At 35.7% G+C, this 72,089-nt stretch overlaps 4 protein-coding genes and 1 pseudogene across 10 annotated transcripts; 1 reads left to right on the top strand and 4 right to left on the bottom strand.

Moving 5' to 3' along the window:
• Positions 1-17,371: 17,371 nt before the first annotated feature.
• On the bottom strand, positions 17,372-20,596 carry LOC141665091 (uncharacterized). The gene is made up of 4 exons (XM_074471072.1): positions 20,188-20,596; positions 18,821-19,704; positions 18,095-18,665; positions 17,372-18,030 (listed from the first exon to the last, which is right to left on the bottom strand). Exons 1-4 carry the CDS (start codon positions 20,594-20,596, stop codon positions 17,372-17,374), a joined length of 2,523 nt encoding a protein of 840 aa, XP_074327173.1.
• Positions 20,597-22,190: 1,594 nt separating this feature from the next.
• On the top strand, positions 22,191-26,779 carry LOC141668402 (ras-related protein RABF2b). Of its 2 annotated transcripts, none has more exons than XM_074475280.1 (7): positions 22,191-22,315; positions 23,231-23,308; positions 23,462-23,629; positions 24,054-24,102; positions 24,363-24,436; positions 25,923-26,037; positions 26,554-26,779. In XM_074475280.1, the coding sequence occupies exons 1-7, from the start codon at positions 22,277-22,279 to the stop codon at positions 26,652-26,654; spliced, it is 624 nt and encodes a 207-aa protein (XP_074331381.1). In that variant the 5' UTR covers positions 22,191-22,276; the 3' UTR covers positions 26,655-26,779. The 2 variants fall into 2 exon arrangements, with proteins under 2 accessions (XP_074331381.1, XP_074331382.1); XM_074475281.1 differs by having other exon boundaries at positions 22,196-22,315; positions 25,944-26,037.
• A 4,421-nt stretch (positions 26,780-31,200) lies between these two features.
• LOC141665090 (SNW/SKI-interacting protein A-like) lies at positions 31,201-32,616 on the bottom strand (annotated as a pseudogene).
• A 767-nt stretch (positions 32,617-33,383) lies between these two features.
• Positions 33,384-34,466, bottom strand: LOC141665088 (uncharacterized). The gene has a single exon (XM_074471071.1). It carries the CDS (start codon positions 34,413-34,415, stop codon positions 33,384-33,386), a length of 1,032 nt encoding a protein of 343 aa, XP_074327172.1. The 5' UTR covers positions 34,416-34,466.
• Positions 34,467-35,247: 781 nt separating this feature from the next.
• LOC141664271 (BTB/POZ domain and ankyrin repeat-containing protein NPR1-like) lies at positions 35,248-41,103 on the bottom strand. 6 transcript variants are annotated; one of them, XM_074470186.1, is made up of 6 exons: positions 40,776-41,103; positions 40,471-40,672; positions 39,617-40,188; positions 36,928-37,699; positions 36,134-36,331; positions 35,248-35,629 (listed from the first exon to the last, which is right to left on the bottom strand). In XM_074470186.1, the coding sequence occupies exons 3-6, from the start codon at positions 40,163-40,165 to the stop codon at positions 35,379-35,381; spliced, it is 1,770 nt and encodes a 589-aa protein (XP_074326287.1). In that variant the 5' UTR covers positions 40,166-40,188; positions 40,471-40,672; positions 40,776-41,103; the 3' UTR covers positions 35,248-35,378. The 6 variants fall into 6 exon arrangements, with proteins under 6 accessions (XP_074326287.1, XP_074326291.1, XP_074326292.1 ...); XM_074470190.1 differs by having other exon boundaries at positions 40,581-40,672; XM_074470191.1 differs by having other exon boundaries at positions 40,605-40,672.
• Positions 41,104-72,089: the final 30,986 nt, after the last annotated feature.

The raw sequence follows: 72,089 nt of genomic DNA, 5'->3' as shown, positions 1-72,089 counted from the left end.
AATTTATAGCGATGCTTCTCATAAAGGATTAGGATGTGTTCTTATGCAGCACGACAAGGTGATTGTTTATGCGTCAAGGCAATTGAAACCACACGAACAGAAATATCCTACTCATGACTTGGAGCTAGCAGCTATAGCTTTTGCTTTGAAGATTTGGAGACATTATTTGTATGGAGAAAAGTGTGAGATTTTCACGGATCACAAAAGTTTGAAATATATATTTACCCAGAAGGAACTTAATATGAGGCAAAGGAGATGGTTAGAATTGATCAAGGATTATGATTGCTCGATTAATTATCATCCCGGTAAGGCGAATGTTGTAGCAGATGCGTTAAGTTGGAAGGAAAGGTTAAATGTGTTATCTGTACCTGAAGAAATATATAAAGAATTTCAGAAATTAGAATTGGAGGTTAGAAGTTGCAAGCCTGAGGAAGCAAAAGTATACAGTATGATTTTCCAACCGGAGTTATTGGAGAAAATAAAGAAATGCCAGAAAGAGGTAATGGATCAAGATATAAATAGTTTGGTAGGTGAAGAATTATGCACGCAACAAGATGATTTATAAGAATCATATGAAATTTTTAAAATCTTTTTCCGGGTAATTAAAATTTATTTAATAAAAACGGGAACCAACCGACGTCAACCGTTGTTACGTTTTTGGAACCCGAAACTCTTCCGAGAACTCCTTCCTAACCTAATTGTAATATTCCGAGCATTTTCCATGTTTCGACTTTTTCGATCCGGCGTACGGTTTGTCCTGCGCGGGTCCCGGCACAACATTTTCGATACAATATTCGTTTCGGTAAATTAATAAAACCCGTATTTTCGATAAACGGGAGCTTTTTTATTAAACTATCCCAATTATCACTTCGTAGTACGTGTAACTGGGTGCTGAGACCAAGACCGCAGTACAAGCTGTACTGATTTGGATAATTATCCCGAAAACCGATACCGTTTGGATCAGTTTTTATAAATAAACGTACCATTTTATATCCGGAATGATCCAACGGGATACTAATTTTCCGTAATTATAAATAGCCTTTTACCGTATTTTATTTCGTATAAAAATCATTTGCAGACAGATAATTATATAATTTTACAGAGAAAAATCTTATATTCATAAACTGTTCTAAGAATCAAACAGCAAAACGAAGGCGTTACCGATCTCTGTTTTCAAAGCTTGAGTAACCAAAACGAAGGATTTGAGGTGTTCTATCAGATTCTGAGCTTTGTTTCACTGCAGAATCAAAGGTTTAATTTCTAAAAATTTATTTAATTTCGAATTTATTTTATTAAAAATATGAATTTTTGTTCGGATGATTGTTTGTATGATTTGATGATTGCATGTTGTAGAGCTTGTTTTCCTGATGATTTTCATATGTCATACGTCTGATTTGGAGTTCAATAACATGTTCAAATTTGAGTTTGATTTTCGAATTCTAAAATTAGGGTTTATAACCCGTATGAATGTTCTTAATTGAAATTTGGGGGTTTCTTATTCTGTGATAGATTGATGTTGTGTTATAGTGGGTTGTGTTCTTTGTGAAATTAGCAATCCAGTCGTATAAGTTTCATGAACCAACGAGGTCTGTAGAGAAGGGAGTTATGTTTTGAATATTTTCGATGTTCGCCGGAAACCGGCGATGTTCTTGGCCAATTTTCGGCCAAAACATGAATGATTATAATGATTTGATTGCATGAATATGTTCCTGGTGAGGTGTAGTTGTGATCTGGACAGTTTGGTGGCCTGAGGTGGCCGGAATCGTGTTCTCCGGCCACACTCCGGCGAAGTCGACGGCGGGGTTGGTAAAATTGCAAACAGGCCCCTGTAGTTTTAAAAACGATGCAGTTAGGTCCCTGAAGTTTCCAGACTTTGCAAAAATAGGATTCCTGTTTTAAAAATGTTTAAAAATCATATTTCCTATTTATTTTTATTATAAAAATTCATTTTTAATTTCTGAAAATTCTAAAAATTATTATTTTAATTCTGAAATTATTTTTAATTCACAAATAAATCTGAATTAATTAGTTAATTAATTTCAGTTAATTTTTAATTGATTAATTAGTCAATTAATTCGAAAATTAATTGATTAATTGATTTAATTAATTATTAATTGATTTTTTTATTAATTATTTAATTAGATTTAATTATTAAAAATGATTTAAAAATTCTGAAAAATAGTTTCGAGCTTTAAAATATTATTCTAAATTATTTTCAAGGCTCGATAATTATTCTAAAATTATTTCGGAGCCAGAATTGGCCAACCGAACCCTGTTTATTAACCCGAAATTGATCCAACGACCCGTTTTAATTCCGAAAAATGTTTTAAAAATTATTTTAAATACCCGAAAGCACATTTATGACCCGAGACTTCTTTATAAATGATATGTCATTGATTACGTGATGTATTATGTGTTATACGTGACCTGTTGTTTGACTATCGGTCTATATATTCGGTGTTTACTTCGTTATTGCATAGATTTCAATCCGTTAATCGGATTTGGGTAAAACGAAGGGTAGATAGAAGTGTGTGTTGAATAGAACTCTATGAGTTGATGATTGATAGATGCTTATGATATGTGAGCAGAAAAGGCAAGACGTAGGAAAGGAAAACAGATAGTTGAAGAGTAAGACGGTTGTGATTGGAAGTCAGTGCAGAGTAGTAAGCTAATACCAGGCAAGTGTTCTGAACTTTCTCGAGATATTGTAATTCTTGATAGTCTTGTTGACATTGCAAGTGCTTTGAAGCACGGAAACCTAAACCCTGATTTCAGTTATTGTTCTTGAGCTATGAACCATATTCTTTCTAAGCCATTGATTATTGTAAACCCAAACTCGAACCTCAAGTATACGATACTATTCCATAAATACCTGCAAACATAATCCCAAACACTGAACTGAATTACTTGTACATTCAACCATTGTATCCTATGCTTTGAGAGCCCAAATCTTTGAAATCCTGAAATATTGATTCTTTTGTTATCCAATTCTTTCATTACCCAGCGTTCAAGCTTTTAAACTACTTTATTGATCCTGACAAAGATTGAAAACCTTTCATTGTTAAACACTCATTGTTGTTAATGATTTTGGTTATTGTTTATTATTGCATATTCTGTTATTATGTTAGAATTGGAGTGTTTTTATAAAATTGTGGACCAGATTCGTGGTCAGATCATATAATGGTCAAGTTAGGCCAATGTGTGCCTTGGATCCAGTAGTTAGAGCAATATTGTGTGCCTTGCTCGGGGTTAGTGCGTGACTGATCAGCAGCCTAACCTTGGTTTTTGAATTAAAAGTATAATATCCAATTCTAAATCATAATCCAATGTTCACTTGATATCATAATCATAGTCACCTGATGATCATTATTCTCAGTTTTGTCATTGTGACTTGCTGAGCTAGTTAGCTCATTTGTGCGATGTTGTTTATATTCTTTCCAGTTAAAAAGGAACCAGTTGGTAGCGAGGATCCCCAGTCCAGCGCGAGAGCTAGGGGTTCAGGTTGAGGAAGCTGAGCTAGTAGGCTTCTTTTGGGATAATTTAAGTTTGTAAAAGTTTGTAATAATGTTTAATACTCAGTGTGAGTTTGAAATAGTTGGGATTTGAACGGTTTGTAATATATTGGTGTGTTTGGCTTATGTGCATACTTTAACCTGTTGCGGTCCGTGGTGGTTGATAAGTAGGGTCACTGTATATATTATTATTATCTTTATTATTGTCATAAGCAGGTTATAATTAAGGTGTGTGTGTGGACCCCAAACTTCTGACCCGGGTTTGGAGGGCGCCACATTATCCACGAACCCGGTCGGGTCGGGATGAACAGCCACCGCGGCTCCACCGCCGGTGGTCGTTCCAGTGACAACACGGCAATGAAACGCCTTTTTTCCGGCTCGATTCTTCTGGGCTTTCACTCCTCACGACCCCAGGCCTCCTCTTCCTCCTTCTTCCATCGACCACGACGCCAGGAAGCTGAGGAACGCCGCCGCGACGGTGGTTTTCCGGCGACGCCAAAACCAACACCATATTCGATGAAATCGGTGTCGTTCGACTCGCAACACGACGATCTACAAGCCTATACTAACAGAATCATCTACCAATTAACCAAAATCAAAACCTAAATTCCAAGTATAATCCGAAAATCACAAATTAAAATTCGAATAATCAATAACTGAAATTGATCATAGAATCATAAACTACGATTTACAGGCTTCAAAATGGTTACTTACATGTTCGATTTGATGAACAGAAACACCTTCAAAATTGAATTTGATTCCAAGAACTCCAAACCCTAATTTCAGAGAATTGGGGATTTTCTTGATTTTTCTGATTTTTTTATGATTAATTAACTAATTAATTACTAATAATTAGCTATTTATATTTATGCAAAATAATATCCCCAAATAAAATTAAGGGGCTAATTACACTCCTAATAAAAATATCTGGCCCCAATTTTTATAATTTTTGGGTATTAATTATGAATTTTTAAATATCCAATAAATACAAAATAAATGCTAAAAATTCCCAAAAATTATGAATATTACAAAAATGCAAAGAAAAATGATGTATGATAATTTCATGATCATATAAAAATAAAAATGTGATTTTTGTGGGGTTTTTGGTACCCGAAGGGGTCCGGAAAAGTCATTTTTCGCGAAAAAGGTAAATTTGTAAAACGTCTAGGGGTTCAGAATAGCGATATGGTATAGGTCATTTTTGGAAAACTAGGGCCAATGATTTTGTTTGAAATACGGGCTTTTAAAACATACTTTTGAGCTGTACGGGTTTTGATATAAAATATGTAACTTACAATAAAACACTCAATAAATATCCAAAACACGTTTGGATCAAAACAGGCAATACGTAGCACACAGCAGTTAGGGTTTAATGACTCAACACATTTAATCACATAATAATACACATAATTTATCTTTATTATATTATAATACAAGCGTAATTTATCGGTCGTTACATTCTCCCCTTAACAGGATTCTGTCCTCAGAATCACACTATGTAAATAACTGAGGATACTTTTCTAACATATCACTTTTGAGCTCCCAGGTTGATTCTTCAACCACTGGGTTTCTCCACAAGACTTTCACTAATGACACAGACTTATTTCTTAATACCCTCTCTTGTCGATCTAGAATTCTTATCGGTTGTTCTACATACGACAAATCTACCTGAAGTTCTACTGGTTCATATTCTATTACATGTCTTGTATCAGGGTTGTATCTCTTAAGCATAGATACATGAAATACGTTATGAATATGCTGCATATGGGGTGGTAAAGCTAACTCGTACGCAACCTTTCCGACTTTCTTCAAAATTTCAAATGGTCCGACGTAGCGAGGTTTCAATTTGCCTTTCTTGCCAAACCTGGTGAGTCCCTTCCATGGTGATACCTTTAGCAATACATGCTCTCCTTCCTGGTAGTCCATATCCTTTCTAGATAGATCTGCATATTTACGCTGTCGATTCTGCGCCGCTTCAAGTCGCTTGCGAATCAGTTCTACTTTTTCCTTGGTCTGTTGAATCAGTTCTGGACCTAGAATTTTACGTTCTCCTACTTCATCCCAACAGGTAGGTGATCTGCATCTTCTTTCATATAGAGCTTCATAAGGTGGCATCCCAATACTTGCTTGATGACTGTTATTGTAAGAAAATTCCACTAGCGGTAAGTGTTCGTCCCAATTGCCTTCAAAGTCTATTGGGCATACACGTAGCATATCTTCGATTGTTTGAATTGTCCTTTCACTTTGCCCGTCCGTTTATGGATGATAAGCAGTACTCATGTTTAACTTGGTTCCTAGACATTCTTGGAATTGTCTCCAAAATCTGGAATTAAAACGGGGATCTCGATCCGACACAATAGATACGGGTACTCCATGACGCATTACGATTTCCTTGAGATATAAATGCACTAACTTGTCCAGTGAAAATCTTTCGTTGATCGGAAGAAAATGTGCTGACTTTGTTAATCGATCAATAATAACCCAAATTGCATCATGATTTGCTTTCGTCCTTGGATGTCCCACTACGAAATCCATAGCTAAGTGCTCCCATTTCCATTCTGGAATATCTAGTGGTTGTAGTAATCCGCTCGGGAGTTGATGTTCAGCTTTAACTCATTGGCACGTATAACACTTGCTAACCCATTCTGCTATCTCTTTCTTCATATTCGGCCACCAAAAATTTTTCTTCAGGTCTCTGTACATCTTTGTGCTTCCAGGATGAATTGAATATCTTGAACTATGAGCATCTTGCAAAATTTCCGCTTTCAGTTCCGGTACGTTAGGTATCCAGATCCTTGAAGCAACACGAAAAATTCCCTTAACATCCTTCTGACTGGTAATCTCTTCTCCTATCAAATTGTCGATATCCTGGTCCATTACTTCTTCCTGACACCTTCTTATTTTCTCCAATAGTTCTGGCTGAAAAGTCATAGTGTAAATCATTTTGGTAGAACTTTCTGGTACACGAACTTTAATTTCCAATCTATCGAATTCCTTGATTAAGTCCTCTGAAGACGTTAACAAGTTCAATCGTTCCTTTCAACTTAACGCATCTGCTACTACATTGGCCTTGCATGGATGATAATTGATTGATACGTCATAATCCTTAATTAACTCTAGCCAACGTCACTGTTGCATGTTAAGTTCCTTCTGGGTAAAAATATACTTCAAGCTTTTATGGTCCGTGTAAATCTCACATCTTTCACCGTATAGATAATGTCTCCAAAGCTTCAGTGCGAACACAATTGCTGCTAGTTCAAGATCGTGCGTCGGATATTTCTGTTCATGCGGCTTTAGCTATCTAGAAGCATATACGATCACGTTGTCACGTTGCATTAAAACACATCCAAGTCCTCGATAAGAAGCGTCACTGTATATGACAAAGTCTCCTTGATCATCAGATAAAACAAGCACAGGTGCGGTTACGAGTCGATTCTTCAATTCTTGGAAACTTGCTTCACATTTCTCGTTCTATTCGAACTTTTCATTCTTTCGCGTCAACTTCGTCAATGGTGTGGCTATCTTTGCAAAATCTTTAACGAATCTTCTGTAATAACCGGCTAATCCCAAGAAACTTTTGACTTCAGTTGGCGTCTTTGGTCTTTCCCAATTTAAAATAGCTTCAATCTTTACGGGATCCACTTGAATTCCTTCAATACTAATGATGTGTCCTAAAAACTGCACTTCTTTCAACCAAAATTCACATTTTGAAAATTTCGCATAAAGCTGCTCCTTCCGTAATATCTCCAATGTCGTTCTTAAGTTTGCTGCATGATCTTCTTCCGTCTTTGAATAAATCAAGATGTCATCAATAAATACAATGATAAACTTATCCAGATACTTCTTGAATACTCGATTCATCAAATCCATAAACATTGCAGGTGCATTTGTCAATCCAAAAGCCATCACAAGAAATTCATAATGTCCGTATCTCGTTCTGAACGCCGTCTTTGGAATATCTTCTGCCTTGATCTTTAACTGATGATAACCTAATCGTAAGTCGATTTTCGAAAATCATGCTGCTCCTTTTAGTTGATCAAATAAGTCATCAATGCGAGGTAAAGGATATTTATTCTTGATAGCTAACTTATTCATCTCACGATAATCAATACACAGTCGCATGGTACCGTCCTTCTTTTTCACAAACAATACTGGTGCGCCCCATGGGGATACACTTGGCCTTATAATTCCTTTGTCGAAAAGTTCTTGCAACTGCTTTGCTAATTCCTTCATTTCAACAGGTGCCATTCGATATGGAGCTTTCAAAATTGGTTCAGTCCCTGGCGTCAAGTCAATAGTGAACTCGATTTCTCGATCCGGTGGAAGTCCTGGAAGTTTATCTGGAAAAACATCGGGAAACTCACAAACTACAGGAATATCTTCAATTTTCGGACTTTCTTTGTTGGTATCCAATACGTAAGCTAAGTAAGCTTGACATCCTTGGCGTAACAATCGTCTCGTCTGCATCATTGTTAGGAATTTCTGCTTTTGCTTTTCACCTTTAAATGTTACCGTTTTATTTTCTTCAGTTTGCAATTTCACTTTCTTATTTGCGCAATCAATCTGAGCATTATTACTAGCTAGCCAATCCATTCCTAAAATAACATCAAACTCTCATAACCTGAAAGGTATCAAATCAACTGAGAAATGACATCTCCCTATCTCAATATCACAACTTGGGCATACTTGATCTACCATAACCTGATCATCATTTGCTAATTTTATGACTATCACTTCATCTAACCACTGAGTCTCACAATCTATCTTAGAGATAAAATCTTCAGAAATAAAAGATCTGGTAGCTCCTGAATCAATCAATACTAGAGCATTTACGGAATTCACAGGGAGCGTACCTGCAATCACATTCAGACTCTGTACTGCTTCCTTCATTGACATATTGAAAGTCCTTGCCCTGGGCTAATTTTGTGGTGGTAGTGGAGGTGGAGGTAATGCTAAAACCCTTGGAATACTAGCGGCCATTGCAACTCCTCTGCAGTCTTTGGCAATATGTCATTTTCTTCCACACTGGAAAGAAGTGACCTCTGCTCTTCCCATTGGACATTCTCCTGAGTAGTGTCCCCTTTGCTTGCACTTGAAACACATGACATTTGGCTTATTGTAAATCCCCGTATGCTTTTTACCACATATTCTGCAATCAGGTATAGGCGGTCGAATAAGTCTTTGCTGAGTTAGGGTAGGAAGTCGATTACCCATCCTCTGGTTGTTTTGTTCTGGTCTCCTGGCATTTACTTTTCCCCGGGCTTGAAATCCCGGCCTTCTGTTGAAACGGTTCTGGAAATTTCCTGGTCCCTTCTCTTTTGGAGCTACTTCACTCTCACCTTTAATGATCATGGTCTTCTGAACAATAGTCGTATAAGTCGTTAGCTCAAATATAGCTACTCTGCTACAAATCCATGGCTTCAGTCCCTGCTGGAATCTCTTGGCCCGCTTTTCATCCGTATCCACTTGCTCAGGAACAAATCTGGCCAATCCAGTGACCTTGGTCTCATAATCCGCGACCGATAAGTTATCTTGTTTCAGCTCCAGGAACTTGATCTCCATCTGGTTTTTCATGAAGCGAGGAAAATATTTTTCCAGGAAAAGATCATTAAATCCATCCCAGGTCACCACACATTCCCCTTCCAAAGCTTTCTTCGATTCCCACCAGTAATTGGCTTCACCTTTCAGAAAGTAGCTGGAAAAATCCGTCTTCTGTTCTTCCTCAACTTTCACCAACGTGAAAGCCTTTTCCATCTCCTTCAGCCAAGCTCTTGCCTTTATAGGATCTGTGGAACCGACAAATTCCGGAGGCTTTACTGCTTGAAATTACTTGAAAGTGACTGTAGGTGCTGCTGGTGGTACTTGATGTCCTGGATGAGCGGTTTGCTGTAACATTTGTTGTTGAAACTGCTGCTGTTGCTGCTGCATTTGTTGTTGTATCATCAACATCTGTTGTTGCATAAGATTAAACATCTGATCCATCTGGTTATTATTGTTTTAGCCCTCGGTATTTCCATTAAACGAGCGGGGTCGTACTTTTCTTTTGGGTGTCATCTTTCTGATAATAAAACAATGGGTTCTCTTTAATTACAGTATATTAAACAGGTGTTATGGAATTGAAATAATCTTTATAATATTAAAACAGTGTTAAAACAGTTGATATGGGAAATTAAAAAATTTAGTAAATATTCAAATAAATAAAACAATATGATGTATAAATAAATCCCCTTTTTAAAATATTTTAAAATCTTTTTGAAAACATAAAGGGTATAACATGATCGTAAATAAAACAACATTTGTAAATATGCAACGGTAAAATAATGTAAATAAATGTAAATGCTTAAATGACTGGAAATAAAATAAAGAAAACGTGCAAAAGACCTTCTCATATATATATAGGTAGAACACCAGCTGCAGGTGTCAGTGCTTGATACAAAAGCCTATGATATATCAGTCGTACTGCTCCTACTATCAGTCAAAATTAGTAGCTACACTCATACAAACTAGTCATACAATACTATGTTGTCTCTATCTATAAAAATATACATGATACATCATTCATTCCTCTATCTGCTAGTCTCAGAATCCTGGTGGCACATGACTCAACTCCTCCTGCAACGCCTCTAGCACTGCCTCGGTAAGTCCCAATGCTCTACGATATGCTGTCTCTGCACTAATATCCTGCAGTCTCAGATCCATAAGTTGCCGAGAACTAAATCGGTGAATCTGACGTAAACTCTCCCTCAGTATGTAATCTGATCGTAATGCTCGGACGGGACCATCTGCCTGCGTCTCAAACAATCCAAGGATCTCTCTACACTGGTTCTTCCATCGAATCCTCTCCTCTCTCTCCGCCTGAAAACGCTGGTAAGTCACTGTATGATGCTCACGAAGATCCGTGCTAGACCCTCGAGAAGGTAACGGCCCATCTACCACTATCTCATCCATGAACTCTGGCTGTGGAAACTGATATACTCCAGGAATAGGGGCATAAATAGCTAATGGGGCAGGGAATAAGACAGGCTGCTCCATAGGTGCATACACTGGTGGCTCTGCCTCTGGCTCCATCTGTGGAATATCTGGAATCTCAGGCTGCGGTACTGGAATCTGCGGCTCTAGATCATCCCACTGTGGAAGATCAATCATATCAGGAACATCAAACATTGGAAACTCCAAAGGTGGAAAGTCAGGCATCTCCGGCTCAAAATAAGGAAAATAATCAACAAAGTCTGGTACCTCTGGTGGAGGTGGTATCTCTGGCACTGGTCCAGGTGGCAATGGTGGAGGTGGTGGCAATTGAGGAAACATCTGTATTAATACTGGGGCTAAAACTGGTGCTGCCACGGGGTCTGACTCAGTTTGCTCCGACGAAGAAGCCATCTAATATACATAACAATAATAATACAAAAACAAATCAAACCACATTCCTAAAACCCATAACTTCTAATCACATAAACAGACCATCCTAACACTCTTACTTCTATCCTATCTAATTTTCCTATCTTATCTTAATCCTAACGTTCTTGTTTTCAAGGGTCAATCCTAAGCTCTGATGCCAACTATAACACCCTCCAAATTCGGGGTATAGATTTGGGGCATTATTAACAACAACTACAAACTAAACCTGTACAAGGGAAATATAAATATAATAATTACCCCGAACTATTACTACTCGGGATCTTTTAAGGGTTGAGTTGAAAACAAGAACCACATACTACACTTTATTACAAACCCAAATAAATAAAACATGTCTCAAGAACTCTCTTTGTTACAAACTTTATTCTATCTACATTCTCACCACACAACTTTTATTCAAACCAACATAAAACTTTTATTCAACCCAACATTACTACTTATCCTGCTACACCTGATCTGGTAATTCAAAGCTCTCTTCGGGAATAAGAAGGAACACTCTTGGTATAAGAGGGTCCCGCTGCTTGACTCACTTCTTGACTACGCGGGTCCTGATGGGTTTCATTCTCTACCTTAACTGTAAAACAATAGGAACAACAATAAAAAGGGATGAGCCATAATTGCTCAACAAGCCTACAACAATATATATAGTATAAAGAGAGAGAAATAAGTGAACCAATAAGCTGCTGGTTTGAACAACCATCTGAATCTGTATAGGATAATAATTTGCCAACACTGGCGAGTACCAAATGAACAAGACTGGAACAAGAACCAACATATGCACGATAACCTGCTGATCAGTCAGGATACAGTGCAGATCTATACTCAACTGCATAGACCCAACCAACATAAGGAGTACTCAGGCAACTATGGCCTATTAATTAATGGTCTGGGTAAAACCCAGTCCGCATCGTAACCATCCAGTCCAAAGCTTAGCATCCGGAATAATCAGAATGCTTTTGATGTATCCTAATATCAGGATATATCATAATATATGTAACAAGGGTAAGAATATTGGAATATGAATAGAGGATTCAATAAATTGGGAGATATCAAAAATCGAAATGAAATAGAAACAAGATTCAATAATTTCGTAACAGTGTATATGAAAAAAATTTATCAAAGATAACTGATATGGGAAAATAAGATATAATTCACTATTCTGAATTTAGAATAGGGGAAAACTTGCCTTGCGCGTACTTAACCTGGTTCAACTCACCGCCTTCTGTCCCTAGCCTGATCGGCCTTGCTGACACTGAACCAATCATAGAAAGATAGTCGTTTAGATAACTTACTATATACGTGTATCTCGAATTGATACCACGTAACCTTATCAGTCTACCCATGCGTTTCTATCTGACTTGCATATAGACACATATAATTATATAGCACGTAAGGTTCACATAACCACGTAAAGCACATAGCACATAAAGCACATAATTAATTTTTGGACTTATAAATATTTTTGGAATCGATTATAGACTCATATCTGCATTAACTAGCCCTATCTGATTTTATTGCAATTTTTCGGGATTTATTTGACTCGATTCTACCCTTAATAGGGACTATGAACAATTAATTATCACAAGACCACTCTCTTCCGGAAGAAATTATAACTTACAATTATTTTTATTGGATTCGTTTCATTTTTCTGAGTCTAGGGGTCTTCGTTTCGCTCAAATCGGACTAACGTTTAATTATTATGAATTAAACAAGATTTAATAAATTAATAATTAATTTTAAATAATTAATCATAATTAAATAATCCTTAATTATATTTTTAAATAATTAACTAATAATTATTGTATTTTAAAATAATTAGTCCCTAATTATTAGGATTAATTACTATTTATTACAATTATTTATAAATTAATAATACTTACTCGATCAGATCGATTATTTATAAATAACAATCGATACAACTAACTGATACGCTATTTATCGAATAAATAATAATTACTCGAATTATAATCTAACTCAACGATTAACTACTCGTATAAATACGAGCTACTCACTATTCTCGAATACTATCGAACTATTATATTATTACTGTAACTTATACGATTCGTTAATCAATTAATTATCTGTATTTAATTATACAATACGAACAATTATTACGACATTCTTCGAATAAATTATTGCTCGAATAATAATACTCATTATCGAATCATTACTCGTATGAATACGAGTTGCTCGTAATATTAACTAATTAATGAAGTATTATTCATATTATTCGATTATTTTTAATTCCTATTTATTAATTAATTACCTAATTATTAATTAATTAAATAACTAATAAATAATTAGATAAATGATTAAATAAATAATTAAATAACTAATTTCGAATTTCTAAATTAATAAAATAATTTAGAAATTAATTATAATAATTTTCAGAATTCAAAACAAATTTTTATTTGATTTTTAGAATTAATAAAAACAAATTTTGATTTTATAAAAATATAAGTAAATAACAGAAAAATCAGAAACAGAAATCAGGAAATTGGTTTAGGGTTTAGGGGATTAAAATCGGGTCGAACTCCCGGGTTAACGGGTTATCCACGAACCCGGTCGGGATGAACAGCCACCGCGGCTCCACCGCCGGTGGTCGTTCCAGTGACAACACGACAATGAAACGCCTTGTTTCCGGCTCGATTCTTCTGGGCTTTCACTCCTCACGACCCAAGGCCTCCTCCTCCTCCTTCTTCCATCGACCACGACGCCAGGAAGCTGAGGAACGCCGCCGCGGCGGCGGTTTTCCGGCGACGCCAAAACCAACACCATATTCGACGAAATCAGTGTCGTTCGACTCGCAACACGACGATCTACAAGCCTATACTAACAGAATCATCTACCAATTAACCGAAATCAAAACCCAAATTCCAAGTATAATCCGAAAATCACAAATTAAAATTCGAATAATCAATAACTGAAATTGATCATAGAATCATAAACTACGATTTACAGGCTTCAAAATGGTTACTTACATGTTCGATTTGATGAATAGAAACATCTTCAAAATTGAATTTGATTCCAAGAACTCCAAACCCTAATTTCAGAGAATTGGGGATTTTCTTGATTTTTCTGATTTTTTTATGATTAATTAACTAATTAATTACTAATAATTAGCTATTTATATTTATGCAAAATAATACCCCCAAATAAAATTAAGGGGCTAATTACACTCCTAATAAAAATATTTGGCCCCAATTTTTATAATTTTTGGGTATTAATTATGAATTTTTAAATATCCAATAAATACAAAATAAATGCTAAAAATTCCCAAAAATTATTAATATTACAAAAATGCAAAGAAAATGATGTATGATAATTTCATGATCATATAAAAATAAAAATGTGATTTTTGTGGGGTTTTTGGTACCCGAAGGGGTCCGGAAAAGTCATTTTTCGCGAAAAAGGTAAATTTGTAAAACGTCTAGGGGTTCAGAATAGCGATATGGTATAGGTCATTTTTGGCAAAATAGGGCCAATGATTTTGTTTGAAATACGGGCTTTTAAAACATAGTTTTGAGTTGTACGGGTTTTGATATAAAATATGTAACTTACAATAAAACACTCAATAAATATCCAAAACACGTTTGGATCAAAACAGGCAATACGTAGCACATAGCAGTTAGGGTTTAATGACTCAACACATTTAATCACATAATAATACACATAATTTATCTTTATTATATTATAATACAAGCGTAATTTATCGGTCGTTACAATATCTTAGAATAGATTAAAATTTAAGTTTCATCATGGTAATTTGATCTTAATATCAACATAAAGTGTTCGCATATAAATAAAATATGTGCAAATATTGATTTTCCAAATAGTTTATTAGAAATTTAGGACTTTTATTTAGAATTATATTCAATTATAAAATAAATTTTAATAAGACGTAATTTTTTGAAATTTTTGTTCGATTTATTAAAAAATCGCAATAAAATCCGGGTTTTTATAGGGTTCGATCAAATCGGGCCTTATCCGAATCAGGCCGGATTTAAATCCGGATCGGGCTTAAATTTGAACTTTTATCAGATCAAATCGGGCCGGATTTTTATAAAAAAATGTTAACTGTTGAGGCCCATGGACCAAATTGACCTGGCCAGACTTTTTTCAAATCCGATTTTTTATGAATTTTGTTCGATCAGATGGATTTTTCGAATTCTGATTTTTTGTATATCTCTGATATTCGGAAAACTTTACTAAAAAAAGAATGGGAAAACTACGGTATCAAAACTATACATGTAACATGCTTGTAAATTGTAATCTATACTGCACAGAAGGGTTGGTAGAGTATACACATTTTGTAATGTTTTGTTGAATTTTTTTTAGGGTTTTGTTTGGTTTTTTATGAAGATAAGAACAAACAGTAAGAAAGGTAAAAGACAAGCAATTTCATTTCACAAAAAATGATAGAAAGCTGCTCACAGCTTTTAAATACAGACCCAATTCTCAACTGCTACGTGGCCATAACTCATTGGCTCCAAAATAACAGATACTATAACTACTTAAATAAGGACTCAGAATTAATAATTAAGATATCACACCAAAACGACAAAGTATCCCTCCCGCTTATTCAGAAATGTGACAATTCGCCTCTCCTTCAGAACATCCTTGACCTCAAGGATGGAAGTCAGGAAACCTTGTAGCAAGTTGCTCCCATAATTCCCACGTGGCCTCTTCAGGTGTACCGTTTTCCCATTGAATGAGAACCATAGTTGTGGGTCTGTGACCCCTTTTTACCAGCCTTCTATCAAGAATCAGGAGGGGTTTTGGATTGATGATCCCTGTATCATCCACACTAGGTAGATTAGTCTATACCATTTTCTTACTACCAAGCTTCTTCTTCAGTTGCGAAACGTGGAACACGTTGTGGATCTTTGATGTGTCTGGTAACGCCAATTGGTAAGCCACCTTTCCAATACGTTTAGTGATCGTATAGGGTCCGTAGTATTTGGCCGATAACTTGTGATTCCTACCTTCACACAGAGATTGTTGCCGATACGGTTGTAGTTTAAGAATGACTTTGTCACTAACATTAAACTCTCTATCAGACCGTTTTCTATCATAATACCACTTCATGCATTCCTGGGCTTTAAGCAAGTTGTTCTTGATCAGCTGCTGAGTTGCTAAACGTTCTTTCAGAAATTCATTAGCTGATGGGTCTTTAGTTCTGTGGTAATGGTAGTTAATAAAAGGTGGCTCCACAGAGTATAAAGCCTGGATGACATGCCCAGGGCAGTAGGGTGTGAAGTATTGTACCACCATTCTTCCATGCTTAACCAAGAAGCCCAAGTATGGGGTTTGTGCCCTGCAATACACCTCAAGAACATTTCGATGCACTGGTTTACACGTTCAGTCTGCCCATCTATTTGCGGGTGGTAGGCTGTGCTCATCTTAAGCTTAACTCCCACTGCAGTAAAAAGCTCCTTCCAAAAAGAACTCATAAAAACAGAGTCTCTATCGGAGATTATGGCAGCTGGTAAACCGTGTAATTTGACAACATTATCCATCACTGTGATTGCCACCGTATTAGCCGTGAAAGAATGGGTAAGTGGCACCAGGTGACAATATTTTGTCAACTTATCAACCACTACCAAAATTGTGTCAATGCCACATGATTTTGGAAGGCCTTCCACAAAGTCCATTGATATAACTTCCCATGCTTCTGAGGGGATAGCAATGGGTTGTAAGAGTCCCGGAGGAGGTATGTGCTCAGATTTATTACGTTGGCAAATGTCACATTCCATGACAAATGTCGAAATGTCAGTTTTAAGGCTTGGCCAATAGAACAGCCTTTCAGCTCTCTTAACAGATGCAGCCACCCCAGAATGTCCACCTTCACTACTACCATGCATAGTAGAACATATATTCTTTCTCAAATTTGTTGCACAGCCCACATAGAATCTTCCAAAACGCTTCAAGACACCATTCTCAATGGTGTATCCTTCAGAATTATTAGAATCAATAGATAGTTTATCCATGAGTTCCTGGGCTTCCTTGTCCTTCAACAAGCTATCTTCCAGTTCTTCTTTCCATTTTGGTTTGACAATATGCACCATAAGGTGGAATTTTGCATCTTCATGTAATCTCAAAAGGGCGTCAGCCACAAGATTTTCTTTCCCTTTCTTGTACTGTACACTATAGTCATAACCGAGCAACTTGGAGAGCCACTTTTGTTGCAGGCTAGGTGATATTTTCTGCTCCATCAGATGTTTAAGAGCTTCGTGATCAGTTCTTATAACAAAATGGCGGCCCAACAGGTAGGTTCTCCATTTCTGAGTAATAATTATTACAGCCAATAGCTCATTTTCATACGTACTCAAGCCCATGTGTTTCTGACTTATAGCTTTGCTTAAATATGCAATAGGTTTTCCATCTTGCATAAGTACAGCACCCAACCCACCTTTACAAGCATCCATCTCTACAACCAGAGGTTAAGTAAAATTTGGTAGAGCTAGTACGGGGGTCTTTGACATGGCTTCTTTTAAAATCTGAAAAGTTGTTGTAGAATCATCATTCCAGTTAAAGCTTCCTTTCTTCAGTAATTGGGTGAGAGGTCTACTAATGACGCCATAGTCCTTTACGAAGCGTCTATAGTAGCCCGTCAAACCTAAGAAGCCCCTGAGACCTTTGATGTTTTTAGGTTGTGGCCAAGTAATCATGGCTTTTATCTTTTTCTGGTCAGCTGCAACACCCTTGCTACTGATTACATGCCCTAAGTACTCGACTTCTTCCTTTGCAATTTCGCACTTGCTCCATTTTACAAATAAGCTGTTAGCTCTCAACTTGTCAAACACCAACTTCAAGTGGTGTTTATGTTCTTCAAGGTTACTGTTGTAAACTAATATATCATCGAAAAATACTAATACGAATTTTCGAAGATACTCTTCAAACACTTCATTCATTAAAGCTTGAAACGAGGCAGGGGCGTTAGTTAAGCCGTATGGCATGACAAGAAATTTGAAGTGACCTTGATGTGTCTTAAACGTTGTTCTGTAAGTGTCCTTTTCATTGACCTTAATTTGATGATAACCACTGCGAAGGTCAAGTTTAGAGTATACCTTGCCGCCTTTAAGTTCTGCTAATAACTCCTCTATAATGGGGATGGGAAATTTATTCTTAACTGTTATGGCATTGAGGGCTCTATAGTCCACTACCAATCGCCACGTGTTGTCTTTTTTTTCTGACCAGAAGCACGGGAGAGGAGAAGGGTGAAGTACTGGCCTTAATCACTCCAGCTTCAAGCATTTCCTTGGTGAGTTTTTCAATTTCTTCTCTGTGTGCAATTGGGCATCGATAAGGGTGTGAATTTACAGGTTCACTTCCTGGTTTGAGGGGTATGTAATGATCTTGATTTCGTGGTGGAGATAACTGAGATGGTGTGGCAAAAATATCAGCATACTCTTGTACCACTTCAGCAATATTATCATGAAGCTTTTCAGTAATTTTATGGTGACCCTCGATAGCTGATACTTGGATAAGGAAATAAGCTTCTTCTCTGTGAAATTTATTATTCACACGATTCAATTTTAATTGCACCTTTGTTGGGTTCTTAACTTGTTGCAAGTAAACCTTTCTTCCTTGGTGATTCACTGTGATTGTCCCAGCCGAGTAGTCAAAAGTGACTGGACTCACTGTGGTCATCCATTGCACACCCAATACGATATCATACCACCAAGCGGAATAAGATGCATATTTGTCGAGAATTTTTCGCCAGACATGCTCCAGCTGACAGGCTCAATTGTGGTGTTACAATGAACCTTGTTACCATCAGCAATTGTGATACTAAATGGTGCACAGGGGTTCGTTTTAAGCCGTAATAACTTTGCCAAGTTTTGGGACATGAAGTCATGTGTGGATCAGCTATCCACTAGGATATTAACTTGATGTCCTTGTATGTTCCCCTGCAACTTTATAGTACCATTTCCTTGGGAACCATTTATGGCATGAAGCGAGACCTTGGCTGCAACATCTTCTTCTCCCTGTGACTTTTCAGCAACATAATTTTCCCAAACAATAGCTAATTCTTCATCATTTTGAACAGCTTCCACCTCTTCATCTCCAATCATAACATACATTTTTTTTCTACAGTCATGCTCGGGCTCGTATTTTTTATCACAATGATAGTATAACCCTTTTTGCCTTTTCTCTGTGAGCTCAGTAATTGATAATTTTTTAAACCCCTCTGAAGGCGAAAGAGTTACTCCTGAATTGCTACTGAATCCTCCAGTTGCAAATGGCCTTTGATAACTTCCTTTGTTTTGTGCTCCAACAGTTTTATAGCACTTGTCAAGTACTGATAAGAAGAATTCTTGTCCTCGAGCCATATCCCTGGCTTCTTGCATAGTTTGTGGCCTCTGATTGTACAAATATTGAGCAATATCATCCTTGAGTCCGCTAATAAAATTGTCAATATAGTACGATTCCCTGTGAAATCCTTCCTCAGCCATTACGTAATTTCTTAATTCATCGAATTGGGTAATATAATCCTCAACCTTACCCTTTTGTGTCAGCTTGTTGAACTGACCAACTACATTCTCATAACCAACCTTCGAAAATCTCTGGCACACCAAATTACAAAACTCAGGCCACAATAAATTGACCCGTTCCCTCTCCACTGTTATGTACCATATATCAGCATCATTCTCCACGTGTAAGGCTGCACAGAGGACCCTTGCTCTCAAGTCAGTAGTGGGATTTAATTGAAAAAACTTTTCGCACTTGTTTAGCCATCCTCTAGGATCCTTCCCGTCGAATTTCGGAATATCTAGATTTGGTGTTTTGTAGGGAGTGGGTACAGATGGTATGAACCAAGTATTTTGTGAGTTTTGGTTGGGAGGAGGATAAGTATTTTGGGACCACATGAGACAGTGGGTTGACTAAAGGTGGAAGAATAATGGTTTTGAGGAGTTGATATAGAATTTTGGGTGAAATGGGGGTATAGAGGTTGAGCATATGGGTTTAAGGTGGATTGCATAAACTGTGGTGGAAAAGAGGGAAAGCTAGTTGTTGAAATAGGAATAGTAATTGGAGGGTTTGGTGAGCTGTTTGGTAAGGACTGAGGTTGTGTAACGAGAAACCCAGATGTGTTGATGGGGTTTATAATGGTGGATGAAGAGTGTAAGGGTGTATGTAGAGGTATTGTATTTGACCCTCCCCAGTTAATACTAAGAGAGTTACTCAAACCGCCACTGTTAACAGGGCTTTCAATAGTAGCAATATGAGTAGGGGTTAGAGGTTGAGTACTTACCATCGAGAAGCCATCTACAGGTTTTGTTGTTTGGGTCTGGTTCTTGCCTATAATCTCCTTCTTTAATACTAAGAGAGTTACTCAAACCGCCACTGTTAACAGGGCTTTCAATAGTAGCAATATGAGTAGGGGTTAGAGGTTGAATACTTACCATCGAGAAGCCATCTACAGGTTTTGTTGTTTGGGTCTGGTTCTTGCCTATAATCTCCTTCTTTAATAATTCTGTGAGCTCATCTAGATGTTGTTTAACCTCGAAGCTTCCTTTTTTCAGGGCTGCAACATCCATTTTAATTTGGCCCATTTGTTCTTGAGTTGTGGCTTGTAAACCCTCAACAACACTAAGCTTTTCCTCCATAGCTGTAATAGATCTTTCATGTTTCTGGATTGTGGGTTTTTCTTTATCTGCCATTGTGTGTTTAAGATTTTTCTTTTCTCTTTTTTTTTTCCGAGAACCGGCTGCTCTGATACCAATTTGTAATGTTTTGTTTAGTTTTTCTTAGGGTTTTGTTTGGATTTTTATGAAGATAAGAACAAACAGTAAGAAACGTAAAAGACAAGCAATTTCATTTCACAAAAACTGATACAAAGCTGCTCACAGCTTTTAAATACAGACCCAATTCTCAACTGCTACGTGGCCATAACTCATTGGCTCCAAAATAACAGATATTATAACTACTTAAATAAAGACTCAGAATCAGTGTTCTAAAAATCGGCTGATTAACCGATTAATCGGAGTTCGGACGGGTCCCGTCTCGATTAATCGTTAATCGGGCCAAAGTACGGGTTTTTGAAAAATCGGTCAAAAGTCGGGCAGTTCGGAAAAAATCGGCCGAATCGGGTCAAAATCCGGCCGAATCGGTCAAAGTTTGAAATCAATAAAAAAAATTAAAAAAAAATTAAAGTTTTTTTAAAATAATCATTAACATTTAACATTTAATTATTATTATTATTAATAATAATATATTAACATATTGTCTCTTTAACACACAGAAACAATCGTATATTCTTATATCCCTAAATCCTCTATACAAATCCCTAATGAATTATTCTCAAATCTCAATACTCAACTTGCTTGCTTGCTTGCTCGATAGATTATGCATTCTAAATTTATTCAATAATTATCACTTAAATATCAAGTAGGTAGTAATTTAAAATCTTATGATTTGAATTTGTACGTAGTAATTTCTAATTATCAAGTAATATTAGTGAGTAGTAATTATGGACTCGTGATAGTAGTTTTTTTATAAATCTTACTATTAAAACATCAAACTAAATTAATGATATGTGGTTTTATTTTTGTAAATCTTATGGAAGGTTAATGACATTTAAATATAATTATTTTTTTATTATTTATTAAATAAATTTCTTCCGATTAATGCTCCGATTAATTACCGATTATCCGATTAATCACTGAAAGGTCCCTCCACCGAATAATTCCGATTCCCGATTTTTAGAACACTGCTCAGAATTAATAATTAAGATATCACACCAAAACGACAAAGTATCCCTCTATTCAGAAATGTGACACATTTCCCTTTTTTTCAACGACCCATTTTCATCTTGTTACTAAGGGGGGTGTATTCAATTGGGATTTTGAAAGATTTTTATGGATTTTAGAAATTATGTGGTATTCAATTTGGATATTAAATAATCCTTTAAAATCTGAAGGTATTCAACAAGAATTGGAAAAAGTCTTTTAAAATCTTAGTGTATTCAATTTAGATTTTAAAAAGTCAATCAAAATTTGATGGTATTCAATTTGGATTTTAAAAAATCCATCAAAATCTGATGGTATTCAAAAGTCCATGGATTTTCTTTTATTTAAAAAAGTTGTGGATTTTGATAGATTTGCTAGTACATTTTTAATATCCTGAAGATTTTGATGGATTTCTAAAAAACTCCACAAAATCTGCAAGACTCTACAAGATTTTGGATCAACTCCATCAAAATCCACGAAAAATTGAAATCAACGAAAATCTTTTAAAATCCGTAGATTATTAATAATCCTTTAAAATCTGAAATGAATACACCCCTGAATCTGTGTCTTTATTCTATATATAATCACACATTTAACCTCTCATTTTGAGCCATGGCTACTACTGGAAACAAGAACATCAATGCCAAATTGGTATCTTCCCCTATCTTGTACTCTTCAATTTCTTTTTTTTTTCTTTTCTGTATTTTTTTTAATATCTATTTGATCAGTTTTAACTTGTTTTTTTGTTAATTAAACGTTGGTATTCTCTATTTGATCACAATTTTTGATATTTGATTTACCTTGTTTGCCCATTATTTTGATCTGGGTATTGTTATAAAATTATCTTGTTTGATTTATTGAACTTTTTATCAACTGCTTGTTGGGGACTTGATTATTAGCTAAGATAGTGGTCTGCAGTTTACTGATTATTGGGTTTTATCTGCCACATCATTGGTTTTATAACTACATTTGAGTCGATATTAAGCCAAACATAGCTAGTCTACAAGGTATGTAGACGATAGACTCTAGTAGTCTTAGGACTAAAGAAGCTCTTTCCGTAATTATTGCTGTGTTGGGGTTGAATATGATTTTGAAGATACATGGAGGCCTCATACCTCATCAATTATAAATTGAACTACAATTAAGTTATGGACTGATGAAACAGATTATAAAGAAGCTAGAAGTCAGTAATATTGTAATTATCGACGATCATTAAATTTGGCCTCTTAGAACGTGCGCCTAAACAATATCAATGGAATGACAATCTTAGAGTGTAAATGATCTTTCAAAATTCGAAACAATATGTTTACTGTGAAATGTGAGTTGGGCGTGGGGGAGCAGGAGCTTTTAAATTATTGTCCTACATTAAAATCATCATTTGTACAATATTTTTCTTAAACAGGACATAGCTTATACTAATTGTTAGTACGTTGTAAAGAACCAAGTTTTATTATTTCCTTAATCATCAAAGGAAGTTTCCTTATCGGTGGTTGGAATTTGAGCAGTTTATGTGTTTTGTCTTAAACATTGTCTTTCTACAGTGACAACCTTTGACATGTCTTTCAGGTACTTCTTGGAGATGTTGGAGCAGGAAAATCTAGTCTTGTCTTGCGTTTTGTGAAAGGGCAATTTGTTGAGTTTCAGGTGAATCCTAATATTCTACGTGTCTACGATGTACTTGTGTTAAGTAATTTGACTTTATACAGTATACACTACTAAAAACTAAAATAAAATATAATACCGACTTACATGATCCCTTTTTTATCTACTGTTTTTGACAATTTTATTGTCATCAAGGAATCAACAATAGGTGCTGCCTTCTTCTCACAAACAGTGGCTGTAAATGATGCAACTGTAAAGTTTGAAATATGGGATACAGCTGGGCAAGAAAGATATCATAGCTTAGCTCCAATGTACTATAGAGGAGCCGCAGCTGCTATTATTGTGTACGATATAACAAACCAAGTAAGTGTTTATGTATCCCATGGGTCATGTCTTATTTCCCATATATAAATCTTACGGGTACATTATAAAAGTGAATGTTTTGTGTGGAAAGTCAAAGGGCTTTCTCTGGCTTAATGTTTACAGACAGATGTTTGTGCAAACTAGTAATCTTAATAATACCAATTCTCAACTATCCTTACAAAGGTGTACCTGTATATCCTTATTAACTATTTGAATAGAATGTAAGACATACACGATCTAAGTATTTGTGGTTATGACGTGTACACATCAACACACATATATGTGAATTCTTTTACATATGTGATTACTGTAGATTGATTTCTTCTCTTTTCATAAATGCTTAATCTGGAGGAATAGGAACTTTTTCAATGTCCATCAACAACTTCTGATGTTGTGTTGTAACAACCAATAATTATTTTTGTAGGCGTCATTTGATAGGGCGAAAAAATGGGTTCAAGAGCTGCAAGCGCAAGGTAAAAGTTATATTTGTTGAAGGTTCTTCATTGTATGAACTTTTTCTCTACGCAAACAGATGTCTATGTTAATCAAAATTTGGTTTACCTATCTATCATTATTATTAAATTAGAGACTTAGAGGATAGTTGTAGTTTCTGATTTCTACTCAAATTTAATTTAGGTGGTCCGATCTTTAATTATTAATTATTCAGTCTTTTTAGTGTTGCTGGATTATACATGAATAATTGAAACTATTCATTTTTTATATTTTATCTTAGGCAATCCAAACATGGTCATGGCACTTGCTGGAAACAAAGCTGATCTGTTAGATTCAAAGAAAGTGGCAGCAGAGGCAAGTATACTCTTTCCTACTGCACTAAATGTACTTGCTTAATGCGTATTTGCTTCCTTTGTCCGTGTTTAAAACTAAATTCTGCTTTCTGTTTATGTGCACAAGTCTGTACCAATTTTGTTCTTGTGGATTACTTAGCTCATGTTATGTTATGTGAAGTGACATAATAGTGTTGTACTCCATCATGATCATTGGCCTTTTTATTACAAAGAATCTTATTGGCTTAACTCTGAGTTTCTGATTGCCTAAACTATTTAGATATGGATTGCATTTAGCGATATCCTCATATATGATGGCAAGCCAGTTGTATTTCTGGTGCCTGCCAACACGGTGACATGTAAAATACTATGATACACCATGTCAGAAACATCAACCTAGTTGAAGATAGCACAGTGCAGCTTCGTCTGGTTGTAGCTGCAGTGTCCATATGGAATTCAAGTAATTAAGTTAAAGTTAGTAGTGTGCTATATTCATTATGGAGTTTAATTGTTGTGAGCCTGTGCATTAGGGCAGGTAATTTTATTTTAATTTATTTTGCATTAGGGCAGGTAATTTTATTTTAATTTATTTTAACCCCTGGTATTATTTGCACCTTGATATCATTGGTTCTTTGTTGTAATATTGATTGCAATCAATTTTTTTAGCAATTTTATGTGATGGGAGATCTTAGTAGTGTTCTGCAGTGTTTATATGCAGTGTTTATATGACTGTTTGGTTCCTTACAATACGTAATTCTTCATTTTTTGTGCAATAATGAGGGAGATAATCTATGGTGGAACCCAGGGGTGACCAACAGTTAAGCGGAGGTGGCTTCCACCCCTTTTACAACTTTCAACTTGTTATGTTGGACCATGAACTTGAAAAAATAATAATAACCTTTCGCCAAGGCTTTAAATAACCACCTTAAGGGTCACTGATAGAATCTTGTAGATGCGCCAAAACTGCTTAAGAAATCTTTAGATCAGTGAACAAATGATACTGCTGAAGCTGAATGCTCAATCAAATTAGGTCACAGGAACTGAGAGGCCTCTCTCAAAATTATTGGTAACGTTGCAATGTAAATCTAAAAAAATATAATTCTAGAAATTATTTTCTATACTTTTGTACTGAATAATGATAGAGTTTTACGACTTGGCATAGTAATACTCTCAATTTTTGTTGCAATTTATGCACTCTTTATGTACACTAGGGCCTACCTGTCTCAATATAATACATGTCCTCGGCTTTTTAGCAAATGTTTATGATGCAAGTAGTAAATTCTCGGCTATCTTAGTCATCTCATCATGTAGGGTAAATATTTAATGCCTTTTGCAAAATTATTTCCTTAGTTCATCCGTATCTGCAACTCATATTGCCCTCACATTTGCTGACCATACTAAAATAAATATGATTTTTTAAAATGAATATACTAAAATAAATATGATTTTTTTACTTGAAATTGCAGTTACAGGTACTAATCGCCTAACCCTCTCTCTTTTACTAACAGTTCCCTAGTTTTAAAATTCAGGAAGCACAAATATATGCACAGGAGAACGGCCTTTTTTTCATGGAAACCTCTGCAAAAACTGCTACTAATGTCAATGACATTTTCCACGAGATAGGTAAGTTTCATTTTTAAGTACTCTAAGTTGTAAAGATGTATCACCTTGTAAAATTACACATTTAAGATAGTATTCATCACATGCAAAGGGGGTAACTGATTGTAAAATAAACATTTAAATACTGAAGGAAACTCGCATCTTGGTACTGAAATTGTTTGATGGGGGTTGATTTGATTCTTTGCAACCAGTGTTCTGAAAATTGTTGGGTCTAGGCGGTTAGACAACCTTCCAGCGGTTAATTGGGTAATAAGGGATTAAGAGCATTAATCGGCTCTATTTAGATGTTATATCTGATTAAAAAATTATTATTATTTTCCCACCTAGGCCAAATTATCCTCTACTTTTCCCTGCCCAGGCCAAATTGTCCTCCTAGGTCGCTTATTAGAACACTATATAAATAAGCCGAGTTTTGTGAGATCAATTTAGACCCCATAAACAAGTATTTTTGCATTGCATTGTGTATCCTTTGCTTGTCATCGGTGAAGCATTATTTTTATCAATTTTTATCTGATGCAGCAAAGAGATTGCCTCGTCTGCAGCCTGTGGCAAACCCATCTGGCATGGTTCTTACGGATAGGTCTGCTGATAGAGCTGTTTCTACATCTTGTTGCTCTTAAGCTTCTTTAGTAGTTGCATCTGTATGTTCTTTAGTACTTTCTGTACGGACACACTCCCATACATATGTACAGCATCTATATCTAAGTTTTTGCAAATCAATATTGAAGTTGTCCCTTCTAAATTACTTGATACTAGTGAAGTGTCCTGATTGACCGGTGGAGTGGTAAATTAAATGAAAAAAAAAAGAATTAAAAAGAAACTTATTCTCTTTAATTCTAGTATTTCGGGAAAAAGTGATTAGCAATGAAAATCATGCACTATCTCTTGCGAATAGCAAAAGTAATTCTCAGAGGAAGTTGATGAGCCACCTTAAAGCGTCCTACGCAAATAAGCTTAACATAACGCCATTAAGCTATTTCTCCCAGATGAAAAATCCAAGTTGAATATCCAGTTGCGTGTGCTATATTGAAGCGATCAGTCTTAACAATTGTAGAAGGCTTCAATTATTTCTTGCCAACTAAAGGTCACTTCGGATTCGTAAAGCCTCAGTGACAATGTTCCATCCTTGGACCTTCACCAATGCCTGCATCAGTTTCCCCTTGAATCTCTAGCCACATAGCTTAATCCATACTTTTCTTCCTTTCCAAATGTTGCAGCACTAAAGTCTACCCTAATCACATTAACCGGTCGTTCATCTTCATCTATTGTTCAGCGCCGGTTGAAGATTTAAATCTCGTGACTAGGAGGAAGTAATCCTAAGCCAACATTAACGATAATCTAAATGTTCACTTCTTATCTTGACGAGCATTCATCTGCATCAAATTTTAAAGGGTTCTATTCGTATATACTAGGATCTAGGAACATATGAATTGTTCTGGGGCAGAATCAGTGTTGTAAAAAGCGCAAATCGAATCTAAACGGTGAGGTCACCTTCTAGCGCTTAAGTGCCCGAGCGCTAAAGCGGGCGCTTAAGCGCTAAAACGGGCGCTTAAGCGGTTTTAAAAGCGGACGCTTAATCAGATTATAAATAAATAAATAAATATGTATATATTAAAAGTATTGAATATTTTTTTGAATAAAGAGATAACATTCACGTAATATAATAAATCAATAAAATAATCATTCACAAAGTCATAATCAACTTAAAAAATATAAGTAACATTTAAAAATATCAAATTATACCTTTTTTAAAAATAGAATTTATTTTTTTCTAATTATTTTTAATTCCCCTTTTAATTGGTCAAAAACCGCTTAAACGGTCAATTTATAACATAAAGGAAAAAGAATAAAAAATATATGATGATATTAAAGTGATGAACAAAGTTTAATAGATTACAAGAATAGAGTAAAGTTCTATGGAGTCCACCTTTAATTGGAGTCCCCGGAGTCCTCGGAGTCCATATATGTTCTGCAAGTAAAATATAGCTTAAAATATTGCAAAACATATTATTTTTCGACAAACATCACTATTCTATCAAAAATCTTGTAGATTGCATACATTTTACAAGCAGAACATTGCAAAAATATATATTCTACAAAACATGTTTAGTTTGCAGAACATAAATATTCATGTTGCAGAACATATTGCAGAACATACATATTGTACCGTAAATATATGAGATTTGCATGATTTTGTTGAAGTTATGCTATTTGTGTAACATGTTTTGCAAAATAACACGTTTTACAATATATTTTATTTGCAGAACGTAGATGGACTCCGAGGACTCCGATAAAAAGGTGGACTCCATAGAACTCAGCCCTACAAGAATAACCACATGTTTTTTTCAAAAATACTATATTTTCTTTGCAAAAAATACCTTTTTCACAAATTTTTATTTGCAAAAATACGATTTTTCAATTATATGCATAAAAAATTTTTGCAACTAAATACAACTAGATACGACCAAAATTTTGTTTGCAATTATCTTTTATAAAAGCCTAAAAATAAGTTGAATCTAGTTGTTGAAAACTGTATTTATGCAATTATTTTCATCTGATAATAAAATAACAAAAAAACTTTAAAAAATGTAATTTTAGTGTTATATTTGATAACCAAAAAAAATGATAGCAATATTTATATAGTAAATTCATGGTAATGGAGTAAATAACTAGGAGAAATATATGGAGTAGATATAATAAAATCTAACTGGAATCAATTATATAATATTATTCTAAAGAAAAAGACCAAATTAAGAAAAGAAAAGAGAAGGGGTAGCATTGATGATCATCACAGCTGGCAAGTATTAAAACAAAACCCCAACACTAATTGAAATAGTAAAATTAAGGGTCTACATGGCGAGGGGTTTAGAGTTAATGACTTTTAAATCACTTTCCTACAATAATTTGAAAATACCCTGCTTTCACCATTACTCTATAGTCTATATATATACACATCCTTTCCTCCTGAGAAACACAATTTCAGACAAAGCCTCTTCTTACACGTATACTACATTGCTACATTGTTATAGGGTTTGAGTTTGATTAGTGAAGAAATAAGATTATGGCAGAGCAAGAGACAAAAAGATGTGTACCTGGCTTCAGGTTTAATCCACTTGATGAAGAACTAATCACTCATTATCTCAAGCCAATGATCTTGCGAGAACAGCTCCCGTGTGACATTATCAAGTTTAGAAAAGTTTACGGTCCTTCTTCTGATCCTTGGCATGTTTTTGATCCCTATGATCATCGTTTGTGGCTTACTTCTCCTGATATTAAAGGCACTGAGAAGTTTATGTTTGCCTTTGCCAAGTTGTCCAAGCTATCAAAATCAGTCAGTAGTACTCATAAAAACACTTCGAAAAGGGCTGGTTGTGGGACTTGGGTTGGCAAGACAAGCCGGGATCAAATCACGGATGATGAGGGTAATGTTATTGGAGAAAAGAGGTATTTGGTGTTTGAAATTAAAGACATTGATTCTGCACTAGGTGTTGGAGGATGTGATGATTTGAGTAAAGTTGGTTGCTTTAGGATGCATGAATATAGCTTAAGTGGGGTTAATGCGGGTCTTGATTCTGCTGATACTACTGTTCTTTGTAAAATTACTCATGATTCCTCTAAGGTATGCCAGACTACTAAAAAGACGGGTACCAAAAATGGTGATCTTATTTCAAGAAGCATCTGTAAAGCCCTAAAGAAAGAAGAGAACAACAATAATCTTGAGGAAAGTAGCACTGTAAAAGAAGAAAATCTGACTCTGATAGATAGTGGTGGTGTTGATAATCTTGACCAAAGTAGGACTTTCAATTCACAAAGTTTGGTTGTGATAAATAGTGATATTAGTGACTGGCATGCTGCTCCTCAAGATAACAACGGTGTTGAAGAGGTGGATGCCTTAGGTGGGGATTTCTGTTTTGATGACGGTTACTATCTCACTTTGGATGACCTAAGTTTTTTCGACACGGATGGGATGCCGGAGTATCTCACTTCCATTCAAGAAGAGGGGCCACTTGAAGACAGCATGATCAACAAGCCTGGGAAAAGAAAGATTGAATTGGAGGAGCATCTACACCAAGATAAGAAGATGTGTCTTGAATAATTATTAGCAGCAGGCTCTAAGATATATATGTAATGCACTTAAACTAATGCTATTATTTTGGCCATTTTACTGAATACTAATGTTTTATATACTCTTGTAGAGTTGTAGTTGCTTTACTGTATGATAAAGTGTGCTTATGATAAGAAAACAAACAGCTCAATATAGTAATTAGTACGTAATAATTGATGTTACTGGAGTAATGGGACTTACAATAACTATGTAACAAACCTGTTTAGCATAAATGCCTAGATGACTATTTTTAGATTTTCTTCCTATAAAACTATAAATTACTGAGGTTGCCGCGTTGGTGCCAATCCGGACTCTCAGTTGTTCTAATCTATGTTGAATTCGTATAGTAAATGAACCTAATAGTAGTCTCCAGATGCTTCAACAATAGTTCTACCACCATTATTCAAGGAGATATCTAATTTTCGCATATAAATCCAATCTGGAAACGCTGCAGCCTTCAGAAAAATGAGCCTATATCCCGAATCTCACTATTTCAGATGTACTACCTTCAAATCTGGAAACACTTATCATTGTACTAGAGAAAAGGCCTAGTTAGAGAGTGACTAAGTTGCAGTAGAAAAAGTCAATCAGCCTTGCCACAACAATTCGTTTGACCATATATCTTCTTCTGTAACAGTTTTAGTTCCTCCTATACTGTTGTTTGATCAACAAAACCACTCTAGCACGGTTCTAATCTAACTCTTCCGACAACCAAGCTAAGATGGAAAACTCATAATAATAAGGTAAAATGGAATGGTAGCTAGAACATCTCCACTAACCTGGGATCTGAACAAGTGAAAGATATGAATAATAGACAACGAGCTTTACTTCCTCTGTAGAAGTTGGACATTCTGCTTTATAAATACTGATTACACCCTTATAATCTTTTCAAGAGCCTAAACGAACTCGAACATGTATCTAGCCAAGCTATATCAATTAAGACTACTGCATGAGTTAAACATATTGTGCTGAATTAAGTAGCTATTAATTAAGAGTTATAGTGGAAACAACTAAAAAATAATTAAACAGCTACCAAGTATTTCAAGAACAAGAGTCGAGTGCTAAAAACTGAATACGAAGCTATGCATATTAAAATTACCTGTTGAAGAAAAAGCTAAGCAGGAACCGGTGTGCTGTGACCAGAACTAGAACTGCTTCTATAACCATCTTGCATAGATGAGCAACCACCAGATCTCATTGTAGCGCTGCTGCCTATCTTTTGCATATCCCTTTCACCCTTCTGATACTCAGTGAAGAACTGATTCAAACCATATAAATCAAACTCCTCCTCAAATTCAACAGGCCTGTTATTACTTGGACCAATTTTGATTGATGTTCCTCCAAAAGGTCTGTCTGGTTTGAATCTATCTCTCTTCAAAGTGTCTAGCTGCTCATCTGCTGCACCACCATATACATCCAAATCCACACCTTTCTTCGGCCTGTGAAGTGTAAACAGGTTGCTTTGTGCTGTGAACAATCGCTTGTCATACACATTATATTGATCAGTATTTGCAAAACCTGAGTCCATGCCCTTCTCCTGATTGAAAAGTCTTGTCTCATACATCGCAACCTCTCCCCTTCTTCCTGTGGAAGCCATCCCTAGGGCAATATTTTCACTAATATCACCGTCTTTGTCTTTAGTAATTTTACCTCTATTCCTCATCACAACATCCTTTTCTTCCAATCTTCTCTCTCTATTAGAGTGCTCCTCACTTTCCTCCATTGTTGCAATATCAGCCTCTTTAACACCTCTGTCTCTTCTTATATTTTTTTCTTTCTAATTTAGCACTCTTAACCAATGCACACAACTCCTATTCTTTTCTTTGCTGCTCTTTCAACCTCATCTCCTTATCAACCTTGGCCCTCAATTCAACTTCCTCTTCCTTCCTCAATGCAAAGCCTCTGACACGATTATAAAATTATCACCAATTCGAACCTCCTCAAGAACTCTACCATTGACGCCTAAACGCTTATCAAGCGGAATAGAATAACCTTTTGGATTCTTCCACTTAGATATGCATGGCGGAATATTCCAATCCTTCTGATCCTCAACACTCACAGCACGAGTGCAAAACAGTCACCTTATCCAAATCATTAGCCACCAGAACCATCTTGTGCTTGAACTTTGGCGGCTCCAACGGATCAACATGCTTATCAAATAATTTAATCTTCCTCGAATTCGAACCATGAGAACTCAGCCTTAATGGTTTATAACTAATAACTTTACAGGCAGAAGATCGTGTAACAATATTTTTAGGCTGCGCAGCACTCAACCTTGCATTAATAATCTTTTCAAGAGCCATTACAGTATCTGCTGTTGTCTTGTCAATCTCTTTTTCTTCTCCTCGACTGTTTTTACGTGATCAATATCCATGTTTCAAGAATGAAAATATTTTTTTATGAGTTCGTTTGTTTAGGACTTCAGGGTGCACAGTATTTATAGGGCACCAGATTTTTAATGAGGCTAGGGTTACCATGTTTATATATTTATCTTTTAATTCTCTTTAATTATTTTTATTATTTGAATTAAAACTCGTAACTATTAAAATTTGATCAGAATTAGAGGTTACATAGGTAAATTGCCTGCTTCTGATTTTCAGAACTTTTCTAAAAATTTAATTATTTTTTCTTACAATTATTAAGTTAATAAAATACCTACTATCGTATTTTTAATATAATATTTTAATCAAACAATACAATTAGAAGTCCATTGAGGTACAGATTAAGGTGCCGATTATCAACAAATCCCAGATATCTTAGAATGACAAACTGGAACAAACATCGGATAAATTTTAATATTTCACAATATTTTATATACTAAACTGATTTATAATAAAAAAAAATTAAAACAACTCATCATGATAAACCGGATTTTAAAAATAGAGCGATAATTATTTTTTACAAATTTATCGGCTATTGGACATTTTTTAAAACAGTGAGCATATTATTTATTTGCAATTTTCAGTATTAATTTCAATATAGTTATTGAGTTCAATAAACACAAAAGGTGATTTGTAAGAAGAAATATATATATAACTAATTATGATTAGCAAATTTACTTCTTTTACAAGATTTTATCCAAAATTCAAAATATTATCAACAAAAAAATCTGCAAAGAAATTTCAAAAGAAAAAACAACATGGCAGTGCAAAAAGTGGTCTGATTATCCTAAGAAATTACACATCTTGAAGACATACATTGCACTACAAGAATCATTAAGAAACACCCCCCGCCCCCGCCCTATTTACAAAATCTTGAAAACAAACACAGCAGCTAAAAGAACAGAGCAAAACAGGGGAAAAACAGGGCACAAACATGTGGTTGAATCAGATTTAATCTGCCTAAGAACTTCATCCAACGGCAAAAATGGCTGCTTTTTTCTTGGAAGTGCAGGAGAATCATCGTCCCCAAAAAGGGCATAATCAAGAATGTGTTGAATGCCATGCACTGCAATGGAAGATGATAAAAACATGTCAGGGTGAGTGATTCTTGAGTTATCAAGTGTGAAGTTGTGAGATGTAGTGTTGGTGATTAGGATTGATCTTGATGGGAGGAGTGTTGGGATTCTTGAAGAGGGTTGGAAGAGATGGAGATCAGAGAAAGAGAGGCGTGTGGGAGAGATGTGGTAGAGAATGAGGAGAGGGTCGAAGTTGAGTGGAGAGGAGGTGGCTGTGGGGAGATGAGAGATGGCTGTGTTGCTTGGGATGAAGAGAGTGGCTGTTAGCGGGAGGAGGTTTAATGATGATGTTGAGGAGGAGAGGAGATTGGCCCATATTTGGAAGCCTGGTTGGCTTGTTAAGGAGTCTATGATTGTGTTGAGTGTTTCTTGTTCTTGGTTTGTGAGTTGTTGTGGTGGTGGTGGGGTGGTTGGAGGTGGAGGTGAGGTGGTTTGAGGTGGTGGGGTGGTGGGAGAATGTGGTGGTGGAGGGGTGGAATGATGGGGTGGTGGTGGAGGGGATTTATGTGGTGGTGATGGTGGGGTGGAATAATGAGGTGGTGGTGGTGGAGGATAATGATGTGGTGGTGGAGGAGGGGATTGATGTGGTGGTGGTGGAGGGGATTGATGTGGTGGTGGTGGTGGTGGTGGAGGAGAATGATGTGGTGGTGGTGGTGGAGGAGAATGATGTGGTGGTGGTGGGGTGGAATGATTGGGTGCCGGTGGTGGGGTGGTGGTATGATGTAGTGGTGGAGGAGGAGGGGTGGTTGTTGGATGGGATGAGATGAGATGGAGGTTGATGATTGTTAGTGCAATCAGGAGAGAGAAGTTTTTTGCCATGAGAGAGAGAGAGAGAGAGAGAGATTCTCTGATGTTCTTGATTAAGAGTTCTTTGAGATTGTGTGTATATATAGGATGCAGAAACTGTTCATGAATGGTGATTTTGCAACTGAACTGAAACAGAATTTTCCCGCCAGATTATTTTGAGATTAGTGAATTTATATTTTAGCTGTGGGGTTAGTTTTGTGATATTGTAGTACTAGTAAAAAGTAGAGTTGCTCAGTTGCCATACTACAGAAGATCTCTATTTTGATTAATTTTAGTTTGATTATTTATGTATGTTTTGTACATCTAAGTTCTGAAAGTGCCTTTAACAGAAACAGATTATTTCATAGGGGCAATGGGGTATGTTAAGATGAAGGTAGTTTGGAGATCTTAGATTGTTTTAGCTTCTTCTTTGATGAATTGGTGAGATGTATGACAGAGGGGTTTGTCTGAGACTCCGAATGCTCGGAAGAGCTTTAACTTTGAAGTTGTGCAATGTTTGGAATGCAACAGGTTTTCTGAGGGGCTACGTCTGTTGATAAGATGGAGAATAAAGCTAAGAGAAATGTCTACAACTTACCATATGTATTTCTCTAATGGATTGTGATTAGTTCCTCGAATGCTTTAGGAGGCTTGACAATAACGGTGTACCAGGCGAAATTCCAGTCATTGCCCATTTGACTAGGCTTACCTTGGTGTAAATTATTCTTACTCAATGATCCTTCTTAATAGCAGTTATTTTTAACGTCATAAGGTTTGTTCAGTGGCATCTGCATCATTGAGTAGAGCAAGAGTCCGAACAAAAGGAATCGCCCGGGGAAGTCTGTGGCTTGTTGGAACAAATTCCTCATCTCAACACAGTACGAGATTATATATTTAATTCTTCATCAATATTTTGAAGTAGAAACTCACCATGGTTTTTAAAACATTGTCAAAAATCATTATAAGATATACATGTTTAATTGAACTTTTCTAGTTTTATGATTTACGTTGTCGCTTGACTTTAGATGAGGACGTTGTGGAAGACAAGCCAGCGCGACTTAGCTCAGCCTTGTCTTTGCTGAAAGCCTTTTGTAGATCCTCTTTAAGCTCCATATAACGTTGCTTCTTGATCTCTTGTTCTTCTGCAGAACCCTTGTTGAGGAAGAAGGACTCATCGTGCAAATCATCTAACATAAACTTATCCAGCACTTCTGAGCAGTTTGAAAAATACCGTCGACCTGTCTCCACTGCAATTGGTACAATCACATATCAATGCCATTAAAATTATTTTCCCAACAGTAAAAACAATAGGGAAATGAGGAGTGTAAAAAACTAGATACTGACATTAATTAACATTATTATTTCCAAGTTGGATTGCAGTTAAGTATGATATGTAAAGACATCAGGTATTGTTGGTTTACCTTCTTGAGTCTATGATGTAGACAAAAAAATAAAGTACTACTACTTATATTACCTAAACCCTGAATATAAAGCACGGATAGAGACTGCTTAAGACATATGCACTAGTAGCGCCAAGCTGCTGTTTGACTTGAAATATATATGCCGACTTAAATCAAGGTGATTTTTCAAAAAAGCATGGCTAGTGAAGAGCGTAGATATAAAACAGCATATATGTATTGCAAGATCCAAGATCCACTTAAGATGGTAAGAAAATGTGGTATATGAACATACACAACGATCTTGTAAAAGATTGTAAAATTGATTTCTTTCTCTACTACATTAGCATGTACCTGTCTTTTTAAGGGCAGCTATTTTTGCAAGAATTCTTTCATTCTTTACTGTGGGTATCTTGTCTGCATCGACATCCTTCAAATCACCATTTGAAACTTTTGACTGCAGAAGGCCGGCATATTGAAATGTTGCCTCGGCATTTGCAATCTCCATCGCTAGCTTCGCTTCGGAAGGGAAGAGTAGATGTGCCAATGCCACTGTCAGAGAGAAACATAGCACAGACAATTAAGAACAAAGTGTATGCACAGATAGCCAAGTATCCTGGATGCCGACACATCAACTGTAGCTAGCTAAGTATACAATAGAATGATGGTACAGATTAATGTAATAGCTAAGTTCTATCGGCTGCATATCTAACTACTTTAACTCGCATTCATGCAGAGTAACATAGGCAAATAAGGCTAAATTTAAGGGTAGGAATTACATTTACAAAGAAATTAAATTTTAAATCTCTAGGAAACAATTAGTAAGGCATTATCACCTTCTATTGGAAAAACATGGGCTCAATCCTGTGGTTTTCCTTCAATCCTTCTTACTGGAAAACCACAGCATAACTAGCTTTGACAGTCCGTGTTTAGAATATAGTCATATACATACATTTAGTATATCAAATTAGGAACTTTTCCCTGCTACACATTGTCATATTAAGAAATGTACTTAGGTTACTCCTTAGACACTAAATTCATGGAAAACAAATACCATTTACCACTATATATTATACTGAATGACATGGATGTACTCTTTTTAAATAGTATAACACGCAACATACGCTCAGAAAAGAAGAAATAGTAACCTCTGTTCTTGAGGTCGATATACAGAAGCTTCATGTGCCGATCATCATCCATAACTGGAGAAGAGCTTGAAGCATTTGTGGCCATCGGGATTCTGCACATTTCGCGCTCCAAAACGTCGATGCATAAACGATATTTATTTGATTTATGACCCTGCTCTGTTATCGCATGATAATCCTTGGGTCTTGTCAATTTTCTGCAGATGATAACAGAGTTCTGTCCATCTGGTGTTGCTTCCAATGCAGAAGCTCCTTCTTCCAACAGTTTTACAATTATCGATGGTTCTCTGCGTAATGCAGCAACATGGAGAACTGTGTAACCCTGAGCATTACGAAGGTTGACATTAGCCAAACCCAAATTAAGCACCTCAGATACAACCTTCGGATCACAGTATGCAACAGCATAATGAAGGGCATGTGCTGCATCTAAGGTTATATCAGACTCAGGAAGGAGACGCTTCACTAGTTCAACATCATCTGAATCTAATGCTTTGTGTATTTTCCTAATCCTCTTCTCACACAAGAGATCATCAGTTACCATGGCACTATTATTCTCTTCCCAAATGTGACACTGGGATGTTAGGCGAATCGACATAATATCCTTTGCTACTTCAGATGGGACTTCCTTTTCGATAGAGATACTGTCAAGATCTGAATTCGCCACTCTATGAATACATTGATTAAGAAGCTGAATTAACTGACAATGAAAGGCAACCAAAATGATGGGAAGGACATCTTCAACAAGAGCCTTCTCGACAAAGTTAAAAAGACGCCGCTGCAATCACAATGTAGTACTAAATCAAAATTTACGACTCTAACAAATAAGAGATAAAATTGCTAAACAATGGAAGAGAGTAACGTTCATATTGATGTTCTCAGGAACTACAAGAGGATATAATTATTCTTCATCATTACTAAGGCCTAAAATGACAGAAATTATATATATTTCATATTTACTCATCTCATACTCTTGAAAGTCAAAAGGATATGACAAGTAATAAGATTCATTACCTTTAATAATATGAGAGTTCCTCAGAAGGAATATTAACCAATTCAACTCATAACTCCATAAGAATCTAACTTAATATTTTTCGCATTACACGTCATTTTTAGCTCATCGTTCAGGATTTAGCAACTTGAAAAGCAACAGGCTATGCCCTAACTATCCTGTCACATACACAATCAATCGCACACCTTAAATGAAAATCATATGGCTCTTAAGCCAGTCATGCAAAATTACTTTTGATGTTTAAGATCACATCAAGTTTTAGTTAGAAGGCCTGACAAAAAACAAAAACAAAAGTTTCGGTTAGAAGGTGTTTTGCAGCCAAATGGGATGGAAGATGTACTATGTTAAATAAGATCATTCCATTACCAAGTCTTGACCTAATTGAATTAAGATACAACATAAAGATCCGTAGATTTATCTATAGTAATTCTTGCTATCAGTTCACAAAAATAAACTACTCTGCTGACCGGTTTCCGTTGCACTACAACAACAAAGCCTCAGCAATGCAAGGAGCAAAAAAGAAAATTTCAAATAAGAGATGCATGGTTTAAGACTTGTCCTCATGTGAGGCTTAACTTTGTCAAATTCCAATATGTGAATCTCATACGCAATTCAGTAGTTCGAAAGTAATTAAAGCATCATCTGGCTAATTGCATAATAATGTGTTTCAGTTACATAGAGCATGTTATTTTATTTAAGGGAACTTGTCCTGCATAAGCAACTAATGTCGACCTTACAATTTTACAAAGTTGCATTTTCAAGAAATTTACAATGAGTGGTAGAATATTTTTAAGTGTTGGGTAAATGACTTTGGAGGTTTATGCTTGACTGTAGCTACCTTTATACTCCCTCCGTCTCACTAGGTTCTTAACATTTGAAATAGAAAGTTCGGAACGTATTTTAAGGCTCTTATTTAGTATAGTTCCATAAATTTTAAAATTTTCTTTTTCTGACAAAGTTCAAACATTAAACGTGTTTATTCAGAAAAAGAAAATTTTAAAAATGAGTTATGAGACCATATTAGATAAGAATCTTAAAATGCGTCCTCGATCACTCCATTTCAAATGTTAATAACATAGTGGGACGGAGGGAGTACCATTTTTGTTTTAGGGAGAAGGGATTCCTCTAATGCCAAGAGCATGACCTTTCTTTCGTTCTAGATTTCTCATTTGAGCTAGCATTCTTTTTCTGGATTGGTCAGTTTGTCTACTTTTGAGATAGTTGTGTGTGCCTAAAAATCTTGACAGTATTTGTCGGAACCAATCTTTGTGGTTAATACTTTTTCAAGTACAGGTACACCATCATTTTCTGTATGCTGGCTAATGAGGTATTCACGGCTGCCCCCATTGTTGACAATTTTTATAAATTTGCTTACCTATCTGTACTATACCATTAAAGCCAAAACATTCAAAGTTTGTCAGTTTGGTTCCAGGTCGATCATCCTGTTCAATTAAATAACTAGATAAATAGTAACATTATTATCAATTATAACTAACCAACTCATTACCTTTTCTAACAAAAAAATGTTACCTCATATATCTTTTCAAACGAAAATCTCCAAAAACACTAATTATACACATCAACTGCAAAGATATATATAAAAAAAGCGTGCTATAGTATACAAGAAATGAAAAAAACATAAAATACAAATCTTTACTTGAACAGGTGAAGAAAGCAACAAACCTGATATAGTGAAACCAGTTCCGGAACCTGAAAGATGGCAGAAGCATACATCAATTCCACCGAAAAGTTGATTGCAGGTCTGCATGTATGATGGTCACAACCACCATCGACACAAGTCGATACCTCTGGTGGACAAGGTTTCAAGTTTCCAGTATACAAATAGCTTAGAAATACAAGGAATGACTCATATCCAACACTACCATATGGCAACAACTTGCTCATGTAATATTTTGGTCTACTTTCCTTCTTATCCAAAGAATTCATATCTTCCTTAAATTTCTCATGGAAAAAGTTACTCCTAGTAGCCAATATACAGCGATGTACACCAACAGATACATCATCAACTGCAATATCAGCATCACTATAATCGATGCCGAGAGAGCTGACCATAAGTTGCTCCAAGCTAGCACTGAGCTTGGCTAAACTAATAATTTCGGGACTCGAACCTCCCTCGGGGACAGAGTGGGTAGGTAAATTGTAGCATGTGGAACCGTTGGATGCAAGTGAAGAAGTAAAGCTCATATATGATTGTTCAAGTAAATCCTCCATTGCCAAGAACTAATAATCTAGTCCTGCTTTTCAAGTTAAAATATGAATTAATATTGGTAAAACTCACGCAAAGTTTTACAGCTGCAACTTACACAAAGTAAGATTTTAGAATTCATCAAATATTTCAAATGAGAACAAGCATATGATCAAGAATAATATGGAGTAAACTTAGCAATCAACTACTTTATTTCTAACTAGATATAGAACGGAAATTTTGATACCTCTATGATATAAGCTGATTATTACTGATTCTTCGAATGATACCAAATAAAGAAAAAAGTACTAAAATGAAAGCAAGCTAAGACCTCTTTTGTTGATATTTCCATCATCAATTACAATCAACATGGTCCTGAATCAGAGAGCATATACTAAACAGAACCCATTTATAATCACTCTGAGAGAGAGAGAGAGAGACCATCAAATCCCATACATATAGCACCTGAGAGAAGTCAAAATTAAATGATATTCCACATAAAGATTGAATATTTCTTCAAAAACTTGAAAACCCTGTTCACAAAAGAGAGAATCACAATCAGTAACTGAAAACTTATCTAGACTACAATTAATTTGCCATTAAGAAAATACTCATCAAAGCTCAAGAGAGACACACATATAGATATAAGTCAAGAAGAGAAGGAAATTTGAAGATAAAGATTGAATCTTTGTGAAAAATCTTGAAAATCCAAGCTGGCTAAAGAAACAAGTTGAGGTGACTAAATAACAGAATTCAAAACGATTCTTTCTTTCTTTCTAGTGGTGAGAGGAAAAGGAAAGCTAAGTTTCATTTGCTGATAAAAATAATAATAAAAAAGTGGATTTTCATGAAAAGACAACGTCAGGCCAGATGATTTTGCTCAAGTGACGATGACTGATGTTGTCACTTTAGTGGCGTCACTCTCTTTTTTTAATCTAGGGGACAGCCCAGAGAGATAGATACCAAAATTACACAATAATCAGATGTCGCTTCTAAACCCTTACGCCCCATTTTGTGTATGCTTCTCCTATCTTTTACTAATTTGCCCCTTGACCTGCTTCATGATCTCCACAATCAAATTGACTTGTTTGCCTTTATTATTTCTTCTCTTATATAATTAAGTCATGAGCCTTACACAGGTTCATAAAATTACCTTGGGCTCAAAGACTCACCTTATCTTTTTGGTGAAAAGTCGAAAATTGTTTGTACACAACTTACGTTTACGCCAGCAGCCATCTATGTCGTATTGCTCAAGTCTACATCATCAGGAGCACAAGTTCGATTCATAAAGTCAGGATGGTATGGATTGCAGAGGATTGGAAGCAGCGGGCCATACTGGTTAAAGTAAAATGGCTTAAAACTGCGGGAGGAATTCGAGTTTGAAAGATAGTCGATGATCTTGTTAACTATATTGACAAGTTTGGTAGTGACCTCTTTGCTCTTTGTCATGGTTTCTTGTGTAGTAATGTTGTCCACGCATGGCAGAATATCATCTAATATTGTATGGGCTGTTGGATTCTTAACCCACTACTTCATTGCAATAGTGGTATCGAACAGCGAAAGCAAAAATTCGATAAAAGTCAAAAGAAGTATAACATTAGATATTATGATTAGTTTCAATCTCAATGAGTCTATGACATCATGTATATTATCTAAATTATCCACTGCTTTTTCAGTAAGAGTGGTAGCAGAAGAGTTAATCTTTTCTTGTTTCCAGTCAATGCCGGTTTGGACACTAGTAGTCAGGCAAACTTGATTCACTTGAATTTTCTTAGCAGCGCCAATATATTCTGATAAATCTCCAGGTTTATTCCTAGTTCAATTTGCAGAATCCACAACATAGGTTATTGTTTTTGATGTACTATTATGAAACTTCCCCAGACCAGTGTATAAGATGACACTGTTAGAATATAAGATCCTGAAAAGGGCCATTCTCTAACACTTTGAGGTTTTAGAGTAACTGGTTCCTTGACATGGTATCAGAGCTCAGGCTGGTAGAGGACTCAGGTTCGATCCCTGTCACCCCCAATATTTCTCACAATTTATGAGGGACACGAAAGACAAATATATGCCCCGAAAATGGGCGCCCGTGATCCACTCTTCGACCCATAAATGGGCTCTCGAGTGAGGGGGAATGTTAGAATATAAGATCCTGAAAAGGGCCATTCTCTAACACCTTGAGGTTTTAGAGTAACTGGTTCCTTGACAGACACATCCAACGATTGCGACAGTAGTGAAGAGTATGAGAAAAATAAGTTAAAGAGCATAAGCCAAACATGAATAGCCATAAGGTTCCCTTTGACAACAACAACAACATAGACAAATGAAAGACAGACACAACCTAAATAACACAAACCAGATAACTGCCATAATCCAGGGAGGAACAACAGTGAAACCCACATACTTGTCCTCAACTCGTTGTGTCGCCGTTAGAAGTCCCATATGTAATATCTGGAATATCGCGTGTAATTATTTTTATCAATAAATGATTATTATGTGTTTATTATGTGATTTTTGGTGAATTATCTGATAATTGGTGTTGTTATGTGGATGTTTATATGTGATAAAATGTGAGTATGTTAATTATTTTATGTCCAGAATAAAATATAGATAAGTGTGGTATTTTTCTGGTAATTTTTGGAGTGTTATATGATTTTATATTAATTTATGAATTTGTTAATTATTTTCTGAATAATTACAAAATTATTTTATAAAGCTGGGAGTCGTCCAAACTCAGTCTTTTTTACGTTTTTACAACCCGAAACTCTTCAAAAAACTCCATCCTAACCTAATCTGGTAATTCCGGACATTTTTCGTGTTTTGACTTTTTCGATCCGAATTACGGTTTGGCCCGCACGCGTCCCGACGTAAAATTTTCGATACGATAATCATTTCGATATATCAACAAAACCCGTATTCTCAAAAGACGGGATATTATTACATTATTTTCGTATAAAGTGTTTCATAAGAAGACCGGTTTGGATAATTATCCAATACGGGTATCAAATCGGATCGTTTTTACAGTTACTTAACGGCTAAGCAACTAATTTATTGATCCAATACAATCCAACACGAACCAATATTCCATAAATATATATAGTCCTATTATTATTTCATTTTATTCATATAATTATAAACAACCAGTTAAAACTATTAAATTACAGAGAAAAACCCTAAAACGTTGTGTTCTTCATAATCAAACCCACGAACGAAGGCGTTATCGAACTCTGAAGCGTGCAATATATCAAATCGAAGCTCTCGAAAAACTCTTTCTGAATCAATCAACTATTTTGGTGCAGAAATCAAAGTATTTTTCTTATTTAATTATTTTATTTTGAATTAATTATGGATTAAATTAGGAATTTTTATTCTTGATGTTGTTGATATGGTTTGATGCTAGAATCATGTAGATCTTTTCTTCTTGGTCATTTTGGTATATTATACTTCAAATTTGGAGTTCAATAACATATAGAAATTGATGTTTGATTCTCGAAATTAAAAACTAGGGTTTATGTGTTTGAATATTTGTAATTGGAAATTGGGTGTTTCTTCGTTAGGGGTTATCGTATTAAATTGATCATACCAACTTGTAGATCGTTGGAAGATGAATTGATTGATGTAAGTTGTATGAACACAGGGTACCTGAATCTAATTGGCCGAAAAATTGAGCCCAGCGGAGGCGAAAGTTTTAGTCGCGTTTTCCGGCTAATTATGTGCTTTGTTGATGATATGCTTTATATGACTGCGTTTCTGGAAGCAAGAGCTTTAATTTCTGTTGTTTTGATGAAGTTCTGGGTCAATTTATGAGTTGTCGGAAAGCTTGAAGGACGGCGGAAGTCGCCGTTAATGGCTTCCCCGCCTTCGACGGTGGAGAAGGAGGAAGACGAGGCTAAACTACAGTTTAGTCCTCGGTCTTTTTCCCTTTTTTCAAAATAATCCATGTATCTTCAAAATCTTATAAAAATAAGATTTCTGTTTTATATATTTTCAAAATTAATATTTATGTTTATTTAATTTTCAGAAATTAGTTTTTAATTGATTTTAAATTCTGAAAATCAATATTTTTAATTTTAAAAATAATTTTAAATTTGAAATTAAATATTAATTATTTAATTAATTTTAAGTGATAATTAATTATTTAATTAATCAATTAATTTAATTATTAATTAATTTATTGATTTAATTAGTTATTAATTAATTTTAATTGATTATTTAATTAGATTTAAATAATTCTTTTGATTTAAAAATACTGAAAAATAGTTTCGAGTTTTAAAATATTATTCTAAAATATATTCAAGGCTCGATAATTATTATTAAATGATCTTGAGTCCGAATTTGAGTATTCGAACTCTGTTATTTAATTATAAAATGACTCGGAGACCCATTTTAATTCCAATTTTTTTTTTCAAAAATTCACATTAAATACTTGGAAAATCATGTTAACCCCGAATCTTCTTCGAATAATTATTATAATTGAATATCTTACGTGCTATGTGTTATACGTGATCCAATTGATGTACAATATGACTGTATGTGCATTGTTTGACTGTTTTTGCTGTAACTTTCAATCCGTACGTCGGATTTGGGTAAAACGAAGGGTACTTAGAAGCTTGTAACGAATAGAACGAGATGAGAATGAGTATTGATAAGTACATGTGATGTTTAACAGAGGAAACAAGATGTAGAAAGGGAAAGCATGTAGTCAGTGAGTGGGAACCAATTGATAAGTGCTAGTAAAGTAAAAGCAAGAATTGATAAGGCAAGTGTTCTTATTCTTCTTGATTATATTGCAAGTATTTTTGAACTCTCTTCATTATGTTGCAAGTATTACAAATAGTTCTTATTCTATATTATAAGTACTTTGAAGTACTTAACCCTAAACCCTGATTTTTATTGATCTTGAGCCATAAGCCTTATTCTTTGGAAACCACTGATTGTTGAATTCTCAGATACGAACCACATATATACGATACTACTCCACAAATACATATCTATCATATACTGATTCTTGATATGGAATTATTCAACATTCAAACCTTTGTGCTTTGTATAACAGAAGACCAATCCTTGTAACCCTTGAATCCTTTATCTTCTACTTTCTGATTCTTTCTTTGATCGAAAGCCAATCTTTATGATTCCATTGTTATACCTTCTTGAAATTACATATCATCCTATGCTTCGAGATAAATATTGTTTATGATTCAACTATTGACTTACATTGCTTATCATATTGTGATTCTGGAATTGGATTGTTTTTAAATATGGACCATATTCGTGATCGGACCAGATTCATGGTCATAATAGTCCAATGTGTGCCTTGGATCCAGTATATAGAGCAAAGCTGGGAGCCTTGCTCAGGGTTAGTGCGTGAGTGATCAGCAGCCTAACCTTGGTTTTTAAAAATAAAAGTGAATATCCAATTCTAATAATTGTTTATCAAGAAGCTTGATTCCTTATATCATTTAAATTGATCATTGTTTAATCTCAGTGTTATCATTATGACTTGCTGAACTAGTTAGATCACTCTTGCAAATCTGTTTATATTCTTTCCAGTGAAAAAGGAAACTGGTGGTAGCGAGGATCCACAAACAAGTGTGCGAGCTAGGTATCCAGGTTGAGATGTGATAAGATAGCAGATGGTGTTTGGCTTAGTTTGTGTTAATAGTTTGTAATAAAGTTTAATTCAGTTGTAAGATAACTAAACTGGGATTTGGTACGTTTGTAATATAAATAAGGTTGTGGCTTGTGGACATACTTTAAACTGCGTCGATCCGTGGATTGTGGTAAGTATGGTCATTGCATATATATTATATTCATAAACAGGTTTAAATATGGTATGTGTGTGTGTGTGTTGTAGATCCTAAACTTATGATCCGGGTTTGGAGGGCGCTACAAGTTTGGCATCAGAGCTAAGGTTTAAAGTCACTGCCACAAGCCTAGATTTTCGGGAATGGGTAGAGGGTTAAAATTAGTATTAGGAAATAAAGAAATAGAATGTCGAGAAGTTGAGTACGACTAAATATTAGGCTTTAGTATGATCCGTGACGAGATTTGAGATTTTTATCTAGTAGAGTAATTTTCAAATAGCAGCGATGGCAGATTCCTTTATTTCGATATCATCTGATCACTCGGAGCCTTCAGTCGGAGGACTGTCATCTGATCCATGTCCTGCTCTTCCGTCGGTATCATCTATAATACATGTTGCGATGGTTGTACCAATGCGAGCTATTTCACCTCCAGGTGTGAGACCGCCTATTTGAGGACCTCCACTGTTGATTCTATCTCTACTGGATATTCAGTTACGAGTACATCTTTCCAGTTTACTCCACACCCTGTTCCATACTATAAGTATAAGGCTCTTCTTTTGGAACGAGAAGCCATGTTGGCACAGATGCAGGAGCTACAACATATTATAAGAACTATAATGTGGATAGGAATGTGAAGGAACTTCGAAATGAGATTCAGGTTACCCGAAGAATACTCAAGGCCAGACTTCATGGAGCTACTTGCGAGTATGCAGCCCCAAATGCTCTTATGGGATGGGTAAGAGAGGTACTGGGAGATTTGGAGAGGCTTGGTGGATCAGAGTTTCCCTGAAGCGGGACGACGGAGATGATGTGATGGCTAATATATGTACAATAGTATGTGATGTGTATTACCAGACTTTTGGTGGGTATATAAATAAACAAGTGTTATTCCCTAACAATGCAACAAGAATTACAGAAGGGGGTTGAATGGAATTCTTAAAACTTTTTCTCAATTATAAAATGTTCTAACTTAAAATATATATGTCAGTGTTTTGAATTGCAAAGTGCGGAATGACAAGTTAAATATGAATCAAAACACAAAGTAATAAAAACATAAGTCTTTAAAACTTTCTGGTGGATTTGAATGTATCCACCAGATTTATATATATATATATATATCAAGAGAATTCTGTGAAGCTTGGATAGCTCACAGCTGCTTACAAATAAGAACAACTAAACTTACAGAGAAATGCTAAAGGATTCAGCTTACAATTGTTTCTCTGAGAAAATTTTTGCTTAGTCTTCTTGTTCTAATTGCTACTCTTGGTTTATATATCACCAAGATTACACAGTAATAAGCCAAGATAATAAAACAATACCTATCAAGTCTAATACTATGCTACTTCATTACTCTATTCCAGCATCTTTGAATATCTATATAATAGCATGGAAATGGCAATGCTTCTTTATTCTCAAAAACCCAGTTGAATAGGCTGCCACATTCCTTTTGCATGCACTCGACGCATGTGAGTGTGTTGTCACTGTCAACGGATGTTTGAATTGATCATCCGTCGGGTACATGATCATTCGTCGGGTTGCCTTGTTGATCATCCGTCGGGTTGCCTTGTGTCACACCCCCAACTTAACAAACAAAATAAATATAACTATTATAATATTTAAAAGAAAGTAAACATAACTGAATCCAAGATCTTACAGTTTAGGGTTTGGAACAGCCCAACACTACCATCTATTATAACTGATTTTAATATCGAGTCCTCACACAAAACTATCTTTTATTCTACCTGAGCTCAGACATACGTATTGGCGTCACAGGTCTTACGTGTTGTCTGTTTGAATCTAACCATAGCTGCTAGCTGTAATATCAGGGTAAAGCAAGGAGTGAGCTAAATGCTCAACAAGTGCTAAACTATATGGTACAAAACATAAATCGAGATATATATAAAAGAATGACAATGCGAAGGCATAACCAACGTTAACAAGAGATAAAACTTTGAGTGATGGCATCATTGCTTGAATCAAAACATTTTCAAAATCATAACTTAAACAAAATCATTTTATGATGCTACAGATTACAACCGGTGATCAGCCACGAAGTAATCCCGAACCTCGCTGGGTTCTAAAACATTAATGGGATCCCTAGGCAACTTTTAAGCCTACAATATAAGTGTGGAAAGGACTCGCGTCTCAGTCCAGATCCACTATTCAAAGAAAACATTTATCCTCCTTTGGGACTGAAAATCCATATTTTAATTATTTCAAAAACTGATGCCGATTTATGATAAAATCTCTTAAGTAGTAAACATTTTTATCAAGGGATTATAGATCAACTTGAAACACTAGAAATATGACACTAAATCTCAGGGCCATGATCCACTAGACTTTACTATATTAAGGTAATTGAGAGGTTTCCATAAACAAGAACTTTGACAAGGAGATTTAGCAATGCTATTGGGTAATATGAAAGAGTAATGCCAAACTAGGCTTAAAGCAATGGTTTTCGACAAGGTACAAGTATTAGAACATCAAGAAGATAAGCTTCATGAATACTAGGGGTGTTAAGGTATGAAGAAAATGATCTTTAGCTCAAGGTATATCAGGATTGTCGAACTTTAGGGTAAGAAAAAGGGTTATCAATCAATTAAGAACAACTTTAAAGAATATCTGGCTTTTAGGTATCAAAGTACAGTTTCTATTGGGGTTCAAGCATCAGGGCGAGATGTCAATATTTTAGGAATCAATAGCATGTTAATCAAGAGGATCAATCAAATATTATATCAAATCTTTATTTTATCATGGCATTCCAATTACTTTGATATACTAGCGTGATACGACTTTTGATCTACTTGCAATATGTACTTGAGAGTTCATGGCATTTCTATATAATATAAAGATAGATTTAAGAATCTCTTGGTTCAAGTATATCAAGATAACTCAGGATAATCGCATCAATATATATGAACTAATTATTACACATTTGCAGTGAATACGAAAGACAGGTTAAATCACTTGCCTTGAGAAAGGCTAGTCTGGTCTGGCTGGTAGGAGCAACTGGAAGCTTTACTCGACCTTTATGGCAAGTTTACCCTCGTCTCGAGATTCTACATAAATAATAATAACCTCATTATAATATATTCTCACCAACTCAACCTATTTACAACCCAAAATTAAACACAAATGGCACTTAGGCCTATATGCACTCAATTTATAATCACCTTATAAATACCATAGTCCACATAGCCACATATACTCACATATCATATTTTAATATCAAATAATATCACACACATTATAATGCAACACTAGGCTTGGATGATCTCGACCCACAACTTAAGTCACTTGGTCGCTAAACTAGACAAAGTCTCCAAATTTTGGCTTCCTAACTCGATGTGCCTTTACTAAACTATCCAAAACCTATTGACCCTCACTTGGGCCTTTAACTCTAATGTCTTTATACTATCTTGCAACCATAGTGGTCAACCTAGGTCTCACTCATAAGTGCTCTAAAACTATGTGGTAAGTGAAAGTGCTCACTGGAGTAAATTTCAGAATGACATCTATGGTTTCTTGAGTGCATTAGACACTCTTAAACTACAAGTTTACCTCCAATACTTCTACAATAGACTCTTCTGACCATAAGGCATCTCCCAAACTTGATGTGGCTCAAGGGTCTAGCTTGGGCCTCCTTGGGCCTAAGCTTAAAGTCCATGGTTCCCCTATTTTTCTGGGCAGAAAACGCCCTGACTTGAACTAACTTGCGACACATGGTTCTAACTCAAATCCTATGAACTATGGTTGAAAAAACTCCTCTGACACTCCCTCTAACTAAGGTCCAACAGGGCCTAATGAGGGCCTACCCATGACATGGTCAAAACTTCCTATTTCTAAGTTGCAATAAAACTGTCCCCTGCTGGACAGATTTTGTGATTCCACTCGTTCACCTATCCAAATGACTTGTAAACCTCCAACAAACACCTAAAACCTTTTATATACTCCTAATGCTAGCTTATGGTGGCTTGGGCCTCAAAGTTCACAACAATGACATGGTCAAAACTCACTCTAAACCTCAGGGTACCAAACTGATTTTCTGCAGAAACTAAGATTCTCCTTTCTCCAAGGTTCTCACTTAACAACCCAACCACCAACAACCAAAATACCCAAACCATAACTTAACTATGGTGATATACTGAACTAACCCCCTTACACTCAAAATTGACCTAGTGGAGATCATCCTTACCTAAGGTGCAACATAGCAAAATAAAGGAAATGACATTATACAAATTACAAGTCATCAAGTTTTCAAGGACAACAACTTTAACCTTTATGATAAATATAAATGAAATAACATCACATTTTAAGAAGCAAAATTCTTAATTAATATCTTAACTTAACTACAATTAAGGTTTACTATCAAGATATCAATCTGAATGATCAAGAACTTCCAAGAATTCAAGAGAAATTTGCATGCATGCATGACTTCGAGTCTTACTAATCAAAACAACATGCTTTCCAAATAAATTTTCATTTTAACTCAACATGCAAGCCTATCATGGTTTATATCTAAATGACCACCTAGCATGCAAAGGTTTTTACCAAGATTTCACTAAGATTTTCATGTTATTATCACAAAAACACACAAAATGAAACAAAATAATCAAAACATCATTAAGAACCATTCATTCGGCTCCCTCAAGGTCATGGCCGAATGAAATGGAAGGGAAAATGACCATTAAAATCAAGAGCCTCATTCTCATGACTTGGCATTTCACCATTCCTTGTAGTTCCCTCAATAATATAACCTTACATCCATGAGAATTAAGATTGTACTTTGAGTTCCAACTAAAACTATGCCATGCAAGATCAAAACTTAAACTTTTTACTCAAACTTCTTTGGATTATATATGATCAAGATATAGGAAGTAACATTTACTCGAATGGGAGATGGAAGCTTGAATGAAGAATGAAGAAAAGGGAGGGGGGTAGGGCTTCGGCCAAAAAGCCGAGAGGGAGGAGCCGAGAATAGAGGGGGAGGAAGGAGGGGGTGTGGAAATGGTGGAGTGAAAGTGGAGTGATAATCATATTTGTTTGGTTTTAATGCTTTTGATTTGACCACAAGTGAGTGGATATGAGAATTTACAAGAGTAGCCTTCCAACATAGTTAGGTAGATTTGCATGCAAGGACAAGGTGGTAATTTGGCTAGTAGAATGAAAGTGAGTGGGGTTGGAAATGCCTTCCTTGCCCCTTAGTTGAATAGAAGAATATTTGCATGCAAGGGTAACCATGTAATTTGATAATTACTAAGCAACTAATTTTCAAAGATTTATTTTTATAAAATAATATAAAAGTTCAAAAATTACAAAATTTAGACCATAAAATAACTTGGATTTTTAGAAATTTTATAAAATCACTTTCAAAATTTGTGAACAAAATATCTTTTAAAAGAAAAAATTTCCAAGGCTTAGAATATTCCTTATAAATCAAAAATAAAGGAAATAAATAAACTTTTACTTTGAAAAATCATATACTACATACAACAAATTTATAATGCAGAAATTTTCACTCACATAAATGTACAATCATTAAATATATTTTCATTCGGCTTTAATATTATACCAAATCCACAAATAATATTACACGAAAATACCGGTCTTAACACCTTGTTAATCATCCGTCGGGTAGCTATTTGGCACTTGACTTCATTTCATTTATGCAGAATTACAAGACATCATCTATGTACAATTAATCAACCTATTCTGCATATCTAATAAAAGTCAACATGACTTATATGCTACTACAGAATTTAAACAAAGGTGTTTGCAGAAATGTGTTACATGACTTATTGTTATATAAGCTACTCACTCGATGGAGAACAAATCATCATCCCTCAGGACTATATTGAGTCATCCGTCGGGACTATATTTGATTATCCGTCGAGTGCTACATAATACACTAAGTTGAATCTACTAAGGTGTTTTGTAAATAAAATCATCAAATTCACAACATATTCCCAACAATCTCCCCCAATTTATGTCTACTAGAATTGTAGCCATGAATTAAGAGAAACTTGATGATAACAAAACACTCTAAGAATATAAATTTAAAATAAAAGTAGATAAAACTGTAAAGTACTACAAATCATAAAATGTACAAAGATTTGCTCACAGTCATTTTCAAGGTGCTCCTCTATCCTGAACAGATTGATCTATTTCCTTGATGATCTGGATCTCTTTCCAAGCTTTCTGTTATTTTCTTCTATCTGATTTTGGAGTTGTCTGTGGAATTCCAATTCATCAGATTCTGAAAGATTTAGCATTTCTTGCATTTCCAAAAGAGTCTCATTGCTAGAGATACTCAACTGGTCTTCTAATCTAAAAAATCTTCTAACTCCCTTATCATCCATGAATTCCATCAGCCAGTAGGGCCTTAGATGCACTCTACTTCTAGTGTAAGGAATAGATAGAGTCTTTGGGAGTGCATCTTTGGCTCTAATACTCCTCAGTTCTTCAATCTTCTTTAGAACAAGTCTTCTAACTGTCACATTGAATCCAAAGTTCTTCTTGAAGGATGAATAAACATTTATCAGCACAGATTGGCTCTCTTGAAGGATCCTGTGAAGTGGCCATTGTATCTCTTTTCCTCCCTTGTACTTGAATACCAACCTTTCAGGTAGATTCCTGTGAGCATCAATCCCTCTAACTTCTTCCAGTTCATCTAGATAGAGGTTTAAATCTGAGAATTCCTTGATGTCACAGATGTACATAATGTCTCCCTTGTTGACTTTGGTTTGAGCTTTTGTTAGGGACTTGGATCTGAGAGTTGAGGGCTTCACTTTCTTGATTGCTCTGGTTTTTATCTTCTTTGGCTTCATTAAGCGAGGTAGATTGAGTTCAGGAATTGGTAGACTATCCCAGTCTATTGGCTCATCCTTTGGAATGATAGGTTCACCATGAAAAGTCTTGGATGGATCTATCTTGAATTCTTCATGTGCCATAAAGGGCATGGATGTTTGAGTTATTGTAGAAGTAGACTCTTTGGGAAAATATCCTTCCATCTCCTCATCACTGAAATCCAATTTTCTCTTGATTCTTTGATTGTACCTTGGCTTCTTTGTCTGTGGAGGTTCATTTTGCATTACTTGATCTTGAGATTCAATAATTTCAGATGGTTGTGCAGAAATTTGTTGTGTGGGTTTCATAGCTTGTAGCTTGGCCAAGATAGCAACTTGCTCCTTCTTTTGTTTGAGCTTTTTAGCATCTAGAGTAGCTTGCTTCTTTTCTTGCTTCAGTCTTGCCTTTTCTTCCCTTTTTGCTTCAGCAAAATGAGGGTGCCCAGCCACCACACAGATTTCCTTACCATTTCTGAAAATCTTGGCTATTCTCCTTTTTAGAACTGAATTTGCAGGATCCTTGTAGAATGCTATAGACCTGGCCAACATCTTCTTCTCATCAGGCTTTGGTGTCTCATACACTGTGTCAAAAGGGTTCTTTAGTGAAGATTTTGGATAGTTCACCTTTCACTTCAAAACTAGCTCAGCCTTTGGAGATTTGATGCAGGATGGCTGTCCTTTTTCCAGATTATTCATGCTTATATCATTCACAGAGATTTGTCTGACTTGAGAGTGATGAATGACTGATTTTTCTGGCTTCTTTACTAACCTAAACCTCTTTTATATATCCTCATCAATTTTCTCCCAGTCGATTAGGCTCAACTGTTTCTTTTCAGCTGCTCTCAATGTGGCTGCTGCTTCATTAATCAGATCAATGTTGTCCTTAGTTGGTGGCTTGGTGAAAGCAATTGTAGGCACAATTACTTTGCTAACTTGAATATTAAGTTGTTGCTCCCCCTCACTTGAGCCTTTCTCCCCCTTTTTATTATCATCAAGTTGTGTGGGAGGGAGTTGAGCAGCCACCAACTGTTGGAGTAGTGCAGTCTGAGTTTCTTAATTGTTAAGTATCTTGGCCATTGACTTCTCTACAGCATATATTCTTGAGTCCATGGCCTCAACTTTTCTGTTGAGATCAGCCTCCTTCCTTAGCTTTTGAACAATTTCAGTCATGGTGGTTGCAGGGAGTCTAACATCCATACTTTCTTAACATCTTGCTTGACTTCAGAAATTTCTTGCTTGATGGCATCCACACTCTGACTGTGTTGGAGTGCTTGAATTTTATGCAGCTGGAGTGCTTTAAGATATGCTATGAGTAGCTTCTTTGTGCTGGCATTAGTAGATGCCTGAATGGCTGCTTGGGTGTCATGAATTAGCTTGAATAGTGTTGATTGGAGATGTGAGTAGGAGCATTCTTTTGTTAGCATCCAGGCAGGAACATCTGCATTTCCCCCTATATCCATGTTATCCTCCTCATCATCCCCATCAACATCCCCAAAAGAAGCTTCATCCAATTCAAAATCACTGCCATTGTTGGAAGGCATAGCTGTGATTACATCATTTGCTCTTTGTAAAGATTGTGTAGTATGCACCAAGTTCAACAATCTTTCAGCCTCCACATTGCCCTGTACAGCTAGAGTTTAGTAAGCTATTACAGGGTGAGTAAATATCTCAGCATCTAGGAAAATAGAATCTATAACAGCTTGATATTCTTGCTGAAATAGCCTTTTCCTTTCTGCATCACTGACATTCATTGACTCACTTGCAATGGTTTCCATCCTTATCACTCATGTACCTGTATTTCTCTTATGATCTCTCTTTTGTTGCATCAAGGTCTCACCTTGGCTCCCCACCCTCACCTTCACCATCTAAGGTGGGACTCCTCACACTCACTTTTGCCAGTCCTGAAGAAATGGACTGCATTGGTTCACTCTTTTCCTCTCCTTTTTCCTGGGAGCAACCGAGACTCTCACTCATTTCACTCCCTTCCCTCAATCCTAGGAGTGATTGCACTACCACTAAGTCTTCCGCACTTGTAATAATTGATGAAATTTGAAGCTGTGTAGAGACACTCGATGGATAAGGAATATCCATCGGGGTAGTAATTTTGCTAACCGACGGATGACTGTTGTTAGGCACATCCGTCGGGATACAATCACTACTCGACGGATGAAGAATATCCATCGAGTGAGTAGAAATGAATGAGTTTAGAGTGGAAACTATTATGGACTCTATGCAGATTGATGAAAATTTTGGCACAGATGTCTCAACAGTCTCTGAAAGAAATGGCAAGTGAGCCAACAAGTCATCTAGAAGATGATGCTCACTTTCTTGAATTTTTGGATTCTCCAAGAGAGTTAGAGATGGAGAATTTGGAAGTGATGTGTTTATCATGTCAACATCCAAAGAGTTTGTGGGAGAATTTGGTGTTTCATGGGCTTCAATTGTTAGAGATTTTGGCTCTGACTCCACACTTATTGGAGTCACATCAACCTGACTTTGAGAAGGTGCAGTGACTGTGTCTTTAGCACCATTTGCATAATGTGTGAACCCGGTACATCCCCAAGGGTCTTTGATTTCTTCTTTCTAGTGTAAGTTTGGGGTGAGCTTGTGTCCCTTACCCTTTTGGCCTGTGCTCTTGGCTGAGAGCTATGTTCAATAGTCACATCCTTTTGGGAGGATGCAACTAGTAATGAGCTTATATCCTTATTAAGCACTGTAGTTTGTTGGGAAACTGCAGTATGGCTAGGCTGGGAAACACTCACCTCTCCAACCTTATCCTTAGGGTTTCTTTGATGTTCACCTTGTCCCTCACCTTTCTTACCCACCTTCACACTCCCCTCTTTTGGTTTGGTGGATTTTACAACTGGCATCTTTTGAGAGACACCAGAGGGGGCTTTCTTTGTCTTTGTTTTCGAAATTTTGGATTTGGTAGCTTGGTAGGCAACTATTGGGTAATTGACACAGTTGTCATAGCTACACTTGAATGCAAAGAAGTTTGTGAGGCTGGAAGAGTTTCCATAGCTACACTTACCTGAGGTGCCTCCATAACTGGAAAATAGAAGAGTGGCACCTCATTGTGATGGTTTGCCCTGTTCAAATCTGCAATGATTCTCCTTTCTCGAACCCAACAATCTAATTTATTGGTTGGGTTCTCAAGCACAATATCCTCAGAGAGGTGGTTAGCAAGCATCATTAAAAATCTAGCATAATAAACATTTTTACCCCTCTTATTTAGCTCCCCTAACTTAAACCCCAACTCAAATATGACAAGATCACTAAAGTTGAAAATTTTATCAGTTACTAGCATGTAAAGCATGTTGAGCATAGAGATATTAACTGAATCAAAATTGCTAATTTTACCAGAAAATACCTTAGTAACTACATCACACAGATAACTCCACTCCTTTCTAAGACTCAACCTCCTAATTTCACTTAATTTAGAAGTAGAGAGTGCATAGCCCATGGAGTTAAGCATATTAACAATGTCAGTGTCTGTGTATGGAGAAGTTACAATATTATCATGAATTTTGAAATATGCTTTAACAATATCACTATTAACACAGAATTACTTACCTTTAATAGTGAAAGTGACAGTCTTATCAGTTTAGTTGTATGTTGCAGTCATCCATATTTCTTCAACAACCTCACAGTAAATGGTGGGTGATTCCAGCATGGTATAGTTGAGTTTGCAGTTCTTCACAAAATCCATCATTTTGTGGTAGTCGCCAGACTGCTGAATCCCCTTGCTCACTAAAGTCGTGAAGTTGTTCTTCTCATAGATAAATCCAGTTTGAGACATGATCTTGACGACTGGTGCCATTGTTAGAGAGTGAAAATTGCAGAGAGAGAGAGATGATAATTGCTTTTGAGAAAGAGATAAGTTAGAGCAGATGATTTGAGAATGATAAAAGAAAAGCAATTAAAATGAATTATGCTTTTATACTATCTCAAAAATAACTGTCAAAAATAATAAAGTAAAATAAAGTAACCAATAAGAATTGCCCAAAATAGCCGTTTAAAAATAAACTGTAAAAATTCCATCAATTATCCATCGTGTTATGCTTATAAACTGTAAGTATACTCGATGGATAAAGTTCAGAGAATCAACAGCTAAGAATGAGACAATTCGACGGATGAGGATAAATCAGTTATCCGTCGAAACATAAAATATTTCAGAAAAATAATTGATTTTATTAACAGATAGTATACCAACGGATAATCAAACTCGATGGATAATGATCATCCGTCGAGATGTAAATTTTGACTTAGCCAAAATTGCATCCATGACTGAAAAATCAATTAAATTTCTGGCTGCATTACAACTTGCAAATTATCTGTAAAGATTCAAGAGTAATTAAGCATACCTAACTCACTTACCAACCTTGAAAAGGTGGATTTATCCAGTGGCTTGGTAAATATATCTGCAAGCTGTTTTTCACTTGGAACAAAATGTAGTTCCACAGTACCATTCATTATATGTTCTCTTATGAAGTGGTACTTGATGTCTATGTGCTTTGTTCTTGAATGTTGTATTGGATTTTCAGTGATGGCAATTGCACTTGTGTTATCACAGAAAATAGGAATCCTTTCCACTTGCAGACCATAGTCTAGCAATTGGTTTTTCATCCACAAAATCTGTGCACAGCAACTGCCAGCAGCAATATATTCAGCTTCAGCTGTAGAAGTAGAAACTGAATTTTGCTTTTTACTGAACCAGGACACAAGCTTGTTTCCTAGAAATTGACAGGTTCCCGTTGTACTTTTTCTATCAATTCTGCAACCTGCATAATCTGCATCTGAATAACCAGTTATATCAAAACCAGAACCTCTAGGGTACCAAATGCCAAGTTTTGGTATTCCCTTGAGATATCTGAAAATTCTCTTAATAACTACTAAGTGAGATTCTCTAGGATCAGCCTGAAATCTAGCACAAAGACAAGTAACAAACATTATATCTGGCCTACTAGCTGTTTAATACATAAGTGAGCCAACCATGCCCCTATAACTTGAAATGTCCACAGACTTTTCAGTAGTGTTTAATTCAAGCTTAGTTGCAGTGGCCATAGGAGTTTTTGCAGATATGCAATCCATTAGATCAAACTTCTTTAAAAGATCATAAATGTATTTAGTTTGACTAATGAATATTCCATCACTAACTTTCCTAACTTGCAAACCAAGAAAGTAAGTTAGTTCTCCCATCATGCTCATTTCATACTTACTCTGCATCAATTTGGAAAACTTTTTGCAAAGTTTTTCATCTGTAGAGCCAAAAATAATGTCATCTACATAAATTTGAACAAGTATGCTAGAGCCATTAACATTTCTAAAAAATAAATTTTTGTCTAAAGTACCTCTAGTGAAATGATTCTCTAAAAGAAACTTTGACAAAGTGTCATAATAGGCCCTAGGTGCTTACTTCAATCCATAGAGTGATTTCAAAAGATAGTAGACATATTCTGGAAAATTTGGATCTTCAAAACCAGGAGGCTGACTGACATAGACTTCCTCCTCCAAATCTCCATTCAGAAAGGCATTTTTGTCATCCATTTGATAGACCTTGAAATTGGCATGAGCTGCATAGGCTAAGAAGATTCTGATGGCTTCAAGTCTTGCAATAGGAGCAAAGGTTTCATCAAAATATATTCCTTCTTGTTGGCAATAGCCCTTAGCAACCAATCTAGCTTTGTTCCTGACTACTATGCCATTTTCATCCATCTTGTTTCTGAATACCCATTTGGTGTTTATAGAATTCTTCCCTTTAGGCTTGGGTACCAGCTTCCATACCTTATTCCTTTCAAATTGGTTTAGCTCCTCCTGCATAGCTAAAATCTAATCAGGATCCAACAAAGCTTCTTCTACTTTCTTTGGTTCTTCCTTAGATAGGAAACTGTTATATAGACATTCTTCATGAGTTGCTCTCCTTGTTTGAACTCTAGAAGATACATCACCAATGATGAGCTCAAATGGGTGATCCTTTGTCCATTTCCTTTGTTGAGGTAGATTAGCTCTAGATGAAGAGGCCTCATTGTTGTCTTGATGTGTGATTGAGTTTTGATTATTAGAAACTCCCCCTGAGTTTATGGATCTTTGATTTGAGAAAGGGAACTTTCTATAAGTGATCTATTTTGACTTTCAGCTTCTTTTGAAGACCCGACGGATAGTGAATTTTGAGTACCGACGGATGAAGCTGGTTGTCTCCCGACGGATAAAGCAGATTGTCTCCCGACGGATGAAGCATTTTGCAATTCGACAGATGTTGAATTTTGTGCTTCATTGGTAGTAGATTTCTCTGAATTATCCTTTGATACTGTTTCATGATCACTTTCATCATCACGGTCATCACTAACCATCTCCACATTATCAAATTTGAGGCTCTCATGATAATCTCCATCTTGTAGTCCTTCAATCCTTTTATCATCAAACACAACATGTATTGATTCCACAACAATGTTGGTTCTCATATTGTAGACTCTGTATGCTTTACCAACAGCATATCCTACAAAAATTCCTTAATCTGCTTTAACATCAAACTTCCCATTCTGATCAGTTTGATTTCTCAAGATATAACATTTGCAGCCAAAGACATGAAGAAAATTTAGAGTTGGATTCTTGTTCTTGAATAATTGATAGGGAGTCATGCATTTTGCTTGATTAACCAAAGAAATATTCTGAGTGTAGCATACAATATTTACAGCTTCAGCCCAGAAATATGTTGGTAACTTAGATTCTTCAAGCATTGTCCTTGTAGCTTCTATAAGTGATATGTTCTTTCTTTCTACTACTCCATTTTGTTGTGGAGTTCTTGCTGCTGAAAACTCATGCAAAATCCCATTTTCTTCACAAAATGCTCTCATGACAGAATTCTTGAACTCAGTTCCATTGTCACTCCTGATTCTTCTAACTTTGAAATCAGGATGATTGTTGACTTGCCTTATGTGATTGATGATGATTTCACTAGCCTCATCTTTATACTTAAGGAAATATGTCCAAGAGAACTTTGAGAAATCATCTACAATTACTAGGCAAAATATTTTCCTTGAGATGGACAACACATTGACTGCTCCAAACAAATCCATGTGTAGCAGTTGCAAAGGTTCTTCAATTATTGAATCTAGTTTCTTTCTGAATGAAGCTTTAATCTACTTTCCCTTTTGGCAAGCATCACAAAGTCCATCCTTAGAAAACTCCACTTGAGGAATGCCTCTAACCAGTTCTTTCTTTACAAGTTCATTCATGGTCTTGAAGTTTAGATGGGATAGCTTCTTGTGTCATAGCCAACTTTCATCTTGACTTGCTTTACTGAGAAGACAAGTAACAGATTCTTCATTTGATGAGTTGAAGTCAGCTAAATACACATTTGATGAGTTAAAATCAAATCAAGTTGATTTTGGTACCCAAGTTTCCTTGGGTCCTGCCTTTTTAGCTTTCTTCTTCTGTTTTTTAGGTTTGATCTCATTTGACTTGGGGATATTAGATTCATCCTTAGTCATCTGAGTTGGACCTTTGAAACCATTCATTAACGCAGAATTATCATGCACATTTTGATTAACAGGAAATGGCATGCTATTAGAAAACATGTTATTCCAGTAGGGCATGCTAAATGGCATTTGAGGCATACTAAATGCAACATAATAAGGATTAGGTGCAAATGGCATGTTAGCAAATTGTGCATTCATATTATGTGTAGACATAGCATTCATAGACATAGAAGGCATGGCATTCATGTTGGGAAAATGAGGTGGCATATATATGAAAGTAGGCATGGTAGTTTTGCAATTAACAGACAGATCATTTACACTACCACACTTAACGCAGATTTTTCTTGGAGTATACTTATCAGGTGTGTAGTTGTTATATTTGTTAATCCCTACTTTACCATTTCTATTATTTTTCCTTTTAGCATCTATTTTAACCTCAATCTTTTCTAGTCTGTCATTCAATTTCTTGATAGACAGATGACCAACATTCACTTTCTTCTCCTTCCTCACTTGACTAGATTCTCCTAAAATGAAGTTTTTGGAAACTGATCCATATTTTTCATTTAACTTGTCAAGTTTGGCTTTACTCACAGGTTTGCTTACAGCCGACGGATGAGGATTTATGTCACTCGACGGATAATCCTTTTGGTTATCCGATGGATGACTCTCATCATCCATCGAGTCTACATCTATTAGCAATCCTTCAACCAAATTGGATTCCAGCTTCTCCTTATTCTTCTTCCGGGTTGCATCACAAAAAGACTCAATACCTTGAACTTTGGTGATTTGAGCATGAACATCTCTAGATGTTTTCCATGCCTTAATCACCTCATGTTCTCGTTCAAGCTGCTTCTTCAAGATCTCTTCTTTCTTCAAGGACTCAGTTAATTCATCCTTAACAATTTTACACTCAATTCTCAATTTTTCAAATTCAATAAACTGAGACTCTAGCACATTATTTCTCTCACTTAAAAACAAGTTGTTTTCTTTGATTTTAGCATTTTCCTTAGTGAGGGACTTAAGTGTAACACGCAAATGATATAATTCTGTAGACATGTCATTTATTGCATCATTATACTCAGCTTTAGATAAATGTGCAAGGTTAGTGGTGATTACCTGATTACTTGAAGAACTTGTCTCTGTTTCATCAGACTTGACCATTAGGGCTAGATTGACATAGCTGACATCCTCATCCTCATCCAGACCATCTGCTGCCCATTCATTTTCTTATGTAATGAAAGCCCTTTCCTTTTGTTTGAGCAATTCAAAATATTTCTGTTTATAATCCACAGGCTCAAACTTCTTCTTGCTGGAATCTGACTTTCTACACTCACTGGCAAAGTGCCCTGCCAAGCCACATTTGAAATATTTTAATTTTGATTTATCCACCATGTTTCTATTTGGCTTAGCTGCTCCAAAGTTTTTCTTGAACTTGAACTTGGAAAATCTTCTGGAAAGAAATGCTAGATGTTCATCAATGTCATCCATATCATCTTGGCTCAAAGAATCTTCATTTTCTGCTACCAGCCCCTTGCCCTTATTTTCACAGACCTTTGAAGTAGACTCAACAGCTTCTATCTTCATCTCCTTCTCTTTTTCTAACTCAGCAACCAGTGCAATAGGCCCTCCTTTCTTTCTCCCTTTCTCCATTCTTTCATCTTGCTCTATTTCAAGCTCATAAGTCTTTAGAATGCCATACAGTCTCTCTAGTGTAAACTCCCTGTATTCTTGTCAATTTCCCAAGGAGACTGTCATTGGTTTCCATTCCTTTGGTATGGATCTCAGAAATTTGAGGTTAGAATCTTTGGTTTGGTAGACTCTTCCATGCAGCTTTAGAGCATTTAATAGCTTTTGAAATCTACTAAATATATCAGTGAGAGTTTCACCTTCTTCAAAGTGGAAATGCTCATACTGCTGAATTAGTAACTACATCTTATTTTCTCTAACTTATTCAGTGCCATCACATATAATCTGAATTGTATCCCAAACTTCCTTCGCAGTTTTGCAATTGATGATGTTGTCAAACATGTCACCATCAACTCCATTAAACAGAATATTCATGGCCTTCTTGTCTTTCCTGACTTGTTCAATATCAGGATCTGACCATTCATGCCTTGGCTTGGGAACTGATGGCTCATTTCCAGTTGCAGCTCTCATTGGTACATGAGGACCTCTCTCTATGCAATCCACATAGGCCTCATCTTGAGAGAGTAAATGAAGATGCATCTTTACCTTCCAGTGATGGTAATTATCTTTGTCCAGAAAAGGAATCTTGACTCCAACAACCTTCGTGTTAATCTTGCTGTTTGTTGTGATCTTTAAACTCTTTGTTCTTCAAGAGCTTGCTCTGATACCAATTGTTATTCTCTAACAATGCAACAAGAATTACAGAAGGGGGGTTGAATGGAATTCTTGAAACTTTTTCACAATTATAAAATGTTTTAACTTAAAATATATATGTCAGTGTTTTGATTTGCAAAGTGTGGAATGACAAGTTAAATATGAATCAAAACACAAAGTAATAAAAACACAAGTCTTTAAAACTTTATGGTGGATTGGAATGTATCCACTATATATATATATATATCAAGAGAACTCTGTGAAGCTTGGATAGCTCACAGCTGCTTACAAATAAGAACAACTAAACTTACAGAGAAATGCTAAAGGATTCAGCTTACAATTATTTCTCTGAGAAAATATTTGCTTAGTCTTCTTGTTGTTCTAATTGCTACTCTTGGTTTATATATCACCAAGATTACACAGTAATAAGACAAGATAATCAAAATAAAACCTATCAAGTCTAATACTATGCTACTTCATTACTCTATTCCAGTATCTTTGAATATCTTCATAATAGCATGAAAATGGCAATGCTTCTTTGTTCTCAAAAACCCAATTGAATAGGCTGCCACATTCCTTTTGCATACACTCGATGCATGTGACTGTGTTGTCACTGTCAATGGATGTTTGAATTGATCATCCGTCGGTTACATGATCATCTGTCGGGTTACCTTGTTGATCATCCGTCGGGTTGCCTTGTTGATCATCCGTCGGGTAGCTATTTGGCACTTGACTTCATTTCATTTATGCAGAATTACAAGACATCATCTATGTACAATTAATCAACCTATTTTGTATATCTAATTAAAGTCAACATGACTTATATGCTACTACAAAATTTAAACAAAGGTGTTACAGAAATGTGCTACATGACTTATTGTTACATAAGCTACTCACTTGATGGATAACAAATCATCATCCGTCGGGACTATATTAATTCATCCGTCGGGACTATATTTGGTTATCTGTCGAGTGCTACATAATACACTAAGTTGAATCTACTAAGGTGTTTTGTTAATGAAATCATCAAATTCACAATATATTCCCAACAACAAGACTTGCTGAATAATGGATAGGCATGTTGTACCTTTGCCTTCAATAAAACGTTTCATGTTTGTACCACAAAACTTTTACATATATATTAGTACCTGTCCTTTTTCCAGCATTGTTATTTACTTTACCATACCTGTTTTATTTTACTGCACCAATTATAAACTCTTGTGATAACTTGTACCCTTTTCTTCTAACTGTTTACATTCTGTAAAGAAGCATGCAATTTACTTAGTTTAGCAATTGAAAATGTTTTCAAAAAGAGATATTTCTGTTTTACAAAATCTTTTCATAAAGAGGGTTTTGATTTAAAACCTTAATAAATTGTTTGATTCTTTACAGAAAATGCCTCTTAGAAGAAACACCCGTTCCACCAACCAGAATGAAGAAACCAATAACAACAACAATACCCAAGACAACAATAATCAGAATGCCAATCCAGGTCTCATAGACCCAACTGTAGCCCAGATTCTTTAGATCTTGGCTCAACAAATAGTCCACCTGACTCAACAACTGCAGAGACAGACTAATCCTCAGGTAATTTTTAAGACCTTTCAGACAGTGAATCCACCAGAGTTTAAAGGTTCTGTAGATCCGATTGAGGCAAGGGTCTGGTTGAAGGAGATTGAGAAGGTATTTGCCTTATTCTAGATGAGAGAGGAACAGAAGACTGAGTTTGCAAGTAACTATTTGAAGAATGAAGCCACCTACTGGTGGGAAACTGTTAAAGTGTTGGAAGGTACAGATGATGTTACTGGGATAGATTCAATGAGCTGTTTTTAGAGAAGTATTTCCCTCAGTTTGTTCAGGACCAAATGGAATTAAATTTTATGGACTTAAAGAAGGGAAACATGTCAGTGGCGGATTACGAAAGTAAGTTTGAGGAATTGTCAAGGTTTGTACCATCGTATGTGGACACTGATAGGAATAAAGCCAAGAGGTTTCAGCAAGGACTCAAACCATGGATCCGAGGGAAGGTGGTCATATTTGAATTGGACACGTATGCGGGTGTTTTGCAAAAATCTATGATTGCGGAGACAGAAAGTGAAATGTCTCGGAAGGAGAGGGATAGTAAGGCGAGGAAGTTTGAGGGAAATGAAGAACAATCACAAGCAGGGAAGTTTCCAAATTTCAATAAGAGGAAAGGCCAGTTCCAGCCCGGAAGAAATTTTAACAGACAGAATCCAGGCAATGGATGACAAGGTAACCGTCCAGCCACTGGGAACCAGCCAACCCAGCAGAGGCCAACTATACCAAATTGCCAGTCTGTGGAAAGAAACATGGTAGAGTTTGCAAGAAGTTGAATGTGGTTTGCTACAGATGCAACCAGAGTGGGCACTATTCAAGGGAGTGCCGTAATCATCCAGCCAGAGAGCGAGTCAACAAGGATCAGCCTACCAGGAATCATGTAGGCAAAGTTCCAGTAATTGGGTATACCTGTTTCAAGTGCGGGAAACCAGGACACATAGCAAAGGATTGTAAGACACCAGTTCCAGTCAATAATACACTGTGAATCATGGAAGCCCCTCCAACAGTGAATGAACCTCCCAGAGCTAGAGTTTATGACATGTTTGTGAAGCATGCTATCATGGACATTGATGTTGTAGCAGGTACGCTTACTGTGAATTCTTTATGTGCTAAAGTGCTGGTAGATTCGGGAGCAACTCGATCATTTCTTTCTCAAGATTTTGTTGATAAGTTGAATTATCCAGTTGAATTGCTAAGTGAAATTATGACGGTAGAATTAGCAAATCAAGAACGTGTACCTGTTAACCAAGTGTGTAAGAGCTGTGAGATTGAGATTTCTGGCAATAAGTTTGATGCTAACTTGATACCATTTAAGTTAGGAGAATTTGACGTTATTTTAGGGATGGACTGGATATCTAAGCATGATACTCAGATAGACTATCGTAACAAGAAAGTAATCCTGAAGACGATAGACGAGAAAGTGGTGACGTTTAAAGGTCAGAAGCAAGCAAAGAAGTTCTTGACGATGATTCAAGCTAAGAAGTTACTATGACAAGGATGCGAGCATTTCATTGCCTATGTAATAGACAGAAATCAGGGGCCAGCAAAACTAGAAGACATTCCTATGGTAAATGAATTTCCAGACGTATTTCCAGACGAATTACCAGGACTTCCTCCAGATAGAGAAATTGAGTTTGCAATCAACTTAGCACCTGGAACGGAACCTGTATCCAAAGCCCCGTACATAATGGCGCTAGTTAAAATGAAAGAACTGGCAAAGCAATTGCAAGAATTGTTAGAGAAAGGAGTGATTCGACCCAGTGTATCCCCATGGGGTGCACCGGTATTATTTGTTAAGAAGAAGGACGGAAGCATGAGGTTATGCATCGACTATCGAGAACTGAACAAGCTTACGATTAAGAACAAGTATCCATTATCTCGAATTGACGATTTGTTTGATCAATAGATAGGAGGAAAGTATTTCTCTAAGATTGATTTGAGATCCGAATATCACCAGTTAAAGATCAAACCTGAAGATATACCAAAGACAACTTTCAGAACAAGATACAGTCATTATAAATTTTTAGTGATGTCTTTTGGATTGACCAATACCCCAGCAACATTTATGGATTTGATGAACAGAATTTTCAAGGAATATTTGGACAAGTTTGTCATTGTGTTTATCGATGATATTCTGATTTACTCAAAGTCAACAGAAGATCATGCATAACATTTAAGGATAGCTTTGGAAATTTTGAGAAAGAAGAAGTTATATGCCAAATTTTTCAAAGTGTAAGTTTTGGTTACAAGAAGTTCAATTCTTAGGACACGTGGTAAGTCATGAAGGAATCAAAGTGGACCCAACAAAGATTGAAGCTATTATGAATTGGGAAAGGCCAAAAATACCAACGGAGGTGAGAAGTTTCTTGGGATTAGCGAGATATTATCGAAGATTTGTTCAAGATTTCTCGAAGATTGCAACACCTTTGACGAAACTTGCCAGGAAAAGTGAGAAGTTTATCTGGAATGAAAAGTGTGAAGAAAATTTCCAGGAATTGAAGAAGAGACTAATCAAGACACCTGTTTTGTCACTTCCAGATGATTAAGGAAATTTTATAATCTACAGTGATGCTTTTCATAAGGGATTAGGTTGTGTTTTGATGTAGCATAATAAGGTTATTGCATATGCATCTCGACAACTGAAACCTCCTGAGCTGAAGTATCCTACTCATGACTTGGAACTAGCAGCGATAGTATTCGTCTTGAAGATTTGGAGACACTACTTATATGGAGAAAGATGCGAGATTTATACGGATCAAAAGAGTTTGAAGTACATATTCACGCAAAAGGAGCTTAACATGAGACAAAGGAGATGGTTGAAGTTGATCAAGGACTATGATTGCACGATTAACTATCACCCAGGAAAAGCGAATGTGGTGGCAGATGCGTTAAGCAAAAAGGAAAGGCTGAATGTCTTAACAGTACCGGAAGAATTATATAAGGAATTTCAGAAATTGGAATTGGAAATCAGAATTTGCAAGCCTAGTGAAGCAAGGATGTATAGTATGATGTTTCAGCCAGAATTGCTCGAGAAAATAAAGAGATGTCAAGAGGAAATAATGGATCAAGATATCAATCGTTTGGTTGGTGAAGAGTTATGCACTCAGAAAGACGATCAAGGTATTCTCAGATTTTCTTCCAGAAATTGGATTCCACCAGTGACAGAATTGAAGAATTAAATTCTTCAGGAAGCTCACAATTCAAAGTATTCCATTCATCCAGGAAGTATCAAGATGTACAAAGATTTAAAAGAGAATTATTGGTGGCCAGACATGAAGAGAGAAATTGTGGAATGGGTCAGCAAATGTTATACGTGTCAAAGAGTTAAGGCAGAACACCAGAGACCAAGCGGATTATTACAACCACTAGAGATTCCAGAATGGAAGTGGGAGCATATTGCTATGGATTTTATAGTTGGCTTACCAAGGACGAAAGCAAATCACGAAGCTATTTGGGTTATAGTGGACAGACTAACCAAATCAGCTCATTTCTTGCCTATTAATGAAAGATTTTCCCTGGACAAATTGGTTCACATGTATTTGAAGGAAATAGTAGTGCATCATGGAGTCCCTGTGTCCATTGTATCTGATCGAGATCCAAGATTCAACTCAAGATTTTGGAGAAGTTTTCAAGAATGTTTGGGAACTAAGTTAAACATGAGTACAGCTTATCATCCGCAGACTGAGGACCAAAGAGAGAGAACAATCCAAATAATTGAAGACATGTTACGTGTTTATGCCATTGATTTCAAAGAAAATTGGGGCGAATATTTACCCTTAGTGGAATTTTCTTACAATAACAGTTATCATGCCAGTATCGGAATTACTCCCAATAAAGCTCTTTATGGACGTAAATGTCGATCACCGGTGTATTGGGACGAAGTCGGAGAACGTAAGATACTTGGACCTGAATTGGTACAGCAGACAAAAGAAGTTGTGGAAGTCATCCAGAAAAGGTTAATTGCAGTACAAGATCGCCAAATAAAATATGCAGATCAATCTAGAAAGGATATGAAATTTGAAGAAGGAGATCTAGTTATACTGAAGGTGTCACCATGGAAAGGATTATCGAGATTTGGAAAGAAAGGAAAGCTGAGTCCTAGATACGTTGGACCTTTTGAAATTCTGAAGCATGTCGGCAAGGTAGCTTATGAATTGGCGTTACCCCGCCATGGAACACATTCATAATGTATTTCACATATCGATGCTTAAGAGATATAATCCAGATTCTAGGCATGTAATTGAGTATGAGCCAATAGAAATTTAGGCAGGTTTATCGTATATAGAGAATCCAATCGAGATCCTAGAAAAGAGAGAAAGGGTATTAAGAAATAAAGTTGTAAAGTTAGTAAGAGTACTGTGAAAAAACCCCAAAGGTTGAAGAATCAACCTGGGAGTTAGAAAGTGATATGCGAGAAAAATACCCTCGGTTGTTTACTTAGGAGATTCTGAGGACAGAATCCTTTTAAGGGGGGAAGGATGTAATATCCGGGATATCGCGGGTAATTGTTTTTATCAATAAATGATTATTATGTGTTTATTGTGTGATTTTTGGTGAATTATCTGATAATTGATGTTGTTATGTGGATGTTTATATGTGATAAAATGTGAGTATGTTAATTTTATTATGTCCAGAATAAAATATAGTTTTTTGGTAATTTTTGGAGTGTTATATGATTTTATATTAATTTATGAATTTATTAATTATATTCTGAATAATTACAAAATTATTTTATAAAGTCGGGAATCGTCCAAGCTCGACCTTTTTACGTTTTTACAACCCGAAACTCTTTGAAAAACTCCTTCCTAACCTAATCTGGTAATTCTGGGCATTTTCCGTGTTTTGACTTTTTCGATCCGGATTACGGTTTGGCCCGCACGCGTCCCGACGTAAAATTTTCGATACGATAATTATTTCGATATATCAACAAAACCCGTATTCTCAAAAGACGTGATATTATTACATTATTTTGTATAAAGTGTTTTATAAGGAGCCCGGTTTGAATAATTATCCAATACGAGTATCAAATCGGATCGTTTTTGCAGTTACTTAACGGCTAAGCAACTAATTTATCGATCCAATACGAACCAATATTCCATAAATATATCTAGTCCTTTTATTATTTCATTTTATTCATATAATCATAAACAACCAGTTAAAACTATTAAATTACAGAGAAAAACCCTAAACATGTTGTGTTCTTCATAATCAAACCCACGAACGAAGGCGTTATCGAACTCCGATTCAAACGTGCAATATATCAAATCGAAGCTCTCGAAAAACTCTTTCTGAATCAATCAACTATTTTGGTGCAAAAATCAAAGTATTTTTCTTATTTAATTATTTTATTTCGAATTAATTATAAATTAAATTAGGAATTTTTGTTCTTGATGTTGTTGATATGGATTGATGTTAGAATCATGTAGATCTTTTCTTCCTGGTCATTTTGGTATATTGTACTTAAAATTTGGAGTTCAATAACATATAGAAATTGATGTTTGATTCTCGAAATTAAAAACTAGGGTTTATGTGTTTGAATATTTGTAATTGGAAATTGGGTGTTTCTTCGTTAGGGGTTATCGTATTAAATTGATCATACCAACTTGTAGATCGTTGGAAGACGAATTGATTGATGTAAGTTGTATGAACAGAGGGTACCTGAATCTAGTTGGCCGGAAAATTAAATCCCCGCGGCGGCGAAAGTTTCAGTCACGTTTTCCGGCTAATTCTGTGCTTTGTAGATGATATGCTTTATATGACTGCGTTTCTGGAAGCAAGAGCTTTAATTACTGTTGTTTTGATGAAGTTTTGGGTCGTTATATGAGTTGCCGGAAAGCTTAAAGGACGACGGAAGTCACCGTTAATGGCTTCCCCGCCGTCGACGGTGGAGAAGGAGGAAGACGAGGCTAAACTACAGTTTAGTCCTCGGTCTTTTTCCCCTTTTTCAAAATAATCCATGTATCTTCAAAATCTTATAAAAATAAGATTTCTATTTTATATATTTTCAAAATTAATATTTCTGTTTATTTAATTTTCAGAAATTAGTTTTTAATTGATTTTAAATTCTAAAAATCAATATTTTTAATTCTAAAAATAATTTTAAATTTGAAATTAAATATTAATTATTTAATTAATTAATTTTAAGTGATAATTAATTAATTAATTAATTTAATTATTCATTGATTTATTGATTTAATTAGTTATTAATTAATTTTAATTGATTATTTAATTAGATTTAAATAATTCTTTTGATTTAAAAATACTGAAAAATAGTTTCGAGCTTTAAAATATTATTCTAAAATATATTCAAGGCACAATAATTATTATTAAAAGATTTTGAGTCCGAATTTGAGTATTCGAACTATGTTATTTAATATAAAATGACTCGAAGACACGTTTTAATTCCAAAAAAAATGTTCAAAAATTTATATTAAATACCTGGAAAATCATTTTAACCCCGAATCTTCTTCGAATAATTATTATAATTGAATATCTTACGTGCTATGTGTTATACGTGATCCAATTGATGTACAATATGACTGTATGTGCATTGTTTGACTGTTTTTGCTATAACTTTCAATCCGTACATCGGATTTGGGTAAAACGAAGGGTAGTTAGAAGCTTGTAACAAATAAAACGAGATGAGAATGAGTATTGATAAGTACATGTGATGTTTAATAGAGGAAATAAGATGTAGAAAGGGAAAGCATGTAGTCAGTGAGTGGGAACCAATTGACAAGTGCTAGTAAAGTAAAAACGGATTGATAAGGAAAGTGTTCTTATTCTTCTTGATTATATTGCAAGTATTTTTGAACTCTCTTCATTATGTTGCAAGTATTCCAAATAGTTCTTATTCTATATTATAAGTACTTTGAAGTACTTAACCCTAAACCCTGATTTGTATTGATCTTGAGCCATAAGCCTTATTCTTTGGAAACCACTGATTGTTGAATTCTCAGATACAAACCATATATATACGATACTACTCCACAAATACATATCTACCACATACTGATTCTTGATATGGAATTGTTCAACATTCAAACCTTTGTGCTTTGTATAACAGAAGACCAATCCTTGTAACCCTTGAATCGTGGGTCTTCTACTTTCTGATTCTTTCTTTGATCGAAAGCCAATCTTTATGATTCCATTGTTATACCTTCTTGGAATTACATATCATCCTATGCTTCGAGATAAATATTATTTATGATTCAACTATTGACTTACATTGCTTATCATATTGTGATTCTGGAATTGGATTCTTTTTAAATATGGACCATATTCGTGGTCGGACCAGATTCGTGGTCATAATAGTCCAATGTATGCCTTGGATCCAGTATATAGAGCAAAACTGGGAGCCTTGCTCGGGGTTAGTGCGTGACTGATCAGTAGCCTAACCTTGGTTTTTATAAATAAAAGTGAATATCCAATTCTAATCATTGCTTATCAAGAAGCTTGATTCCTTATGTCATTTCAATTGATCATTGTTTAATCTCGGTGTTGTCATTATGACTTGCTAAGCTAGTTACCTCACTCTTGCAAATCTGTTTATATTCTTTCCAGTGAAAAAGGAAACTGGTGGTAGCAAGGATCCCCAGACAAGTGTGCGAGCTAGGTATCCAGGTTGAGATGGGATAAGCTAGCAGATGGTGTTTGGCTTAGTTTGTGTTAATAGTTTGTAATAAAGTATAATTCAGTTGTAAGACAAATAAACTGGGATTTGTTACGTTTGTAATATAAATAAGGTTGTGGCTTGTGGACATACTTTAAACTGCGTCGATCCGTGGATTGTGGTAAGTATGGTCATTGCATATATATTATATTCATAAACATGTTTAAATATGGTGTGTGTGTGTGTTGTGGACCCCAAACTTATGACCCGGGTTTGGAGGGCGCTACACC

Source organism: Apium graveolens, chromosome 6 (assembly GCF_009905375.1).
Source record: "Apium graveolens cultivar Ventura chromosome 6, ASM990537v1, whole genome shotgun sequence".
NCBI classification, from domain to species: domain Eukaryota; kingdom Viridiplantae; phylum Streptophyta; class Magnoliopsida; order Apiales; family Apiaceae; genus Apium; species Apium graveolens.
This window is presented reverse-complemented; position numbering and strand designations above follow the sequence as displayed.

Coding starts and splice junctions, on each gene's coding strand:
- LOC141665091 (XM_074471072.1), bottom strand. CDS start 20,596: ATGGCAGATAAAGAAAAACCCACAATCCAGAAACATGAAAGATCTATT. Junction 18,666..18,820: donor GGAACATACAAGGACATCAA/GTTAATATCCTA, acceptor TGAGCCTGTCAG/CTGGAGCATGTCTGGCGAAA. Junction 18,031..18,094: donor AAGACAACACGTGGCGATTG/GTAGTGGACTAT, acceptor TCCCCATTATAG/AGGAGTTATTAGCAGAACTT.
- LOC141668402 (XM_074475280.1), top strand. CDS start 22,277: ATGGCTACTACTGGAAACAAGAACATCAATGCCAAATTG. Junction 22,316..23,230: donor AGAACATCAATGCCAAATTG/GTATCTTCCCCT, acceptor CATGTCTTTCAG/GTACTTCTTGGAGATGTTGG. Junction 26,038..26,553: donor TGACATTTTCCACGAGATAG/GTAAGTTTCATT, acceptor TATCTGATGCAG/CAAAGAGATTGCCTCGTCTG.
- LOC141665088 (XM_074471071.1), bottom strand. CDS start 34,415: ATGGCAAAAAACTTCTCTCTCCTGATTGCACTAACAATCATCAACCTC.
- LOC141664271 (XM_074470187.1), bottom strand. CDS start 40,165: ATGGAGGATTTACTTGAACAATCATATATGAGCTTTACTTCTTCACTT. Junction 37,700..39,616: donor AACTGGTTTCACTATATCAG/GTTTGTTGCTTT, acceptor TTGTGATTGCAG/CGGCGTCTTTTTAACTTTGT. Junction 35,630..36,133: donor AGCTGCCCTTAAAAAGACAG/GTACATGCTAAT, acceptor TACCAATTGCAG/TGGAGACAGGTCGACGGTAT.